A 72,089-nucleotide genomic window follows, 5' to 3' on the forward strand; every position below is an offset into this window, starting at 1 on the left:
GGTCAAATGTTGGGTTTGCCCGGCTCCTGTGTTTTTCTACCTTATGTTCCGCTCTATCGGCTAAGGTGGCACCAGGAGAACTACTGCGATTGTGCCCCGATTCGGCCAGGCGAGCACCTCAGTAGAGAAAGCCGAAAACTGACTGTCATGATATAGCGTGAGACCGGTCAACCACTCGATGACTTACCGGAATCTTTCGGATTCCTACGCATTAACGAACGGCCACTTCCTGGCCAGGCACATACGCGCCCCGAGTTCGGGCGAGCGCAGGCGCCACCAGGGGCTATATAAGTAGCCTCACTGTCAAACTCCTATGGCTAAGTGAAAGTGATAAAGCATCATAGTCCGATTGCCTAGTTCGCTACGCTATCACCTCCTTTGTAGGACCAAGACGTTGGATCAAGTGTGAAAATGCGCCTTCCGCGAACACCCCCGCATTATGTGCGTGGGGGCTGAAGCCAACGACTGCCATCTTTCAGATTATATATACATATATGTTAAACGGCCGCACATGAGGTATTATAATACTTGCATGCACAAGTATAAAAAGCTTCTACAATTTATCAAAATATTGTTTTACAATAATATATGCTATTCGAATATAGTATCCTTTGAGCACTGCATCTCTATTAAACGAGCGCCTTGCAGAACTTCCTGAAAATAGTGCTCGGCAGGTACTCGGCTTCCATCCGAGTCTGGGGATGCAACAGCGGTGGCCTCCATTTCCGCCTAGTATGTCTTGACACGGCCAAGAGCCATCCGCGCACCCTCTATGCACGCTGACCTCTTCATCGCATTGATATGCGGCGCCGCACCAAGGAACTGCTGCACCAAGTTGAAATAACTTTTCGGCTCTAGCCTCTCTAGCCACAGATGACTCATGACATATTTCATGGCGAGTCCAGACAGCCTATTTAGCTCGGCCCATTCGGCCAAACGATCGGCTAATGAAAGTGAACGCTCCAGATTGTGGAACTGCGACCAAAAGAGCTTTTCCACTTTGCGATCTTCTTGATCTCGGAAGTGTTTGGCCGCATCTGCGGCACTCGCTGCCAAATCCAGATAGGTGTCCGCCGTACTCCACATCCGGTTTAACGGAGCATGTTTAGGATCACAGAACTTCCTCCGCAGCATAAAGGGCTTTCCAGCCGCGATCTCTCCGGCCTGACGCAGCTCCTCCTTCATAGCTCTCATCGCAGAGCGAGCATCCTTGGCATCGGCAACGGCCTTCTCTAGGTCTGTCTGTTCCGCCTGATCTTCTTTTTCAAGAAGCTTGCAATGGTCAGCAGCGCTCTTCAGCTTCACAGCCATCTTGGCCATTTCCTTCTTGCTTCGGCAGTGAGCAGCCTGTTCGGCTTTCAGCTCTTCAATTGCCTTTCCGGCAGCCGCATCACTTTTCCTGGCTTGCTCCTTGGCTCGGGCAAGTTCCGCCCGAAGATTCTCCATGGAAGCAGCACCATCTGCATCAAGCGCACACATTGTAAGATACTGGCATAAAGCTCCTCTTACCAGGTGCCGTCGAAGGAATTACATACCTTGTGCCTTGTCAAGCCGCTTGTTGACAAGCGCGATGTCGGCATCTGCCACGTCAAGTTGCTGCTTTAGCTCGGCAAATTCATCAGTCCGGCTGGCCACCGGACACTTCGCCACCTACGTACGAAGGCGGCATATTAGACCTGGGATTATGATCCTCTACGCGCCGTCACTTTTGACAACGCACAGAGTCTTAGGGGCTACTATCTACACAGGGCGCATCTTATTTATGCGCAACTGTCCAAAAAGGGTACATTATTTCGCGTACCTCAAAACCTGTCAGTAAACTCCTGACGGCCTCGTGCAATCCGCTCTCTGCGGATGAAATCCTCTCAATCACCGTACCCATCAATGCACGGTGTTCCTCTGAGATAGATGCTCGCCCTAGCAGATCCTTCAGCTCCTCCGACCGCGCACCAGACGGTGCCGGACTCGTCCGATGGCCCTTTTCGAAGGCTGGACGCGGAGGGCTTTGGGGGGCCATATGACTACCTTCCGGCCCTGCCGGATTCGGGGAAACCCTCCGCGACGATACCTCATGGTCGCCCGCCTCGCAAGGTGGTACGGCAGGGGGAGGCGTTCCGCTCTCCATCATCTCTGGAAGAAGATCCCCCGAAGACGAGCTCTGCTGAGAAGGGCTAAAGTCCGAGCTACAAGGTAAATTTTCGATTACTCTTCTCAGATATAACGCAAGGATTTCTCTCTTTCTTAAAAATAAAAACTCCTCTCTACTTACGGCTCGGTGGAGGGCTGATCCCCTTGAGGGCATAATTCGGCCGAAGTATCCCCCGGCGCAGGATCCTCTGACAAATATTTCTTCCCCCGCTTTGAGGCCATGGTCTCCGGGTCGTCAGAGGCGGTCCTCTTCTTCCCCTGAGGAGAGGAATTTTCGATTCCTCCCTTCCAAACGGCCTCCTTCGAGGAGGCCGTAGCTTCCTTGTCCCCTCCCTCGCTTTCCTCCGAAGGCACAACCTCCAACATCCTGACTAGCATGGGACCCGGCGTGGTCTCGGGAGGGGGGCCAGACACCTAATTAGCTTTGCTTTCGCTATCCACTCCTGTTTAAAGGACAACTCTTTTAAGGGCAATTTTATGATAAATATGCTGATTGCGAGTCCGGACACAGGGCTACTTACTTGAGTATCCGTGCGGTTGCAGCTCAGACCTGCGTCCTCGGTCAAGTTCGGACACATTGCTTGTGATCCGAAGAACAATTTGTACATCTCCACGGGCGTCGCGCCCATAAAATGTTGGAGAGCTTGTGGTCCCTCCAGATTGAACTCCCACAGGAGGAGGGGGCGACGTTTGCAGGGCAGAGCTCGGCGAATCAGCATAACCTGTGTCACCACGACCAGACTGATATCTCTTTCTAGGAGATCTCGAATCCGGCCCTGCAACAAGGGCACGTCCTTGGATGGCCCCCAGTCCAGTTCTTTATTGACCCATGACACTAGCTATGGTGGGGGACCCGAGCAAAAGGCAGGTGGCGCCACCCACTTGGTGCCCTTGGGAACGGTGATGTAAAACCACTCTCGTTGCCATAAGCTGGACTCCTCTTGAAAAGAGCCCTCGGGCCATGGAGCACCAGCATTCTTGCTTATAAAAGCACCTCCGCACTCCGCGTGTCGTCCCTCGATCATCTTCGGCTCTACTTTGAAGGTCTTGAGCCATAGTCCGAAGTGAGGAGTAATACGGAGGAAGGCTTCACACACGACGATGAATGAGGAAATATGGAGGATGGACTCCGGAGCTAAGTCGTGAAATTCCAGCCCATAATAAAACATGAGCCCCCTCACGAAGGGATCCGTCGGGAAGCCTAGCCCCCGAAGGAAGTGAGACATGAACACCACACTCTCACCAGGCTTGGGAGTGGGAATGACCTGCCCTTGAGCAGGCAGCCTATGCCAGATTTCGCTGGTCAAGAACCTCACCTCTCTCAACTTCAGCATGTCCTCCTTCGTGACGGAGGAGGGCATCCATCGGCCTCTAAGGTCGGAACCGGACATTGTCGAAGGTCCGAAGCGCCTGAAATCTGGAGCCTTGGGTGTTGGAACTCGGGGCGAAGGGCGAATTCGTTTGAGATTGAAAGAAAGGAGTAAGGCCTTGGTCTCTTTATAAGAGGTTGAATACCAAGGGCCCTCCCCGTGACCGTTTGGGACTCGCCTTTGATCGAGAAAACATACCAATGGGTACGGTTGGGTTACCCACGCCCGTATTGATGAGAATCCCGGAATAAGGGGACACGATCTCTGCTTTGACAAGACGTGCCAAGGAAACCGCCTCGCTAAACACGCTGAGGTGGGACAGTAAAACGATTCGAATAAAGACTTGGCCGTGGTGTGATGTCACGCTATGGAATACGTCAGCAGATTAGATTTGTGTAAATATTATTCTCTCTATGGCAATATGTGGAAACTTATTTTGCAGAGCCGGACACTACCTTTGTGTTCAAAATCTTCTATGAAGTACTTGGAGGAGGAACCCGCCTTACAATGCCGAAGACAATCTGCGCACCGGACTCATCGTCATTGAAGCCTGGTTCAGGGGCTACTGAGGGAGTCCTAGATTAGGGGGTGTCCGGATAGCCGGACTATACCTTCGGCCGGACTCCTGGACTATGAAGATACAAGATTGAAGACTTCATCCCGTGTCCGGAAGGGACTTTCCTTGGCGTGGAAGTCAAGCTTGGCGATACGGATATGTAGATCTCCTACCATTGTAACCGACTCTGTGTAACCCTAGCCCTCTCCGGTGTCTATATAAACCGGAGGGTTTTAGTCCGTAGGAACATACAATCATACCATAGGCTAGCTTCTAGGGTTTAGCCTCTCTGATCTCGTGGTAGATCTACTCTTGTACTACCCATATCATCAATATTAATCAAGCAGGACGTAGGGTTTTACCTCCATCAAGAGGGCCCGAACCTGGGTAAAACATCGTGTCCCCTGCCTCCTGTTACCATCCGCCTAGACGCATAGTTCGGGACCCCCTACCCGAGATCCGCCGGTTTTGACACCGACAGCCACCCTAAGAGAATTGAGCAAGATTCTCAGAGAAATAATATGGATGCACCTAGTCCTTCTAAAAGGAAGAAAAAGAAAAATGATAGGACTTTGCATGCTTCTAGTGAACCTATTACTGAAACACCTGAGAATCCAAATGATATTTCTATCTCTGATGCTGAAACACAATCTGGTAATGAACCTGGAACTAGTGATAATGTTAACGGTAATGTCCATGATGATGCTCAACCTAGTAATGATAATGATGTAGAAATTGAACCTGCTATTGATCTTGATAACCCACAATCAGAGAATCAACGTTATGATAAGAAATACTTTGTTGCTAGGAAACATGGTAAAGAAAGAGAGCCTTGGGTTCAGAAACCCATGCCTTTTCCTCCCAAACCATCCAAGAAAAAGGATGATGAGGATTTTGAGCACTTTGCTGAAATGATTAGACCTATCTTTTTGCGTATGCGATTAACTGATATGCTCAAAATGAATCCTTATGCTAAGTATATGAAAGATATTGTTACAAATAAAAGAAAGATACCGGAAGCTGAAATTTCCACCATACTTGCTAATTATACTTTTAAGGGTGGAATACCTAAGAAACTAGGAGATCCCGGTGTACCAACTATACCATGCTCCATTAAAAGAAACTATGTTAAAACTGCTTTATGTGATCTTGGAGCCGGTGTTAGTGTTATGCCTCTCTCTTTATATCGTAGACTTTATTTGAATAAGTTGACACCTACTGAAATATCTTTGCAAATGGCTGATAAATCAACTGCTATACCTGTCGGTATTTGTGAGGATGTGCCTGTTGTAGTTGCAAACGTTACTATTTTAATGGACTTTGTTATTCTTGATATTCCCGAGGACGATAGTATGTCTATTATTCTTGGAAGACCCTTTTGAATACTGCAGGGGCTGTTATTGATTGCACTAAAGGCAATGTCACTTTTCATGTTAATGGTAATGAGCATACGGTACACTTTTCGAGGAAACAACCTCAAGTTCATAGTATCAACTCTATTGGAAAAATTCCATCTATTATATTTGGAGGTTTTGAATTTCCTCTTCCTACTGTCAAGAAGAAATATGATATTCTTATTATTTGGGATGTGCATATCCCCGTTGAGGTAACATAGTGTTATTCGAAATTTCTCCAGTTCCATGTTATTCGGAATGAGTTCGTTAACAAGACTTGATCAACCTTGTTAGTGGATTCCTTTTGATGAGCATGAGATGGATGAAACTAGAAGGCACAACCTTTTGTACCCCACTTTTACTTTTTGTTATTTATTTTAAATAAAATAAAAATAGTATTTTTCTGTCTGTTATCTGAATTACCCATGCAATATAAAAATACCGCGAAAATAAAAGTTCTCCAAATGCCCTGAAATTTAAATATGATTTTTTCTGGAATATTTGAGAATATTTGGCACTGAGAACACATCAGGAGGAGCTGGCACCTGGCCACGAGGGTCAGGAGTGCGCCCTACCCCCTAGGCGTGCCCCCCTGCCTCGTGGGCCCACGGTGGCCCTCCTCCACTTATCCTTTCACCCACACACTCCTTCTTCCTCCCACAAACACGAATATCCAGCTCAAACCCGAGTCCAAGCTCGTTTTGCTGCCATTTTCGATCTCCTTGCTCAAAGCACCTCTCACAAAACTGCTTGGGGAGATTGTTCCTAGGTATGTGACTCCTCCATTGGTCCAATTAGTTTTTGTTCTAGTGCTTTATTCATTGCAAATTTGTGCTGCCTAGGTGACCATGTTCTTGAGCTTGCATGTCAAATTTATATGGTTCCAAGTAGTTTTGATGCATGATATAGGCTCTAGGAACTTGTAGGAGTAGTTGCTATCAATTTTGTTGAGTTTGGTTTACTTTTACTTTGAAGTTACTAAAAATTTCAGAAATTTTTCAGAGGAAGAAATATCCTTATGAAAATGCACCAAGGTGGTTCTTCAAGGAAGCAAGGACCCAGGCTTGCAATGCGCGATGCTGATGAAGAGCCACCAAGAGACGCTCCAGTACGTCCTTGTGAATGGCCTTCAAGAAACTTTATGGATTGAGCGGGAATTAAGGAAGAATTTAACGCATATTTGCATAATGCCGATCTTGTGAGCTTCGAGGAAGAAAAGTGCCGCCAGTACCACTATCTCACTAGTACCTTTGTGAGGAGGTTTGAATTTTCATCTTCACGTAATTCTCCAACTGTCCTGTTTGATCTTTATGAAAATTCTTACACTATGGACTTAGAGGATTTTACCACTGCTTGCAAGCTTCCACAATGGGGTAGTATCAGGGAACCCTACAAACCTGAATTTAGAGATTTTCTTGCTAGCATAACTATGGGGGAATCTAGAGATATAACACAAGCTACCATAGGGAGTATTCATTTTCCTGCTATACATTATTTTTCTCTCTTCATAGGTAGATGCATTAATGGTAAAGATGAGGCATGCCACATGTGTGTCCCTGACCTGTATTCTTAGGAGTGCTGTGTTAGGAGATAAATCTTATAATTTGGGAGCCATTGTTGCACGTAGGTTGCATCTTAATAGATTTAATGGAGATTTCTTTGGTGGAATTTATGCAACCCGCTTAGCTGATTTTCTTGGTGTAACCATACGCGAGGATGATATTGAATTGCCTCCCGCTTACCTAGATTTTAATGCTATGGTTCATCACCAGTTTATTGAGAGGAGTGAATCACCTCTCCAGTATCGACTAATCTTTGACAGACGGCGTGCTGTCCGTATTACTCTCCCTGCTCCTGCCTTCTTTGATTACCAGGCAAAAGGAAGATATGTTATTACCAGAGAGGAGGCATATGAGTATGAGAGGAGGGCTGAGGCCGCTCATCGCCACGCTGCAGCTCAGGAGGCGATAGCCGCTGCATCTCAGTACGACCCCAACTATTATTATGGATATCCGCCAGCCCAGCCGTGGCCATAGACCAACTTAGGCCAAAAGCCTAAGCTTGGGGGAGTACGTATTTCTCACCGACATTACATTCATGTTCACACACTCATTGCTAGATGTCGGTGCTCATACTTTTTCATTGTAGCATCCATGCTAGTTTATTTCCTTTTTATGCTTTCTTCTTGTGTGTTTAATAAACCTTAAAAAAACCAAAAAATTAGTTGTAGCTTTTAGTTAGTTTACTTTCCATGCTTGTAGTAGTAATTAAAAAGAAAACCCCAAAAGATTTCCTGTTCTTCTTTTACTTGTTGGGAGCTTTCCCGTGTAAATAGTTTTATTTCTTTTCTTTTCTTTTCTTTGGTTGTCGATAGGAGAAGACCATAATTAAATTGTTGAAGTGGCTTTTCTATGCATAATTGTTGATCTGACAAAAGAGCCCATATTGCCTTGTCTTCTCCTGTTTATTGAATGCTCGCAGATTCCAACTTAGTCCAATGCACGTGCACTATTATTATTATTCACATCGTTCGGTTGTGCAAGTGAAAGACAATTATGACGATATATGATGGACTGACTGAGATGAGAAAAGCTAGTATGAACTCGACCTCTTTTGTTTTTGTAAATGTGATTAGTTCATCATTCCTGATTCAGCCTATTATGAATAAACATGTCTGCAATGACAACTAGAGATCATAGTTTCTTGTGCCATGCTTGATTAGCTAGGAGCTTATAATGGTTTACCTTGCGTGCCAACAAGCTATTAAAATGGTTGTGATGTGGTATGATAGGGTGGTATCCTCCTCTGAATGATTTAAGTGACTTGACTTGGCACATGTTCACGCATGTAGTTGAAACAAAATCAACATAGCCTTCACGATATTTATGTTCATGGTGGATTATATCCTACTCATGCTTGCATTCAGTGTTGATTAATTTTAATGCATGTTCATGATTGTTGTCGCTCTCTAGCTGGTCGCTTCCCAGTCTTTTGCTAGCCTTCACCTGTACTAAGCGGGAATACCACTTGTGCATCCAACTCCATAAACCCCAAAGTTATTCCATATGAGTCCACCATACCTACCTATATACGGTATCTACCCGTCGTTCCAAGTAAATTTGTATGTGCCAAACTCTAAACCTTCAAATAAATATCCTGTTTTGTATGCTCGAATAGCTCATGTATCAACTAGGGTTTTCCGTATCTTCCATGTTAGGCGGGTTATTCTCAAGAGGAGTGGACTCCGCTCCTCACTCACGAGAAAGTGGCTGGTCACCGGGATGCCCAGTCACATGCTTTATGCAAATCAAATCAAAATAATTGCAAACAAAACTCCCCCTAGGACTCTTGTTAGTTGGAGGCACTCGTTGTTTCGAGCAAGCCATGGATTGATGCTTGTTGGTGGAGGGGGAGTATAAACTTTACCATTCTGTTTGGGAACCGCCTATAATGTGTGTAGAATGGAAGATATCGCCATCTCTTGGTTGTTATGTTGACAATGAAAGTATACCGCTCAAAATATTATTCATCTCTATTTCAAAACCGAGCTCTGGCACCTCTACAAATCCCTGCTTCCCTCTGCGAAGGGCCTATCTATTTACTTTTATGTTGAGTCGTCATCCTCTTATTAAAAAGCACCAGTTGGAGAGCACTGCTGCCATTTGCATTCATTACTGTTAGTTTACATTGAGTATGACTTGACTGGATCTCTTTTACCATGAATTACAGTGTCTAGTTAGTCCTTGATCTTTAAAGGTGCTCTGCATTTATGTTTTGCAGTCTCAGAAAGGGCTAGCGAGATACCATCTTGTTATATCATATTATGATTGTTTTGAGAAAGTGTTGTCATCCGAGATTTATTATTATTGCTTGCTAGTTGATTATGCCATTGATATGAGTAAATTTGAGACCTAAGCGTTATTGTGAATGTGGTTAGTCATAATCTTTGCTGAAAACTTGAATGCTGGCTTTACATATTTACAACAACAAGAGCAAACCGAGTTTGTAAAATTTTTTCTTTATCACTTTCAGTTTATCAACTGAATTACTTGAGGACAAGCAAAGGTTTAACCTTGGGGGAGTTGATACGTCTCCGTCGTATCTACTTTTCCAAACACTTTTGCCCTTGTTTTGGGCTCTAACTTACATGATTTGAATGGAACTAACCCGGACTGACGCTGTTTTCAGCAGAATTGCCATGGTGTTATTTATGTGCAGAAACAAAAGTTCTCGGAATGACCTGAAACTTCACGGAACATCTTTTCGGAAATAATAAAAAATCCTTGCAAAAGATGAAGACCAGGGGCCCACCACCTGTCCACGAGGGTGGGGGGCGCGCCTGCCCCCCTAGGGCACGCCCCCTACCCCGTGGGCCCCCTGGAGCTCCTCCGAACTCAACTCCAACTCTATATATTTGCTTTCGGGGAGAAAAAAATCTGGAGTCCGTTCAGGGCTCTAGAGAGGGGAATCCGTCGCCATCGTCATCATCAACCATCCTCCATCACCAATTTCATGATGCTCACCGCCGTGCGTGAGTAATTCCATCGTAGGCTTGCTGGACGGTGATGAGTTGGATGAGATTTATCATGTAATCAAGTTAGTTTTGTTTGGGTTTGATCCCTAGTATCCACTATGTTCTGAGATTGATGTTGCTATGACTTTGCTATGCTTAATGCTTGTCACTAGGGCCCGAGTGCCATGATTTCAGATCTGAACCTATTATGTTTTCATCAATATATGAGAGTTCTTGATCCTATCTTGCAAGTCTATAGTCACCTATTATGTGTTATGATCCATTAACCCCGAAGTGACAATAATTGGGATACTTACCGGTGATAACCGTAGTTTGAGGAGTTCATGTATTCACTATGTGTTAATGCTTTGGTCCGGTACTCTATTAAAAGGAGGCCTTAATATCCCTTAGTTTCCACTAGGACCCCGCTGCCACGGGAGGGTAGGACAAAAGATGTCATCCAAGTTCTTTTCCATAAGCACGTATGACTATATTCGGAATACATGCCTACATTACATTGATGAATTGGAGCTAGTTCTGTGTCACCCTAGGTTATGACTGTTACATGATGAACCGCATCCGGCATAATTCTCCATCACTGGTCCATTGCCTACGAGCTTTCCATATATTGTTCTTCGCTTATTTATTTTTCCGTTGCTATTGATATCATCACTACAAAATACCAAAAACATTACTTTTGCTATCATTACCTTTTGCTACCATTACCACTACTATCATATTAATTTGCTACTAAACACTTTGCTGCAGATATTAAGTTTCCAGGTGTGGTTGAATTGACAACTCAGCTGCTAATACTTGATAATATTCTTTGGCTCCCCTTGTGTCGAATCAATAAATTTGGGTTGAATACTCTACCCTCGAAAACTGTTGCGATCCCCTATACTTGTGGGTTATCATAGCCCTACCTAGGCTCAACAGAGAGGCCAGCATGCCGGTCTACATCCTAAGCGCATAGGGGTCTTGGGTCCATCGCCCATTGCACTCATACACGTTGCTAGGGCGACCGTGATCAGTCCTGACAACTTACACTACAAGGCAGTTGCTTTACACGGACCACCTGGGCATTTGCTACTTCTTGAGCTTGCATTGTTTTTTCCATTGAAGAGGAAATGGTGATGCAGTAAAGTAGAGATAAGTATTTCCCTTAGTTAAGAACCAAGGTATCAATCCAGTAGGAGGTACAAGGAAGTCCCCAATAGATGCACCTGCACAAACTAACAAACTCTTGCACACAACGCGAAAAAGGGGTCGTCAATCCCTTCACGGTCACTTGCAAGAGTGAGATCTAATATATATATATATATAAATGATAAAAAAGGCAAAATAAAGTAAATATAAATAAATTGCAGCAATGTATTTTTGGATTTTTGGTTTTATAGATTTGAAAATATATGATGGAAATAGACCCGGGGGCCATAGGTTTCACTAGAGGCTTCTCTCTTGAAAGGAAACATATGGTGGGTAAACAAATTACTGTTGAGCAATTGATAGAAAAGCGCATAGTTATGACGATAGCCAAGGCAATGATCATGAATATAGGCATCACGTCCGTGACACGTAGACCGAAATGATTTTGCATCTACTACTATTACTCCACACATCGACCAACTCCTGCCTGCATCTAGAGTATTAAGTTCAAAAGAACAGAGTAACACTTTAAGCGAGATGACATGATGTAGAGGGACAAACTCAAGCAATATGATATAAACCCCATCCTTTTATCCTTAGTGGCAACAATATAATATGTGCCTCGCCACCCCTGCTGTCACTGGGTGAGGACACCGCAAGATTGAACCCATCACAAAGCACCTCTCCCATTGCAAGATAGATCAATCTAGTTGGCCAAACCAAATCAATAAATCGGAGAGAAATACAAAGCTATCTTAATCATGCATAAAAGAGTTCAGAGAAGACTCAAATAATATTCATAGATTATCCGATCATAAACCCACAATTCATCGGATCTCAACAAACGCACCGCAAAAGAAGATTACATCGAATGGAACTCCAGGAACATCGAGGAGAACATTGTATTGAAGATCAAAGAGAGAGAGAGAATAAGCCATCTAGCTACTAGCTATGGACCCGTAGGTCTGTGGTAAACTACTCACACATCATTGGAAGGGAAGCCAGGTTGGTGTAGAGGCCCTCCGTGATCGAATCCCCCTCCGGCGGAGTGCCAAAAAAGGCCCCAAGATGGGATCTCATGAGAATAGAAGCTTGCGGTGGCAGAAAAGTATTTTTATGGATGCTTCTGGTGTAGAGGGAATATTTTGGTATTTATGGAGCAAGAATTAGGGTTAGACGGTCTATGGGGGGCCCACAAGCCTGGGGGCGCGCCCCCGTTGCCTCCTCGTAGGTCTTCTAGCCTCCTCTCCAAGTCTCTTGGGTTTCTTCTAGTCCAAGAAAAATCATTGTAAAGTTTATGCCATTTGGACTCTATTTGATATTGATTTTCTGTAGAAGGCAAAAACAAGGAAAAAACAACAACTGACACTAGGCACTAGGTTAATAGGTTAGTCGCAAAAAATGATATAAATTAGTACCAAAATGCATATAAAACATCCAATATGGATAATATAATAGCATGGAACAATAAAAAATTATAGATATGTTGGAGACGTATCAGCGCATGCCGCTCAGTCGCTGACGTCGGAAGAGGTTCGGCTGATACTATGATGCCAAGCGCCCATAACTGTCCCCGCATAGTTGGTTAGTGCGTATAGGCCAAAAGACCAACTCGGATCAAATATCCAAATCTCGTTAAGCGTCTTATTTTGAAACAATCGTGGACAACGACTAGGGACCAGGCCACCTCTCTCCTGTGTGGTCTCAACCTGCCCTGTCGCTCCGTCACAAGGTATCACTCAGGGGGGCGCCGGGAACCCAAGTCAACCACTACCTAGATGGAAGCACCTGCCCCTTCAGCCCCCACATTCGTGAATAACTCATGGGTACTCTACGAGCCGACCCAACTTTAGTCACCACATGTATCAAGTATAGTATAGTATGTATGTATATACCCGTGATCACCTCCCGAGTGATCACGACCCGATATTATAGCATGGAAGACATACAAGAATGTAGGGCCATCGATGGAATACTAGCATCCTATACTAATCATTTAGGATTGCAGGTAAATGTATCGATAGTAGTAGCAAAGACAGGCTATGCAACAGAATAGGATCATCCGAAAAGCATTAACAGCTACACTACTCTAATGCAAGCAGTAGAGGGAAATAATAGGCGGTATCAGAATGATCAAATGGGGTTTTCCTTGCCTGGAAGCTCTGCTGAGAAGGAGGGGTCGTCAACACCATAGTCGATCGGGGCAGCAGCGACGTCAGTCTCGAAGTCTACCGAGAGAAGAGGGGGGAGAAACAATGAATACAATGCAAACGGATGCACGATGATGCATGACATGGCAATAAGTGATGCTACCTAACACGGTACTGGGTGATACCGGCAAAGGGGGAAAACATCCGGAAAAGTATTCCCGGTGTTAGGCATTTTTGGACAGATGAAATGGAGGGGTGCGGTTCCATTTTCGCTATGCTAGGGGCACGTGACAGATGAATGGAGTGCATATTAGGATTCCTTGCGTTTTTCTGATCGATTTTCATATACAAATTATTTTCATCTGAGTTGCAGATTATTTCATATTAATTTTCAAAGTTTTAGATATTTTCTAAATTTATTTTTATTTAAATTAATTCAGAAATGAATTAATGCGTCAACATGACGTCAGTAGTCAACAGGGCTGTTGAATGGTCAAACTAACACCTGGGATCCACCTGTCAATGACAGTGGGGCTAACAGCATTTTAAACTAATCCAAATTAGTTAACTAAGGATGGGGGCCCACATGTCAGTGCCTACTTAGTTTGGCTAATTAACTTTAATTAATTTAAATCATAATTAGGGGGGGCACCTATCGGGCGCTGACCGTGGTCAACTAGCCAGCCGGGCCCCTGGGCCCCACCAGGCAGTGACCCTAAGGGGTGGCCCCGACTGGCCACGTTGGCAGGGCGGCGATGGGAGCTCCGACGAGCCCTTTTCATGGTGGAGCGCCCCGGGCCTCGCCGGAAAACAGCCACGGGACACCTTTTGGCACGGGGCCGGCTATGTTCGAACATGCGGACGAAGCCGCATCCACCCATGGTGGTCTTGAAGGGAGGGGTGGCCGGAGTTGGGCGCAACGACGACTGGTACTATGCGAAAGTGGTGAAACGAGGCGCGAGCGAGCCATATGAGCAGCTGGGCAACAACTACGAGGCTCCATGGGCGCGCTAGGGCAGACGGGCGATGCCGTAGTGGCTCTAGAGCATGATGCTCGCAGCCATGGCGACGGCCGGAGCACGGCTACAACGGGAGCCCACGCTACGACTACGAGAGAAATCACAGGGAGAGGGGGAGGGATGCTGTAGGATCAAAAGTATGTCTAGAGGGGGGTGATTAGACTACTTGACCAAATAAAAATCTATCGTTTTCCCAATTTTAAGTCTTGGCAGATTTTAGCAACTTAGCACAAGTCAAGCAATCAGCCTACACATGCAAGTCTAAGAGTATAGCAGCGGAATGTAAAACATTTGCATATGAAGGTAAAAGGAGGAGTTTGGAGGGAGCAAATGCAACATAGACACGAAGATTTTTGGCGTGGTTCCGATAGGTGGTGCTATCGTACATCCACGTTGATGGAGACTTCAACCCACGAAGGGTAATGGTTGTGCGAGTCCACGGAGGGCTCCACCCATGAAGGGTCCACGAAGAAGCAACCATGTCTATCCCACCATGGCCATCGCCCACGAAGGACTTGCCTCACTTGGGTAGATCTTCACGAAGTAGGCGATCTCCTTGCCCTTACAAGCTCCTTGGTTCCACTCCACAATCTTGTCGGAGGCTCCCAACTCCCAAGTGACACCTAACCAATCTAGGAGACACCACCCTCCAAAAGGTAATAGATGGTGTGTTGATGATGAACTCCTTGATCTTATGCTTCAAATGATAGTCTCCCCAACACTCAACTCTCTCTCATAGATTTGGATTTGGTGGAAAGATGATTTGAGTGGAAAGAAACTCGGGGAAGGCTAGAGATCAAGATTCTTGTGGTTGGAATGGAATATCTTGGTCTTAACACATGAGTAGGTGGTTCTATCTCAGAAAATGTATACTAGAAGTGTAGGCATGTTCTGATGGCTCTCTCCACGAATGAAGAGTGGGTGGAGGGGTATATATAGCCTCCACACAAAATCTAATAGTTACACACAATCTACCAAACTCGGTGGGACCGAATCATGAAACTCGGTCAGACTGATTTAGTTCAAAATGTGAACGTTAGGCTTTTTGGTGGGACCGACATGTCAACTCGGTGGGACCGATTTCATTAGGGTTAGGGCATAACGTAATCTCGGTGAGACCGATCACATAAACTCGGTGAGACTGAATCGCTCATTTCGGTGAGACCGAAACGTTACGAAAGGGAAACAGAGAGTTTGCATGGCGAACTCAATGGGACCGATCGCTCATCTCGGTTAGACCAAAACATTGCGAAGGGAAACAGAGAGTTTGCAATCCCATCTCGGTGAGACCGAGATCCCTATCAGTGAGACCGAACTGATTAGGGTTTCTGGCAGTGGCTATGTCAAATGAACTCGATAGTGCCAGATAGATCAAATCGGTGGGGCCGAGTTTGACTTTTGGTTTGGGTCATATGTGGATATGAGAAAGTGGTTGAGGGCTTTTGGAGCATATCACTAAGAATTTTTGAGCAAGCAATCCATTAAGCAACACCTCATCCCCTTTTAATAGTATTGGCTTTTCTATGGACTCAATGTGATGTTGGATCAGTAAAATGAAAAATGTAGAGTCTTGAGCTTGAGCCAATATGTGTCCTTAGCATTTTGAGGGGTCCACATTCCTAGTCCATACCATGCCAATCATTGAACTTTCTGAAATGATCATCTTGAAAGAGCATTAGTTCAATGAGCTACATGTTGTTAGGAATTACCAAAACCACCCAGGGATAGTTGCACTTTCAATCTCCCCCTTTTTGGTAATTGATGACAACATATAGATCAAAGCTTCGGAAAATGATCATAAGATTGAAATTCATCGTCGCTTTGAGAAGTATGTGATAAGTAAGAGCTCCCCCTAAATTTGTGCATTATTTAAAATTTGCTTTTGAATGAAAATGCACAATCGATTAGGATCATGGGTTACTCTTCCATGTCACATACATCTTGGTGGAGCGCTCAAAATGATAGAAAGTAAAAACATGCACTCATCACCAAGGCAAAGTGAATGATCATACAAGATATATAAAAGATAACACCATCCAAGCATAAGCATTAACATAGAATATGATCAAACACATGATCATACAATTATCTCACACACATAGACATAAAGTATCAAGCAAGCACACAAAATTATCAACCAAACGACAAAGAAGGCAAAAGAAGCAAAGCTCTCTCTCTCTCGAATCCTGTGATCTATAACTTTCTCCCCCTTTCGCAACAAGTTACCAAAAAGTTTGAAAATGCATAGTGCTATGCGTCTCTCTAGGCTTGGTCTTCAAGAGAGGCGTTGAGAGGACTCCAAGGATGAATGCATCTATGGAAGTTGTTGGAGCTGGTGGAGTGGCAACTGGAGGTGGCACTGATGATGTGGCTGCAGGTGCTGATGTAGTAGCTCCAGTGTCAGTCACTGGCACTGCAGCATACCTCTGACCTCTTGGCACTCTCTGAAAGGCATCTGTGGTAGCTTGCCCTTTCCTCTCCTCAGCTTCTTCCTAGAGCTGCTCAACTGCTGTCTGCATCTCTGTCACTTTTAAATCAAGATCATAAAATTTGGTCTCAATGATCCTTTCCAGGCTCTCTTGGTTCTGAGTCAGGGTGGCCAAGCCCTTCTCAATCCTCATGGTGGCTTGAATCAGATATCCAAGTTGATCTTGTTTGGTCTTGAGAAACACTTGAGATGCCTCTTCAACACTTGGCATCTTCGCAGCTTTCTCAGCTTTGACTTTCTCTCTTTTCTCTTGTGCCTGTGCAAATGTAGGATCTTCTTCAGTCATGACAACAGTGTTGTCCTCAAAATCTGGTCTCAAGGGTAGATGCTCCTTATCTAAAAAGTAGGTGCATGTGCCCATCTTGGAGTTGACAAGCATCTGAATGCGTGGAGCATACCCACATGATCTCTTCTGATCTGCAGCTGTCCTCTTGATTGTTTCCACAATCAGGCTCATGACTTTGAATTTCTAGGGCACATCAAACAATTGCAGCAAGTTGATGGAATGGCCACTAATCATCTTGTGATCTCCAGATTTGGGCAACAAAGTATGCCTCAAGATAGTGTTAATTGTGGCCAAACCAGATAACAGATAATGAACAGAGCCTAGCCTATGAGTTTCCAGGGCTTTTTCAGGAATCTCCTTGTACATGTCGGCCATTGAGTTGTGGTCTTTCTTCTTCTTGGCATAGACATCCAAGTCATCCTCATGCTCTTCAGGGGCATTGATCAATTTTCCCACTCAACAACTATTGATTGGTACCTTGTACCCTCAGACATCCAAACAATCCTACTAGCAGGATAGAAATGAGTTGTAGAGTAGAATTGCATAATGAGCTCATCATTTCACTTAGTGAGTTTCTGACCCACAAAGTCATCTACTCCACAAGATCTGAAACTTTCATGCACTCCTGGGGAGTGATCTTCATTCCCATCAATGTATTCCCAATCTGTCTACTTCATATCGCAAACAATTGGCTTCTTGTCAAGCAAGATGGTCTCATAGAAATCCTTCTACTCTTTGGTATGGAACCCATAGTCCACAACAGTCCTTCTCCTTACAGCATATGGATCAGTTTGTCTCCAAAGTCCGACACCTGCATCCTTCCTGATGTTCATGTCTTCTTCCAGTGGATGACTGTCATCATGATCTGGAATCTTGGGTTTGAGCTTCCTAAGCACTTGGGCTTCAGCATCTTCTTCATCAATCTCAGGCACTGGGGCCTTGTTCTTCTCAGCAACAGAATATTCCTTGTGCTCTAATGACCCACAAGTATAGGGGATCTATCGTAGTCCTTTCGATAAGTAAGAGTGTCGAACCCAACGAGGAGCAGAAGGAAATGATAAGCGGTTTCCAACAAGGTATTCTCTGCAAGTACTGAAATAAGTGGTAACAGATAGTTTTGTGATAAGATAATTTGTAACGAGCAACAAGTAACAAAAGCAAATAAGGTGCAGCAAGGTGGCCCAATCCTTTTTGTAGCAAAGGACAATCCTGGACAAACTCTTATATGATGTAAAGCACTCCCGAGGACACATGGGAATATCGTCAAGCTAGTTTTCATCACGTTCATATGATTCGCGTTCGGTACTTTGATAATTTGGTATGTGGGTGGACCGGTGCTTGGGTGCTGCCCTTACTTGGAAAAGCATCCCACTTATGATTAACCTCTATTGCAAGCATCCACAACTACAACAAAAGTATTAAGGTAAACCTAACCATAGCATGAAACATATGGATCCAAATCAGCCCCTTACGAAGCAACGCATAAAGTAAGGTTTAAGCTTCTGTCACTCTAGCAACCCATCATCTACTTATTACTTCCCAATGCCTTCCTCTAGGCCCAAATAATGGTGAAGTGTCATGTAGTCGACATTCACATAACACCACTAGAGGAGAGACAACATACATCTCATCAAAATATCGAACGAATACCAAATTCACATGACTACTAATAGCAAGATTTCTCCCATGTCCTCAGGAACAAAAGTAACTACTCACAAAGCATAAACATGTTCATAATCAGAGGGGTATTAATATGCATATAGGATCTGAACATATGATCTTCCACCAATTAAACCAACTAGCATCAACTACAAGGAGTAATTAACACTACTAGCAACCTACTAGCACCAATCCCGGACTTGGAGACAAGAATTGGATACAAGAGACGAACTAGGGTTTTGAGATGAGATGGTGCTGATGAAGATGTTGATGGAGATTGCCCTCTCCCAATGAGAGGAGCGTTGGTGATGCTGATGTCGATGATTTCCCCCTCCTGGAGGGAAGTTTCCCCGGCAGAACAACTCCGCCAGAGCCCTAGATTGGTTCCGCCAAGGTTCCGCCTCGTGGCGGCGGTGTTTCGTCCGAGAAGATGGCTTATGATTTTTTTCCATCGAAGACTCCATATAGAAGAAGATGGCCACCGGAGGGCCACCAGGGGGCCCACGAGGTAGGGGGGCGCGCCCAGGGGGGTAGGGCGCGCCCCCCACCCTCGTGGGCAGGGAATGGCCCCGCTGGTGAAGTTCTTGTTCTTAGTATTTTTTATATATTTGGAAAACATCTTCCGTGAAGTTTCAGGACTTTTGGAGCTGTGCAGAATAGGTCTCTAATATTTGCTCCTTTTCCAGCCCAGAATCCCAGCTGCCGGCATTCTCCCTCTTTATGTAAACCTTGTAAAATAAGAGAGAATAGGCATAAGTATTGTGAAATAATGTGTAATAACAGCCCATAATGCAATAAATATTGATATAAAGCATGATGCAAAATGGACGTATCAACTCCCCCAAGCTTAGACCTCGCTTGTCCTCAAGCGAAAAACCGAAATCAAAAAATATGTCCACATGTTTAGAGATAGAGGTGTCGATAAAAATAAAATACGGACATGAGGGCATCATGATCATTCTTAGAACATCAACTTATATAATTCTTGTCATATAATCTCTAATGCTAGAGTAATAATTCAATCACAATATCAAGTATGAATCTTAAACTTCATTGAAAACTAACAAACTACAATCTCAGTCATTGAAGCAATTGCAATTTATCATAACAGAGGAAAGAGTCAATGTATAAGAGCTTTTCAGCAAGTCCACATACTCAACTATCATATAATCTTTCACAATTTCTGACACTCACGCAATACTTATGGGTATGGAGTTTTAATCGGACACAGAAAAAGATAGGGGCTTATAGTTTTGCCTCCCAACGTTTTACCTCAAGGGTAATGTCAACAGTAATAGTTCATGAAAACTCACATCCAATTAGCCATATATACCAGGATCTTTCCAACATACTGTTCTTGCCAAAGGATAAAATGTAAAAAGGAAGGGTGAAGATCACCATGAATCTTATGCAATGTAGGAGATAAAAGTAAAAGATAGGCCCTTCGCAGAGGGAAGCAAAGGTTGTCATGCGCTTTTATGGTTGGATGCACAAAATCTTAATGTGAAATAACGTCACTTTATATTGCCACTTGTGATATGGACCCTCATTATGCAGTCTGTCGCTTTTATTACTTCCATATCACACGATCGTATAAAGCTTATTTCCTCCACACCAATCAATCATACATATTTAGAGAGCAATTTTTATTGCTTGCACCGATGGCAACTTACTTGATGGATCTCACTCAATCCATAGGTAGATATGGTGGACTCTTATGGCAAAACTGGTTTAAGGGTATTTGGAAGCACAAGTAGTATCTCTACTTGGTGCAATGAATTTGGCTAGCATGAGGGGGAAAGGCAAGCTCATCATGTTGGAAGATCCAAGACAATATAATTCATCTCAGATGTAAGAAAACATAACCCATTACATTGTCTTCCTTGTCCAATGTCAACTCTTTAGCATGTCATATTTTAATGAGTGCTCACAATCATAAAAGATGTCCAAGATAGTATATTTATATGTGAAGACCTCTCTTTCTTTATTACTTCCTATTAATTGCAATGATGACCAAAACTGTGTTTCTCAACCCTCAATAACTTTTATTCATCATACTCTTTCTATGTGAGCTCATTACTCTTACATGATCTCTTTGTTTCTTTTTTATTTCTTTCTCTTTTCTTTTATTCACTTAGGATCATGGCAAAATAATCAAGCCCTTGACTCAACACTAATCTTCATTATATAGCTCACGGACTCGATTACATAAAAGAAAAACTCACAACTAGATCACACTAAGAACTTTTATTCTACTATATAAAGATATTACCAAAAGGATCGAACTAAGAAAAACGGTAAAGATAAAGTGATGGTGATACGATACCGGGGCACTCCCCCATGCTTGGTAGTTGCCAAGTGGAGTGCCCATACCAGATACTCAATTATTCTTTGTTGGTGGGGACGGTGGAGATTTTGTTGATGGCGTATGCTTCTTCCTTAATTTGCGTTTGAGGACAGAATTTTGGTCCCTTAGGTCCTTGATCTCCTGTTCCAGGCTCAGTATCTTTTTGCATAGTTCCTGCTTGTTTTCCTGCAAGAGGCGAAAATGAATAAACTCGATCTTAGGTTTCTTTACTCTATCCAGGAGACTTGACTTTTTGAACTCCACATCCATGTCCCAGGTTGAGGTAGTGGGACTTCATCTTCATCTGAGCTCGTCTCCTCCTTTCCCTTGGGTTCATAGTCCTCTTCTTCTTCCATAGTCCAACCGCAATGCTCCACATCCCCATAGATCTTAGGATCTGCAAGGTAATCAGCCACGTAGCTTTCTCCCTCCGAATCATGGGACGACATGTTGCTCTGTCTGCAGCAGGACAGCTCAAAACAAATACAAGAGATTTTTGCATGATACGGGACTCAAAACCCCCGGGAGATTATATAATGAATTTTTACCGAACAAAATACATGTCGTGTACGAAAACGGAGTCCGGAGAGCACACGAGGTGCCCACGAGGTAGGGGGGTGCGCCCAGTAGGGTAGGGCGCGCCCTCCACCCTCGTGTCCTTCCCAGACTGCTGCTTATTTTTCTATTTTTCTAAATATTCCAAAATGGAGAAATATTGCCTTAAAAACTGTTTTGGAGTCGGTTTACGTACCGTACCACATACCTATTCCTTTTCGGAGTCTGAAACATTTCGGAAAGTGTCCCTTGTGTATTCCTCCGGGGTTACGGTTTCGATAACATTGGTTTCAACATTTATGGGATTACCCGAGATATAGTGTTTGATTCTTTGACCGTTCACCACCTTCGGATTTGTGCCTTCGAAGTTGTTGATTTTTATGGCACCGGAACGGTAGACCTCCTCGATAACGTAAGGACCTTCCCATTTAGAGAGAAGTTTTCCTGCAAAAAATCTTAAACGAGAGTTGTATAGCAATACATAATCACCTTCATTAAACTCACACTTTTGTATCCTTTTGTCATGCCATCTTTTAACTTTTTCTTTAAACAACTTGGCATTTTCGTAGGCTTGGGTTCTCCATTCATCAAGTGAGCTAATATCAAATAACCTCTTCTCACCGGAAAGTTTAAAATCATAATTAAGTTCTTTAATATCCCAATAAGCCTTGTGTTCTAGCTCGAGAGGTAAGTGACATGCTTTTCCATAGACCATTTTATACGGAGACATGCCCATAGGATTTTTATATGCAGTTCTATAGGCCCATAATGCATCATCAAGTTTCTTGGACCAATTCTTTCTAGACCTATTAACAGTCTTTTGCAAAATTAATTTGAGTTCTCTATTACTCAATTCTACTTGACCACTAGACTGAGGGTGATAAGGAGATGCAATTCTATGATTAACATCATATTTAGCAAGCATTTTATGGAAAGCACCATGAATAAAATGTGAACCACCATCAGTCATTTAATATCTAGGGACTCCAAATCTTGGAAAAATAACTTCTTTAAGCATTTTAATAGAAGTGTTATGATCAGAACTACTAGTTGGAATAGCTTCTACCCACTTAGTAACGTAATCAACAACAACTAAAATATGTGTATAACCATTAGAGGAAGGAAAAGGTCCCGTATAGTCAAAGCCCCAAACATCAAATGGTTCAATGACAAGTGAATAATTCATAGGCATTTCTTGACGTCTACTAATATTACTAATTCTTTGACATTCATCACAAGATAAGACAAACTTACGGGCATCCTTGAAGAGAGTAGGCCAATAAAAACCAGATTGCAGTACCTTATGTGCAGTTCTATCTCCAGCATGGTGTCCTCCATAAGCTTCGGAGTTACACTTGCGTAGGATCTGTTCCTGTTCATGCTCAGGTACACAACGTCTAATAACACCATCTACTCCTTCTTTATAAAGATGTGGGTCATCCCAAAAGTAATGCCTCAAATCATAGAAGAACTTTTTCTTTTGTTGGTATGTGAAACTAGGTGGTATAAACTTAACAACAATGTAATTAGCATAATCAGCATACCATGGAGCAGTATGAGAGGCATTTATGACATTTAATTGCTCATCAGGGAAGCTATCATCAATAGGTAGTGGGTCATCAAGCACATTTTCTAACCTAGACAAGTTGTCTGCAACGGGGTTCTCAGCTCCTTTTCTATCAACAATATGCAAATCAAATTCTTGTAGCAAGAGAACCCATCTAATAAGTCTAGGTTTAGCATCTTTCTTTTCCATAAGATATTTAATAGCAGCATGATCAGTGTGAATAGTTACTTTAGAATCAACAATATAAGGTCTAAACTTATCACAAGCAAATACAACTGCTAAGAATTCTTTTTCAGTGGTAGCATAATTTCTTTGAGCATTCTCTAGAGTTTTACTAGCATATTGAATAACATTTAGTTTCTTATCAACTCTTTGTCCTAGAACAACACCTACAGCATAATCACTAGAATCACACATAATTTCAAAGGGTAAATTCCAATCAGGTGGCTGAACAATAGGTGCAGAGATCAATGCTTTCTTAAGTATTTGAAATTCTTCTACACAATCGTCATCAAAGACAAATGGTATATCTTTTTGTAATAAATTAGTCAGAGGCCGAGAAATTTTTGATAAGTCCTTAATGAACCTCCTATAAAAACCGGCATGACCAAGGAAACTTCTTATACCTTTGATGTCCTTGGGACATGGCATCTTTTCAATACCTCTTTCAGAAACTTTATGCCCTAGGACAATACCTTGATTAACCATAAAGTGGCACTTTTCCCAATTCAAGACAAGATTAGTTTCTTCACATCTCTGCAAAACTCGATCAAGGTTGCTCAAGCAATCATCAAAAGAAGATCTATAGACGGAAAAGTCGTCCATGAAAACCTCTCAAATCTTTTCACAAAAGTCAGAGAATATAGCCATCATGCATCTTTGAAAGGTAGTAGGTGCATTACATAAACCAAAAGGCATACGTCTATAAGAAAAAGTACCAAAAGGGCATGTAAAAGTAGTCTTTGTTTGATCTTTGGCTGACACAGGTATTTGAGAGAAACCAGAATAACCATCTAGAAAGCAAAAATGTGTATGTTTGGAAAATCTTTCTAGCATTTGATCAATAAAAGGTAAGGGGTAATGATCTTTTTAGTAGCCTTCTTTAATTTGCAGAAATCAATTACCATCCTATAACCTGCAATAATTCTTTGAGGAACCAATTCATCTTTATCATTAGGAACAACAGTAATACCTCCCTTCTTTGGGACACAATGGACATGTCTTACTCATTGACTATCAGCAACGGGATAAATTATACCTGCCTCAAGGAGCTTTAGTATCTCCTTTCATACCACTTCTTTCATTTTAGGATTCAGCCAACGTTGATGATCACGAACTGGTTTAACATCTTCTTCCAAATTAATTTTATGTTGACATAGATTGGGACTAATGCCCTTAAGATCATCAAGAGTTTACCCAATAGCAGCGCGGTGCTTCTTCAGAGTTTTCAATAATCTCTCCTCCTCATGCTCTCAGAGGATAGCACTAATAATAATAGGATATATCATTTTCTCATCAAGATAAGCATATTTAAGAGTATCAGGTAACGGTTTAAGCTCAAACATGGGATCACCCTTGGGTGGAGGAGGATCCCCTAGGATTTCAACAGGTATTTTTTTCAGAATAGGTTCCTATTTAAAGAATACTTCATCTAATTCCCTTCTTTCATTCATAAACATATCATTTTCATGGTCTAGCAAGTATTGTTCTAAAGGATCACTAGGAGGTACGACAATAGAAGCAAGACCAATAATTTCATACTTACTAGGTAATTCTTCTTCACGGTGTTGTCTACTAAATTTAGAAAAATTAAATTCATGAGTCATATCATCTAAACCGATAGTAACAACATCTCTTTTGCAATCTATGGTAGCATTAACAGTATTTAAGAAGGGTCTACCAAATATAATGGGACAAAAGCTATCTTGTGGGGAACCAAGAACAAGAAAATTAGCAGGATATTTAGTTTTCCCACACAAGACTTCAACATCTCTAACAATTCCCATTGGTGAAATAGTATCTCTATTGGCAAGTTTAATTGTGACATCAATATCTTCCATCTCAGCAGGTGCAATATCATGCATAACTTATTTGTATAAGGAATAAGGTATTGCACTAGCACTAGCACCCATATCACATAAGCCATGATAACAATGATCTCCTATTTTAACAGAAATAATAGGCATGCCTACCATAGGTCTAGGTTTATCTTTATCACGGGGTTTAGCAATTCTAGCAGTTTCATTACAGGAATAAATAACATGCCCATCTATATTATCAGACAAGAGATCTTTAACAATGACAATATTAGGTTCAACTTTAACTAGCTCAGGAGGTGTATATGTTTTAATATTGCTTTTACGAACCACAGTTGAAGCTTTAGCATGATCCTTTATCCTAACAGGGAAAGGTGGTTTCTCAACATAAGAAGTAGGAACAATAGGATCATTATAAGTAATAGTATTTTCTTCAACTTTAATAGGTGTAGCTACTTTTACTTCTATGGGAGGATGATATTTAAACCACTTCTCCTTGGGGAGATCAACATAAGCAGCAAAAGATTCACAGAAAGAAGCTACTATCTTAGAGTCAAGTCCATATTTAGTGCTAAATTTAAGAAAAATATCGGTAATCATAAAAGATTTAACACAATCAAAACTAGGTGTCATACCTGACTCCTTACCATTGTCGAGGTCCCAATCTTCAGAGTTGCGTTTAATTCTTTCCAATAAATCCCATTTGAATTCAATAGTATTCATCATAAAAGAGCCAGCGCAAGAAGTATCAAGCATGGTGCGATTGTTACCAGAAAGCCGAGCATAAATTTTTTGAACAATCATTTCTCTTGAGAGATCATTATTGGGGCATGAATATAACATTGATTTAAGCCTCCCCCAAGCTTGAGCAATGCTTTCTCCTTCGCGAGGCCAAAAATTATATATGTAATTGCGATCACGATGAACAAGGTGCATAGGATAAAACTTCTGATGAAATTCCAATTTCAATCGTTTGTAATTCCAAGACCTCATATCATCACATAGCCTATACCATGTCGATGCATCTCCCCTCAAAGATAAAGGGAAGACCTTCTTCTTAACAACATCTCCGGGTACACCTGCAAGCTTAAATAATCCACAAACTTCATCCACATATATCAGATGTTCATCAGGATGTTTTGTTCCATCTCCTAAAAAAGGATTAGCTAGTAGTTTTTCTATCATACCTGAAGGAACTTCAAAGCAAGCATTTTCATTTTCATTTTCCGTAGGTTCAGTAGGTTGAGGAGCAACTCTTTGCTCTACTGGTCGAGGTGAAGATACCCTGAACAAGACCCTCAGAGGATTACCTTCCATTGTGACAAGTGACAGTAAATTTCAGCACACTATAAATTTTTCCTTACCAAATTCCACCTACCAAAGGCGCTTCACTCCCCGGCAACGGCGCCAGAAAAGAGTCTTGATGACCCACAAGTATAGGGGATCTATCGTAGTCCTTTCGATAAGTAAGAGTGTCGAACCCAACGAGGAGCAGAAGGAAATGATAAGCGGTTTTCAGATAGGTATTCTCTGGAAGCACTGAAATTATAGGTAACAGTTAGTTTTGTGATAAGATAATTTGGAACGAGCAACAAGTAACAAAAGTAAATAAAGTGCAGCAAGGTGGCCCAATCCTTTTTGTAGCAAAGGACAAGCCTGGACAAACCCTTATATGATGTAAAGCGCTCCTGAGGACACATGGGAATATCGTCAAGCTAGTTTTCATCACGTTCATATGATTCGCGTTCGGTACTTTGATAATTTGGTATGTGGGTGGACCGGTGCTTGGGTGCTGCCCTTACTTGGACAAGCATCCCACTTATGATTAACCTCTATTGCAAGCATCCTCAACTACAACAAAAGTATTAAGGTAAACCTAACCATAGCATGAAACATATGGATCCAAATCAGCCCCTTACGAAGCAACGCATAAACTAGGGTTTAAGCTTATGTCACTCTAGCAACCCATCATCTACTTATTACTTCCCAATGCCTTCCTCTAGGCCCAAATAATGGTGAAGTGTCATGTAGTCGACGTTCACATAACACCACTAGAGGAGAGACAACATACATCTCATCAAAATATCGAACGAATACCAAATTCACATGACTACTAATAGCAAGACTTCTCCCATGTCCTCAGGAACAAAAGTAACTACTCACAAAGCATAAACATGTTCATAATCAGAGGGGTGTTAATATGCATATAGGATCTAAACATATGATCTTCCACCAATTAAACCAACTAGCATGAACTACAAGGAGTAATTAACACTACTAGCAACCTACTAGCACCAATCCCGGACTTGGAGACAAGAATTGGATACAAGAGATGAACTAGGGTTTTGAGATGAGATGGTGCTGATGAAGATGTTGATGGAGATTGCCCTCTCCCAATGAGAGGAGCGTTGGTGATGATGATGGCGATGATTTTCCCCTCCGGGAGGGAAGTTTCCCTGGCAAAACAGCTTCGCCAGAGCCCTAGATTGGTTCCGCCAAGGTTCCGCCTTGTGGCGGCGGAGTTTCGTCCGAGAAGATGGCTTATGATTTTTTTCCATCGAAAGACTCCATATAGCAGAAGATGGCCACCGGAGGGCCACCAGGGGGCCCACGAGGTAGGGGGGCGCGCCCAGGGGGTAGGGCGCGCCCCCTACCCTCGTGGGCAGGGTGTGGCCCCCCTGGTGAAGTTCTTGCTCTCAGTATTTTTTATATATTTGGAAAACATCTTCCGTGAAGTTTCAGGACTTTTGGAGCTGTGCAGAATAGGTCTCTAATATTTGCTCCTTTTCCAGCCCAGAATCCCAGTTGCCAGCATTCTCCCTCTTTATGTAAACCTTGTAAAATAAGAGAGAATAGGCATAAGTATTGTGACATAATGTGTAATAACAACCCATAATGCAATAAATATTGATATAAAAGCATGATGCAAAATGGACGTATCATGCTCCTCGTGGGTGTAGTCTTTGGAGCTGGAGCAGAAGCTTTGGGAGCTATCTTGGGCTTAGAAGGGGGCAGCCCCAGACTTGATGGCATCTCCCATCATGTCACATCCCTAGTTCTGGTAATGCTTAGTGCTAGCATCTTGTGTTGCATCATGTTTAAGTTTTAATTAAACTTAAAATGGGGAATGACCAAACCCTACACTACCGCAGGATGCTACTAACGCGACACTACAATAAGAGATTCGACGAAACTGTGTGCGATGCCATAATCGCAAACGGTGGTGTAAAAAACCGTCAAAAAGGTGCAAAACGTTTGCGATGGTGTGCGATGTGCGATGGTGTGCAAAACGTCAAACACGGTTCAGATTTTAGTTGCGTGTGCGATGTAGGGCATACAGTTCAGTTCAATTAATTGTTTTCGATGAGGAGGAACAAAAGAAACGGGCAGCCAGATGGAGGTGTGTGCGATATACATCATACGGTTTACTCGGATGAACTGTTTGTGGTTAGGCAACACAAAAAAACGGTCAGCCAGATCAAGGTGTGTGCGATATACGGCATGCGGTTCACTCGGTTGAACTGTTTGTGTTAAGACATGAGAACAGAAATGGTTCAACTTAACAAGATGTGTGTGATACGCGGCAAACAGGTATGTAATCAGAAATGTGTGTGAATACCGATAATAAGACAGACGGTTGCTGCTAATAAGATGTGTGTGTTGTGCTATGGGATTGCATATAGAACAACAACATACATACACACACACACACACTTAAGGACATGCTTGCATAACCAAATTAAACATCCACTTACATAGGTGGCTACTTCAACCATGGCATTTACACACACTAAAGTAAACTATTACATGCATAAGTACATAGCTGGCTACTACACACATGGCATTTCCACACACCAATAAAGTAAACTATATATTACATGCATGATTAACTAGCATAAATGATCATTTGATCATCATCTACTTCTTGTGACGCTTGCTCTGCTTGTGGCTCGATCCGGGCTCGTTGATTTGGGTAACGAGGCACTTCCTCATGTCAACGATCCACCTGTGTATCTCGTAGCATGTGTACACTCTCTTGGCCGCGAACCTGAGGTGAGGTTCATCCAGTTGCCGCATCTAGGCCCTATGCCAGGATTGGGGGCTTGTTCTCTGGGCATCCCGCTTCATCTTTTCGTAGTAGGGGTCGACGATGTCTGAGGCGAGTTCGAACAGGGAGTCCTTCTTCGTGCTGCCCCAGACCCTATAGTGGTCATGGATTTTGACAAGGTTCTTGCAGGCCAAGCCCGTAACACTGTGCGCATTTACATCGTTTTTGATTTCCACCGTGGCGAACTTGTAGTCGGTGCTGTTGACAAACCTGTTGAAATGGTCGCAAGGCTCTCTAGCCATGTAGTAGTGGTAGATGAGTACATGATGGCACACGCACAACTGGGCGACGACAATCTTCTGATCTATGATGGGACGACCGGCGGTGTACTGGAGGTCGATGCCGACCACCTTGTACTTCCAGCAAGCAACTGCTCAACGCTGTTGATGTAGTCGTCCACCATGGCCGGGTCGATGGTGTGCACCACCGAGAGATCCGTCTCCCTCGCATGGGTCTCCACTCTATGCTCGCCGGACTCCATTGGAGCGCCGCTGGACATCCCCTCTCTATGTGTCGTCGTGGGTGTGCTTGTTGTGTTGTGGGACGCGATCGAAAGGTTGAAGATACTAAGGTTATAATGGCCGCGGGAATTAAAGGGGAAGCCGGACGGCCAGGAATATCGGCAGGCCCTGATGGCAGTTCTAATTTGTAGCGCGTAACTTCATCATGCCACATGTAACTGCATCGCGTGGCAACGCGCGCGGTGCAACCGCATGCATATGGGGCCCTCGACGTGATCGTGTGCACGCCCAACTGCTGGCAGAGCGTGCGTGGAGGGACGTGAGCAGAGCGCTCCGTGGTCGCCTCAACGACGATCAACCATATATATGCATATAGCAGTTGAACGCGCAAGGAAAATCTGTCCACAAGCCGAGCGCGTGGACGGACGCGAGCAGAGCGCGCCGCGGCGCCTAACGGCGAGCACAGTGCGCTGCGGTGCCTAACGGCGAGCAGAGCTTGCCGAGGGACGCGAGTAGAGGACGACACAGTGATACGTGGCAAATAAGACGAACTATGCGAGCGATGTCGGAGACATCAAGCATGAATCAGATTAGAGTTGCATGTGTGATACGTGGCATACAGTTGGTCCATCCGAGCTATTTGTGATGGAATAAGCCGTGTGTGTTGCGGGTAAACGCTTGCTGGTATATAACCTTAAATTTAACCAAAAAGTGTTAATGCATGTTACAAAAATTGTATAGCTGGAAACTATGTTCAAATACGACTCCAACGATATAATCTTTGGCGACATGCATTCGTATTTTATTAGTTAAATCCTACTTATAAACCAGGACGGGGGTATAGTAGGTAATTAAATCGCAAACGTTTTTTATTAACTGTATGTGTACGTGTCCTCTCGTCCTCCTCTCGCACGTCTTGTCACCCCGCTGCCGCAGACGGCTTACAGCGCAAGCTTGCGCAGCGCGCGGGGGCGTTCTTTTGGCCAAACGGTGGCGCCAATGAATCATCGGTGAGCCCGTTCCCGCGCAACCTCGTAGGTTCTCGTGCAAGCTTCCCGCCCGACTTGGTGAAATACCCCAAAATCCCAATGCTTACCGGCCTGCTATGAAAACCCTCACGGCTGGTGAGTCCCGCGTCGCATTTTCCCCTCCCTCCCTGTAGCTTATATCGTCTGCTTCTCCCACAATTGCCAATGGCACCGGTCCGTCGTCGTCGCTCAGCCACACCGCCGTCATCAGAGGGCAACTCCAGCTAGGAGGCTACACCATGGCGGCGGCGCAGTCCCCGGCGTAGTGTAGTGCGTGTGGCGTCCTTGTTGGGTGTGTGCAGAACACCCACCACACGCTTCGCCGCCGCTGTCCGTCGGCAGCTGTTGCCGACCAACGTTGCCGCCACACCACCGTCGAAAGCCAAGGCCATCTCCCGCTCCGCCGCTTCGGCCCGAAGGTGGGAGGTGGCCGTCATGGCCGCCACCCCACTGCTGGCCACCGTGGCCATCACTCGCTCCGCCACTACGGCCCGAAGGCGGGAGGTGGTGGTCGTGGCCGCCACCCCATCATCGGCCGCCGTGGCCGCCAGCCCACCGTCGACCGCCGGGATTATCACCCACTCCGCCACCGCGGCCCGAAGGCGGGAGGCGGAGGTGGAGGACCGCACGTGCGTTAGTGACCTTGCGTGCTACATCGAGTTCCTGCGGGAGGAGGAGGAGCGCCTCGTCGAGCACACAAAGAGACTTACCGCAGCCGTGGCCGCAGCACATGCTGACGTAGAGGCGAGGAATCAGGAGATCTACGAGCAGTCCGGCCGCTTCGAGAGGGATCGTCTGGAGCGGCAGTGGGCGTTTAAGCTGGCGAGCGTCGCTGAACGTGCAGCAGTGGCAGGCACCATATTGCATTTGTCTAGCTCGTCGGTAGGCTCCTCCTCCTCCTTTACCTCTTATTGAGCGGGTGAGCGCGCTCGGCAGAGGAGAGGCTGTCGGAAGTAGCACAAAGCGCCTCCGTGGTAGTATTAGTATTTTGGGGTTATTTTGTTCAGTTCATCTGACTATAGATGTGTGGCCGAACTGTATAACATACTTAAAATTAGCTAGTATATATAGTTGGACTAGCTATTTCAGTACATGGTTGGCAACAATTGGGGAGAAGTTTGGTTGGTTCAACTGTTGAGTTGAACTGTTAGTATAAATTAAGAACGACTGCTTAATCTGTGAATGAAATCTATGCTTAATTACTGGATTTTAGTTGCAAAAATTAGATATGCTAACGATTTCTAGCTGCATATTTTGACACATCGCAGTGTTACAAGGATTGACAAATGGCAACGTTACTAGATCAACAAATGTAAATCTTTCTAGTTTGACAAAATGGCAACATACCCAATAATTGTTTGTACGTGGTTGCACACGGGTCATCCAAAACAACCGTTTGCGTTGAAGCGATGCACAAATCCCGCGCTGCTCTCACTTTGCATACAGGTGTTCTATCTAAAACGTTTGCGATCAAGAGCTGCACAAATCCTACTCGGCACATTTTCCCTTGGCTTCTTGGGGAAGCTGTCGGTTTGCATATGGGTATTCTAACTAAAACGTTTGCGATGAGTGTTTTATATTAAAAAACCAAATTAAACTGGGGAAACTGGACTAAACCTGGGGAAGCTGGCAAATTTTTTACCACAGCATGTTGATGCCGCTCCATGATAGCATGCCAAGTTTCATGAATTTCAGACGAGTTTTGGATTTACTAGAATTTAAAAACCAGGTATCTCAATGTTTGCGGCCCAGTGACGGTGGCAGGGTGTTTGAAATTCATTCCCATTTCTTGCATGGGACCTAAGCATGCACCCAAGGACACATATTTGATTTTTCAACCAGTTTATATGCACTGGAGAATGTGCATGTAGTTCAAATTTGAATTATACACATAAAATGCCTGGAAAACCCAGTTAATGTATAAAAATGTCCAAACGAACCCCGAAAAATTCCAAAATTGAACACAACACTCCTGTTGTTCTATGTTGACACTCTAAATTTTTTGAAAGCAATAAGAGGCAACGGATATCGTTTCGTCCCCAAAGGTGGCGCGTTCCCTACCGAATCCATCATGCTTGTTATGAGAAGCTCTAGTGTCGGGGGATGGACCCCAGGCAGGCAACGGAACCCGGATCCTTTTCAAAAACAACGGGGCCAACATTGCCCCTCAAACCGGCTCGCGCTTGCCGGGTCGCCCAACCCGGCCAAGCCTTGCGACCCGGCCGAGCTCTGCAACCCGGCCAGACTCCTCAACTCGGCCCCAACAACCAAGCTCAAGACTTCCCTAGCAAGCCAGCACCGCCCTTGGCATGTTCTCCGAACCCGGCCGAGGGTCATCGGCCATCCCATCCCAGCCGTACGATGGGATGAGTCTCCACCAACTGATGACCGAAGCCACAGTACCCCGGCCATGCCTCTGGTCAGCTGGACGAAGCAACCGTGCCTCTCACCTACCCGCTGACCAAGGCTGGCGTAGCAACAATGCACCCGACCTGACCCATGACACCAACAAGCGGCAACCTGACGGAGCGCCACTATAGCCGACTCAACTCGGCCACGCCCTGACGATCGACAAGACGGTGCATAGTGCCCCCTAGGCGCATGGGGCCCGCACCCGGAGAACCCGGCGAGCCTTGGTACCCGGCGGGTCCCAGCACCGGGTTCCTAGACACTGACAATCCGGCCCTACGGCCTTGTAACATTACCCTTGTACCCCTGGGGGTTGACCTATAAAACCCCCAAGAGGCCCCATGCATGCGGGCAACCACTTCATTCACACAGGCGATCACACACACACACACACACACACACACCTAGCAAACAACACCCAAGGAGAGCGAGCAGCCTAAGCCTTGGCCAGACCTCCTTCTTCCTCCATATAGCTCTAGGAGCAACTATGTACTGTAACACATAAACCACACTCGGCAGGACTAGGGGTGTTATCTCTCCGGAGAGCCCCGAACCTAGGTATGTCTTCCGTCCCGCGCTCGCTCATGCCGACCTTGCCTCTGGAGCCCACCAGTGCCCTCGAGCCTCCCCCTATCTTTAGCAATCCCTTGGCATCTACCATGCGCCCATCATGATAGTTGGCGCCCACCATGGGTCAGCTCGAGGTCCTGGCCGGGAGCATGCTTCAAACGGGGATCTTCTCCGACTTCGACGAGCCCGTCACGCTGGCGGACGATGTCATCGATGCGCTCGCCGGCTCCTTCGCCACGCTGCGCATCTTCGACGCGCCTACAGATGACGAGTACCCCCGCGAGGTACTTAGCTTTTTCGACTCCCCGCTCCCCATCAACGACGGCGCTCCCACCGGCGCAATGGACCTCTGCGTGGAGGTTTGTGTCACCGACATCGGTGCCTCCTCATCGTCAAGCGCGGAAAGGAAGGCCGCCGAGGCTAACGCCGCGGCGGATAGGGCCGGCTCGCCCAACCCGTTGCGCGCCACGATACAGAGCCTCCACGTCCCCATCGGCCCCGACATCGACGCCTCCAACATCGCCGAGGTCCGGACTCGCCTCAACGACGATCGCCAGTGCCTGCTAGACCCCACCGAGACACTCACCGCCATGCAGCGTCGCCTTGACTCCGCCCAGATGGAGCGCAATGCCGCCTATGGCTTCACGCCTACCGCCCCCGAGCCAAGCGGGGTCGCCAATGTGCGAGCCCGGGGTGGCGCGATTGGGCGCGCTTTCGGCGCCTTTCCTCCCGTCTAGGAGACTCCAGTGAAGAACATGCGCGCCGCCCAGGCGGCCGCGGCCGGCATGGATCAGCTCGCGGGCGAGGAGCTGCAGGATCGCCTCAAGAGGGTGAACGACCTCCTCACCGCGGCCAACGCGCAGCAAGACCGCCTCAACCAGGTCGCCAAGCCGGTCGGCTCCGGCTCCGTCTAAGTCACCGGATTCGACGACAACCAGCACACGACGTCTTCGCCACCCGGGGAGGTGCACTTAGGCCGCACCCGGACCCGACGCAACCCCGCCCAACGGCTGCTGGCGGCTTGGCGAACGAGCCGTCCTTCAAGGCCCGGCGCCGCCTCGACCCCCTGCTCCAACCCGGCCGACGTTCGGTTGCAGGCGACCCGGCCCCCGGCGGCACGGTCACCGACCGGCTGGGCCCGCGTGACATCGACAACACCGACACTCATCACCGCCTCGACCGACTCGCCCTCTCCCAGGAGCTAGAGGGGACTGGCCCCATCGGACAGGCGTGCTTCGGGCCACGCATCCGGGGCGAGCCGTTCATCAAAGGGTTCACGCTCCCTCGCGACACCCCCAAGTACAACGGCACTGTGAAGCCGGAGGACTGGCTCACTGACTACACCACCGCCATCGGCATTACCGGCGGCAACCACCGCCTCGCCGTGTGCTACACGCCTCTCATGCTCCAGGGATCGGCCCGCACCTGGTTGCACAGTCTGCCGGCCGGCAGCATCAACACGTGGGTCGACTTCAAGCAGGCTTTCGTGCGCAACTTCACTAGCACCTACAAGTGACCCGCCCGCCCCAGTCAGCTCACCATGTGCGTGGAGGGGTCGGCGGAAACCGGCCGCGAGTACTTCGCACGCTGGACCAAGCTCCGGAACAGCTGCGAGGGCGTCCACGAAGTCCAAGCCATCCAGTACTTCGTCAACGGGTGCCGAGACGGCACCCTCCTCAAGCACAAGCTCTTGCGCTCCGAGCCAGCCACCATGGCCACACTCATGGTAACGGCTGACAAGTACGCCAACACCGACTCCGCCATGAAGATCCAGGTGTCACTGGATGAAGCCGGCAAGGCAAAGCCGGTGCCGCCTCCAAAGACGGCCGATGAGGGAAGCTGGCAGCAGCACAACCAGCAGAACAACAAGCGCAAAGCCGATCAACCGGCTCAGTGCTACGACAACCGGCTCGTCGCGGGCACCGAGCAGGCGCCCGCGGCCGACCCGGCCGCCAAACGCCGGAACACCGACAAAATGGCATGGCAGCCCACCATGAGTTTCGAGGAGATGCTCGACGCTCCCTGCAAGCACCACAGCAGCGCGGGGCCGTCTACGGACACGCTTCGACAGTGTGCCATCACCAAGCGCATCACCAGGGGTGACATCCCACCGCCTCCGGCTCTGGGAGCAGGGAAGCCGCCTCTGCCTCTGCCACCACCTCCAGCCACCGGTGCGACGCACCACGACCCCTACCCGGCCCAGAACACGACCTACGTCATCTTCACCAGCCTCGGCAACGGCAAGCACAGTGAGCGCCTCCTTCGACAGGAGGTGAACACAGTCGTCCCAGCCAAGATGGAGTACATGCATTGGTCGGAGCGCCCGGTCACCTGGACCCGGGAAGACCACCCGGCCATCATGCCAAACCCAGGTGGTTATGCTCTCGTCCTCGACCCCACCATCGTCGTGCCCCGGGGCACGTGCAAGTTCTCCTGGGTTCTCATCGACGGCGGCAGCAACATCAACATTCTCTACTGCGACACCATGACCAAACTCGGCCTCGAGGCCAAGGACCTGGAGCCGACCCGGACGATCTTCCACGGCATAGTTCCCGGCCTCTCCTGCTCCCCAATCGGCTACATCCGGTTCGACGTCCTATTTGGCGACAGCAGCCACTTCCGACGCGAGCCGATCTGGTTCAAGGTGGTGGACCTGTCCAGCGCGTACCATGCACTGCTGTGTAGGCCCGCACTCGCCAAGTGCATAGCGTTCCCCCACTATGCCTACCTGAAGATGAAGCTGTCGGGTCCAAAGGGCCTCATCACCATCATGGGCGACTACCGCAAGTCCCTGGACTGCGCCGGAGATGGCGCCAAGCTAGCCCAGTCGCTGGTCGTAGCCGAGGAGCGGCACCAACTCGACCGGATCGTCGCCTTGGCCCAGGAGGCATCGGCTACTCAGATCCCGACCGAGGAGCCGGCCGATGAGGCCGCGTTCAAGCCCTCCAAGGAGACCAAGAAGGTGAAGCTGAACCCAGAAGACCCCAGCTGCAGCAAGTACATTGTCGTGGGCACCAGCCTCCACAGCAAATAGGAAGGCGAGCTCATCGACTTCCTCCGTGAGAATCGGGATATTTTTGCATGGACCCCCAAGGACATGCCGGACAAACTCCACGTCTGCAAGGATGCCAAGCCTGCCCGTCAACCCCTACGACGCTTTTCCAAAGAGAAGAGAAGGACCATCGGTGAAGAGGTCGCCAAGCTCTTGGCGGCCGGCTTCATCATGGAAGTATTTCACCCCGAGTGGCTGGCCAACCTAGTCCTCATCCTAAAGAAGAACAAGACCTGGCACATGTGTATCGATTACACCGGCCTGAACAAGGCCTGCCCCAAAGACCCGTTCTCCCTCCCGCGGATCGACTAAGTCATCGACTCCACCGCCGGGTGCGAGCTCCTGTCCTTCCTGGATGCTTACTTCGGTTATCATCAGATCAAGCTGGACCCGGCCGACACCCTAAAGACGTCCTTCATCACGCCCTTCAGGGCGTATTGCTACATCACCATGTCGTTCGGCTTAAAGAATGCCAGCGCCACCTTCCGGCGCTACATGCAGAAATGCTTGCTCTCGCAACCCGGCCGCAACATCCATGTCTACGTGGACGACATCGTGGTGAAGACCAAGCAGCACCTCATGCTCCTCGACGATTTGAAGGAAACCTTTGCCAACCTGCGCGAGTACAAGGTCAAGCTCAACCCGGAAAAATGCGTTTTCCGTGTCCCGGCCGGAAAGATACTCGGCTTCCTTGTCTCGGAGCACGACATTGAGGCGAACCCGGAGAAGATCAAGGCCATCGAGCGCATGCGCAAGCCGGCTCGGCTACGCAATGTCCAGAAGTTCATCGGCTGCTTAGCCTCGGTGAGCCAGTTTCTTAGTCGGCTGAGCGAGAGGGCCTTGCCCCTGTATCAGCTGATGAAGAAGACGACACCGTTCGAGTGGAATGACCAGGCGGACGAAGCCTTCTGGGATCTCAAACGCATGCTGTCCACTGCACCAGTCCTGGCCGCACCGGCCGAGAAGGAGCCGCTGTTGCTCTATGTCGCCGCGACCTCGCGGTCGGTTAGCTTGGTGATGGTGGTCGAGCGACTAGAGAAGGACAAGGTCCAAGCCGTCTGATACGTCTCCAACGTATCTATAATTTATGAAGTATTCATGCTATTCTATTATCTGTTTTGGATGTTTATGGGCTTTACTAAACACTTTTATATTATTTTTTGGACTAACCTATTAACTGGAGGCCCAGCCCAAATTGCTGTTTTCTTGCCTATTTCAGTGTTTCGAAGAAAAGGAATAGCAAACGTAGTCCAAACGGAATGAAACCTTCGGGAGAGTTATTTTTGGAACAGAAGCAATCCAGGAGACATGGAGTAGACATTAGGGAAGCATCGAGGAAGCCACGAGGCAGGGAGGCGTGCCCTACCCCCTGGGCGCGCCCCCACCCTCGTGGGCCCCTCGTGGCTCCCCTGACCGACTTATTTTGCCTATATATGTCCATATACCCTAAAAACATCGAGGAGCAGAATAGATCGGGAGCTCTATCGCGGCAAGCCTCTGTAGCCACCAAAACCAATCGGGGCCCTGTTCTGGCACCCTGCCGGTGGGGAATCCCTCACCGGTGGCCATCTTCATCATCCGACGCTCTCCATGACGAGGAGGCAGTAGTTCACCCTCGGGGCTGAGGGTATGTACCAGTAGCTATGTGTTTGATCTCTCTCTCTCTCGTGTTCTTGAGATGGTATGATCTTGATGTATCGCGAGCTTTGCTATTATAGTTGGATCTTATGATGTTTCTGCCCCTCTACTCTCTTGTAATGGATTGAGTTTTCCCTTTGAAATGATCTTATCGGATTGATTCTTTAAGGATTTGAGAACACTTGATGTATGTCTTGCATGTGCTTATCTGTGGTGACATTGGGATATTCACGTGATCCACTTGATGTATATTTTGGTGATCAACTTGCGGCTTCCGCTCGTGAACTTATGCATAGGGGTTGGCACACGTTTTCGTCTTGACTCTCCGGTAGAAACTTTGGGGCACTCTTTGAAGTACTTTGTGTTGGTTGAATAGATGAACCTGAGATTGTTTGATGCATATCGTATAATCATACCCACGGATACTTGAGGTGACATTGGAGTATCTAGGTGACATTAGGGTTTTGGTTGATATGTTTCTTAAGGTGTTATTCTAGTACGAACTCTTGAATAGATCGATCCGAAAGAATAACTTTGAGGTGGTTTCGTACCCTACAATAATCTCTTTGTTTGTTCTCCGCTATTAGTGACTTTGGAGTGACTCTTTGTTGCATGTTGAGGGATAGTTATATGATCCAATTATGTTATTATTATTGAGAGAACTTGCACTAGTGAAAGTATGAACCCTAGGCCTTGTTTCCTAGCATTGCAATATCGTTCACGCTCACTTTTATTACTTGTTACCATGCTGTTTTTATAATTTCAGATTACAAAAACCTATACCTACCATCCATATTGCACTTGTATCACCATCTCTTCGCCGAACTAGTGCACCTATACAATTTACCATTGTATTGGGTGTGTTGGGGACACAAGAGACTCTTTGTTATTTGGTTGCAGGGTTGTTTGAGAGAGACCATCTTCAACCTACGCCTCCCACGGATTGATAAACCTTAGGTCATCCACTTGAGGGAAATTTGCTACTGTCCTACAAACCTCTGCACTTGGAGGCCCAACAACGTCTACAACAAGAAGGTTGCGTAGTAGACATCAAGCTAGTTTCTGGCGCCGTTGCCGGGGAGGTGAGTGCTTGAAGGTATATCTTTAGATCTTGCAATCGAATCTTTTAGTTTCTTGTTTTATCACTAGTTTAGTTTATAAAAGAAAAATAAAAAAATGGAATTGAGTTTGCCTCATACGCTTCATCTTTTTAATATTTTTCGTGAGAATGATGGTAAGGAAAATTGTGCTCAAGTGCAAGAAGAAGAATTCTATAAAATGTTTGGCACTAAATCTTTGAATGATGAGCATGATTGCAATGTTGTTAGTATGAACTCCTTGAATATCCATAGTACTAATGATGATTGCACTAGTCATAATGAAAATGTCTCTTATAAGCATGTCAATTTTTGTGGAGTGCATAGAGTTTGCAAGTACACACCAGATAGGGAAGATAGATTTTGCAAGAGGCATAAATATTTGGAAACTAAGTGGTTGCAAGAAAGGCTAGATGTTTGTGCTGAAAATTTAAACTTTCTTAGCCGTACTTGTCAACTTTGCAATGAACATGGTCATTTAAGTTTCCAATGCAAATTGTTTCATGATCGAATCGTGTCCAATAATTTTGATGACTTGATTTCCCTTGCATATCATAATGAACTTAGTTTGCTTTTGGGTTATGAAGAAATGAAACATATAACTAAGGATCTTACAGAATTTGTCCTTGATAAAGTTCTTGATTTTGATCTAGCAGCAATTTTTATGTATTGTGCGGTGAATTGCATTGAAAATCCTTATATTGCCAATTACATAAAGACAAGAAAACAAATAGAAGATGAAGAGAATACTAACGAAAGAGAAGAGACTTCCGAATATCCTCCTATTATTTCTTATGATGAATCAGGAAATGAGGAGGAGCCTTCTATTCAACCAATCTCATTAATAAGGAGCTCAAAAAAGAGGGTTAAACCCACACATGATGTGAAGAAGAAAAAGAAAAGACGGAGAATCAAAGGTAGAAAGGTATCCCTCCCAAATGATGTTGCTCCTATTGCTCATTGTGATGATGATAATTGCTATACCATTGGTGCTATCCATTCTATTAATGATGAGAGTGATTATGCTTATGATATGAAAAGGCCTAAGCTTGGGGATGATATGTCTGATGAGAATGACATGTTTGAGAATATATTTGCTGCAACTAATGTTTGTCCCAAGCTCGGGGATGCTATGTTTAATGAAGATGATATCTTTAGCCTCCCAAGTTTTGATATGCAAATTTGTTATGATGATAGAATGCCCCCTACTTATGATGATTATATTGATGAAAGTGTATTTTGAGAGGTCAAGACTTTATTTAGTAATGATTCCACTATCTTGGAAGAGGTTTCAATCGATTATGACGAGAACAAAGTTGCTACTTATGATGATTATTGTGATGATACTTATGCTATAAAAAGTAGTGATGATTATATTTATAAAACTTGTCATGATTATGATTACCCTTTTGTGAACATTACTCCTTTAATGTGGAAACAATTTATAGTATTCGAGTTTCTTATGATACTCCCACTATTTCGAAAGAGAAGAATTTTGCTTATGTGGAGAGTAATAAAACTTCTATGCTTGTAGATAATGAAAAGAATGCTTTTTGTGATGGTTATATTGTTGAATTCATTCATGATTCTACTGAAAATTATTATGAGGGAGGAATATATGCTCGTAGGAATTGCAATAATACCAAGTTTCCTCTCTATGTGATTAAAGTTTTAAAGTTATGCTTGTTTTGCCTTCCTATGCTAGTTGATTATTGTTCCCATAAGTTGTTTGCTCACAAAATCCCTATGAATAGGAAGTGGGTTAGACTTAAATGTGCTAGTCATATTCTTCATGATGCTCTCTTTATGTTTCAATTCTTATCTTTTATGTGAGCATCATTGAAATCATCATGCCTAGCTAGGGGCGTTAAACATTAGCGCTTGTTGGGAGGCAACCCAATTTTATTTTTGTTCCTTGCTTTTTGTTCCTATTCAGTAATAAATAATCTATCTAGCCTCTGTTTAGATGTGGTTTTATGTTTTAATTAGTGTTTTTGCAAAGTAGAACCTTTGGGAAGACTTGGGGAAAGTCTTTGCGATGTTGCTGTAAAAAACAGAAACTTTAGCGCTCACAAGATTTGCTGCAATTTTTTACTGGAGAGTGATATTTAGTTAATTATTTTTGAATACGATTAATAGATAAATTACTCACGTCCAGCAATTTATTTTAGAAATTTTGGGTTTCCAGAAGTATTCGAAACCTACAGATTACTACAGACTGTTCTGTTTTTGACAGATTCTGTTTTTTTGTGTGTTGTTTGCTTATTTTGATGAATCTATGGCTAGTAATAGAGTTTATGAACCATAGAAAAGTTGGAATACAGTAGGTTTAACACCAATATAAATAAAGAATGAGTTCATTACAGTACCTTGAAGTGGTGGTTTGTTTTCTTTTACTAACGGAGCTCACGAGATTTTCTTTTAAGTTTTGTGTTGTGAAGTTTTCAAGTTTTGGGTAAGGATTTGATGGATTATGGAACAAGGAGTGGCAAGAGCCTAAGCTTGGGGATTCACAAGGAACCCAAAGGTAAAATCCAAGGACAACCAAAAGCCTAAGCTTGGGGATGCCCCGGAAGGCATCCCCTCTTTCGTCTTCATTCATCAGTAACTTTACTTGGAGCTATATTTTTATTCACCACATGATATGTGTTTTGCTTGGAGCGTCATTTTATTTTCTTTTGTTTTTCTTGCTGTTTGAATAAAATACCAAGATCCGAAATTATTAAATGTTAGAGAGTCTTCACATAGTTGCATAATTATTCGACTACTCATTGATCTTCACTTATATCTTTTGGAGTAGTTTATCATTTACTCGTGTGATTCACTTATATCCTCTGAGTAAATAATTGAATGATTTGAATATCATAAATCTGAAATTATATATGTTTCATATGCTTATCCCATGGGGAGTAATTACTTCACATATAAGAAGTAGAGGTGGTAAATTTATTGAAGGTTGGCAAACATTGTATTGGTCACTTGAACAATTCATGAAAGAATACTGAGGGAAGAGAGATTTCACATATAAATACACTATCTTGGACATCTTTTGTAATTGTGAGCACTCATTAAAATACGACATGCTAAAAGGTTGATGTTGGACAAGGAAGACAACGTAATGGGTTATGTTTCTTATATCCAAAATAAAGTATATTGTCATGGATCATCCAACATGTTGAGCTTGCCTTTCCCCCTCATGCTAGCCAAATTCTTTGCACCAAGTAGAGATACTACTTGTGCTTCCAAACATCCCTTAAACTAGTATTGCCATGAGAGTCCACCATACCTACCTATGTATTGAGTAAGATCCTTCAAGCAAGTTGTCATCGGTGCATGCAATAAAAATTGCTCTCTAAATATGTATGATCTATTAGTGTGGAGAAAATAAGATTTATACGATCTTGTGATGTGGAAGCAATAAAAGCGACGAACTGCATAATAAAGGTCCCTATCACAACTGGCAATATAAAGTGACGTTCTTTCGCATTAAGATTTTGTGCATCCAACTATAAAAGCGCATGACAACCTCCGCTTCCCTCTATGAGGGGCCTATCTTTTATTCTTGTCTTATACCTTATGCAAGAGTCATGGTGATCTTCACCTTTCCTTTTTACATTTTATCCTTTGGCAAGCACATTGTGTTGGAAAGATCCTGATATATATATATATCCAATTGGATGCAAGGCATCATGAACTATTATTGTTGACATTATCCTTGAGGTAAAAGGTTGGGAGGCGAATCTATAAGCCCCTATCTTTCTCTGTGTCTGATTAAAACCTTGAACCCATAAATATCACGTGAGTGTTAGCAATTGTGAAAGACTAAATGATAGTTGAGTATGTGAAGTTTGCTGAATCAAAGCTCTGACATAGATCCTTCCTGAAAATAAGATGAATTGTAATTGTTTGATGACTAATAACATGGTTTGTTAGTTTTCAAGAAAGTTTATGATCTATACATTAACATGTGAATAGCTTGTTACTTTATCATGAGAAGTCCTATGAGTTGAGCTACTGTTATGATATATAATGATGCTAGAAAAGGTGATTGAAATTACCCTTGATAAAACTTGTGCACCTGCTAGCATTCACACTTCATATATTCTTTCTTTTATCATTTACCTACTCGAGGACGAGCAAGAATTAAGCTTGGGGATGCTGATACGTGTCCAACGTATCTATAATTTATGAAGTATTCATGCTATTATATTATCTGTTTTGGATGTTTATGGGCTTTACTAAACACTTTTATATTATTTTTGGGACTAACCTATTAACCGGAGGCCCAGCCCAAATTGTTGTTTTCTTGCCTATTTCAGTGTTTCGAAGAAAAGGAATATCAAACGGAGTCCAAACGGAATGAAACCTTTGGAAGAGTTATTTTTGGAACAGAAGCAATCTAGGAGACTTGGAGTAGACGTCAGGGAAGCTTCGAGGAAGCCACGCGGCAGGGAGGCGTGCCCTACCCCCTGTGCGCGCCCCCACCCTCGTGGGCCCCTCGTGGGCCCCTCGTGGCTCCCCTGACCGACTTCTTTTGCATATATATGTCCATATACCCTAAAAACATCGGGGAGTAGAATAGATCGGGAGTTCCGTTGCCGCAAGCCTCTGTAGCCACCAAAAACCAATCGGGGCCCTATTCCGACACCCTGCCTGAGGGGGAATCCCTCACCGATGGCCATCTTCATCATCCCGGCGCTCTCCATGACGAGGAGGGAGTAGTTCACCCTCGGGGCTGAGGGTATGTACTAGTAGCTATGTGTTTGATCTCTCTCTCTCTCATGTTCTTGAGATGGTACGATCTTGATGTATCGCGAGCTTTGCTATTATAGTTGGATCTTATGATGTTTCTCCCCCTCTACTATCTTGTAATGGATTGAGTTTTCCCTTTGAAGTGATCTTATCAGATTGAGTCTTTAAGGATTTGAGAACACTTGATGTATCTCTTGCATGTGCTTATCTGTGGTGACATTGGGATATTCACGTGATCCACTTGATGTATGTTTTGGTGATCAACTTGAGGGTTCCGCTCATGAACTTATGCATAGGGTTGGCACACGTTTTCGTCTTGACTCTCCGGTAGAAACTTTGGGGCACTCTTTGAAGTACTTTGTGTTGGTTGAATAGATGAATCTGAGATTGTTTGATGCATATCGTATAATCATACCCACGGATACTTGAGGTGACGTTGGAGTATCTAGGTGCAATTAGGGTTTTGGTTGATATGTGTCTTAAGGTGTTATTCTAGTACGAACTCTTGAATAGATCGATCCGAAAGAATAACTTTGAGGTGGTTTCATACCCTACAATAATCTCTTCGTTTGTTCTCCGCTATTAGTGACTTTGGAGTGACTCTTTGTTGCATGTTGAGGGATAGTTATATGATCCAATTATGTTATTATTGTTGAGAGAACTTGCACTAGTGAAAGTATGAACCCTAGGCCTTGTTTCCTAGCATTGCAATTCCGTTTACACTCACTTTTATTACTTGTTACCTTGCTGTTTTTATAATTTCAGATTACAAAAACCTATATCTACCATCCATATTGCACTTGTATCACCATCTCTTCACCGAACTAGTGCACCTATACAATTTACCATTGTATTGGGTGTGTTGGGGACACAAGAGACTCTTTGTTATTTGGTTGCAGGGTTGTTTGAGAGAGACCATCTTCAACCTACGCCTCCCAGGGATTGATAAACCTTAGGTCATCCACTTGAGGGAAATTTGCTACTGTCCTACAAACCTCTGCACTTGGAGGCCCAACAACGTCTACAAGAAGAAGGTTGCGTAGTAGACGTCACCGTCTAGCGCCCCGTCTACTACCTGAGCGAGGTGCTCTCCACCTCGAAGTAGAACTACTCGCACTACCAAAAAATGTGTTATGGCATGTACTTCAGCGCCAAGAAGCTGAAGCAGTACTTCCAAGAGCACGTCAATATCGTGGTTAGCACGGCCCCTCTCGGCGAGATCATCGGGTGCTGGGATGCCTCTGGCCGGGTCGCCAAGTGGGCGCTCGAGCTAGCCGGCCACACTATCTTCTACGAGCCCCGCACCACGATCAAGTCCCAGGCTTTGGCCGACTTCCTCGTCGACTGGACCGAGACCCAGTACTTGCCGCCGCCGCCGCCGGACTCGACGCACTGGTGCATGCACTTTGGCGGCTTGAAGATGCGACTCGGCCTGGGGGCCGACATCGTGCTGTCCTCCCCCAAGGGCGACCGGCTCATGTACGCGCTCCATATCCACTTCGCCGCCTCCAATAACGTCGCCGAGTATGAAGCCCTTGTGCACGGCTCTGGCTTGCCAAGGAACTCGGCATCCGACGCATCCTGTGTTATGGCGACACGGACCTGGTGGTGCAACAGAGCTCTCGTGAGTGGGACGCCCACGACTCCAACATGGCGAGCTTCCGTTTCCTCATCCAAAAGCTGTCCGGATTCTTTGCGAGCTGCGAGTTCCTCCATGTCACGCGCACAGAGAATGAAGCGGCCGACACGCTGGCCAAAATCGCCTCGTCCGGGAAGTCCATCCCGTCCGGCGTCTCCCTCGAGCACCTGCACAAGCCGTCCGTCAAGCCGTCTCCGGACTTCGAGTCCATCCATCTCCCAGACGACCTGGCCGCGCCTCAACCCGGCCCGGGGACTGCTCCAACCGGCCCGGATGCGCCTGAACCCGGCCCAGGGACTGCTCCAACCGACCCGGCCGTGCCTCAACCCAGCCCGGGGACTGCTCCAACCGACCCGGCTGCGCCTCAACCCAGTCCGGGGACTGCTCCATCCGACCTGGCTGCACCCCAACCAGGCCCTGGGGCCGCTGAACCCGGCTCATGGGCTGTCACCCCGGAACCCATCGCGATGGCCACCCTCACCAGGGTCGCGGAACCATCCTGGGCCCTGCCCATTTCAGAGTTCCTGGAAAACGGGGTCCTCCCCATGGACGAGACCGAAGCTCGGCAAGTACAGCGCCGAGCGTCCGCCTACAACATCATCAACAACGAGCTCGTCAAGCGCATCTCCACCGGCGTGTTCCAACGCCGTGTCGAATAGGACCAGGGCATTGAGATCCTCCTCGACATACACCAGGGCGAGTGCGGGCACCATGCCGCCTCACGGTCCCTGGTGGTCAAGGCTTTCCGCCACAGTTTCTACTGGCCCACGGCCCTCGAAGACGCATAGTCACTCGTCCTCAAGTGCAAGGGATGCCAACGCTTCAGCAAGCGCAGCCACCAGCCATCGTCGGCACTCCGGACCATCCTGACTGCCTAGCCCTTCGCGGTCTAGGGACTAGACATGGTGGGACCCTTCAAGACCGCTCGAGGCGGCATGACGCACTTGCTGGTGGCGGTGGACAAATTCACCAAGTGGATCGAGGTGAGGCCAATCAAGAAGTTGGATGGCCCAACGGTCGTTCGATTTATCAAGGACATCGCGGTGCGCTACGGCATGCCGAACAACATCATCACGGACAACGGCACAAACTTCACCAAGGGCGCGCTCGCACAGTACTGCTCTGTCTCCGGCATCCGCCTCGACCTGGCCTCCGTTGCACATCCACAGTCCAATGGCCAGGTCGAGCGGGCCAACGGCCTCATCCTATCCGGCATCAAGCCGCGACTCGTCGAGCCACTCGTCCGTTCCCCCGGCAGCTGGCTCGATGAGTTCCCGGCCGTCCTCTGGAGTCTCCGCACCACGCCAAATAGGTTGACCGGGTTCACCCTGTTCTTCCTCGTCTACGGAGTAGAAGCCGTCATCCCGACCGACGTCGAGTTCGACTCGTCGCATGTCACGATGTACATGGAAGCCGAAGCAAAGGAAGCCCGTGAAGACGGTGTCAACCTACTTGAAGAAGCACGTCTCCTAGCGCTCAGTCGCTCAGCCATCTACCAGCAAGGTCTGAGGCACTACCACAGCAAGAAGATCAAGCCCCTCGCTTTCCGAGAGGGAGACCTCGTCCTCCGACTCGTCCAAGAGAAGACTGGCCAACACAAGCTGTCCTCCCCATGGGAGGGTCCCTTCATCGTCAACAAGGCCTTATGTGACCGCAACGCGTACTACCTCATCGACACCCGCAAGACAAACAAGCGCAAGAGGGACACTGCCGTCGAAGAAACAACCCGGCCATGGAATGCAGAACTCCTCCGCCCATTTTATAGTTAGCCGAGTGCATGTTTGTATCACTGCCTTTTGTAACCATCTTAAACTATGGGGTCCCCGAACGATTCTCGGGGGCTGCCCTTTTGCGACCAAGCTGTTGTGTCTCCTACATTTGTGCACTACTTTAAATCTCAAGCCGAACCTGGCCACCGGGTCGACTCACTCGACCCGGGGGCTCAGGGGCTGTCCGGCTTGGCCACTCGCCGTTTTTTCTTAGCGGTTCTCAACGCATTGGATCGCCATAGCTTCTCGCTTCGCCCTAAGCTGCAGATCCGGCTTCGGCTATGGGCTGGCAAGAGCATGAGAACAAAAGCACCAACGCGCCATGAACACTAAGTCAAGAACCGCCGGGTTGCCCAACTCGGCCCTGCCACTTTAAGTCGCCGCACGACCGGCTGCTCGCCAACCCGGCCCCGCCGAATGGCTGCCAACCAGCCCAGTGGGTGTTTCGCTCGCGCTCAACATTTTGAAAGTCTAAGTATTGAACGCTCCTCTCAAAAGCCGAACCCCTTGTCGCGGACCAAAGCCTTGGCCGTCAGACTCAGGGGGGGAGGCCCAAAAAGGGAGAGTTACAAGAAAATGGCTCTAAAAACGAAAAGCAAAAGCGCAGGCATCCACGAAGTTTCTGCATATCGCCGGATCGCTCGACCCGGCCCCACCACTTTAAGTTACCGCACGACCGGCTGCTCGCCAACCCGGCCCGCCGGATTGCCACTAGCCATCCCAGTGGGTGTTTAGCTCACGCTCAACGTTTCAAAAGCCGAAGTACTGCGCGTCCCTCTCAAAGGTCGAATCCCTTGTCACGGACTAGAGCCCTGGCCGTCAGACTCACGGGGTTGAAATCCAAAGGGAGGCAACTGCAAGAAAACGGCTCAAAAAACGAGAAGCAAAGGCGCAAGCATTCACACAACTCATACATCATAAATTTAAATAGGCCCAAGGCCAGAATTCATTACAGCCAGTCAACCCCTAGTGGGTGGGTGGACCTGCTACCTAACAGAGAATTTCTATAAAAGAAATCAGGCATCGCCTCCGCCAGAGCGCGCAGCCGCCGCCGGGTCCGTAGAGGTGCCGGTATCCTCCTCCTCGGCGTCTGCGTCACAGTAGACGCCCGTCTCCTCAGTGCTGCCCTCCGGGTCGTCTAGAAGAAGGCCGTAGTCCTCAGCGGGCACGACTCAGCTCGCTCCGGTTGGAACTCGTTGTGGAAGGCGAACCCGGCGATGTAGCTGGCCCGGGCGGCAATCCGTCCGGCCTCCGCCTGCAGCTGGCTCTCCAAGCCGGCCCGCTGGCCCATCAGTGCGTCCAGTGCCAGGTCTGGGTGCCAGGACAGCGCGAACCGAAGCGCCATCTCGGCACCAGCTCGGGCGGCGGAGACCCGCTGATACGTCTCCAACGTATCTATAATTTATGAAGTATTCATGCCATGTTTACAATATTTTTATATGATTTTGGTCTGATTTGATTAGAACTAACCCGGACTGACGCTGTTTTCAGCAGAACTACCGTGGTGTTGTTTTTGTACAGAAATAAAAGTTCCCGGAATGCGATGAAAATCAACAGAGATTTTTTCTAGAAAATATGAAAAATACTGGAACAAAAATCCACCTGAGGGGAGTCACGGGGGCGCGCCCCCTGCCTCGTGGACTCCCCGAGGCCCCCCTGACGTGAAATCAACGCCAACTTCTCCTATAAATACAGAAACCTCCGAAAATTAACCTTGATCGGGAGTTCCGCCGCCAGAAGCCTCTGTAGCCACCGAAAACCAATCTAGGCCCTCTCCGGCACCCTGCCAGAGGGGGCCATCATCACTGGAGGGCATGGAGGAGGATCCCGGAGGGGCCATCATCACCATGAAGGCCAAGGACCAGAGGGGAAACTTCTCCCCATCCAGGGGGGAGGCCATGGAGGAGGAAGCACAAGGGGGAGAACCTCTCCTCCTCTCTCTTGGTGGCACCGGACAACCATCGAGAGGGGAATCATCGCCGCGGTAATCGTCTTCATCAACATCACCATCATCATCACCATCCTTGATACGTCTCCGTCGTATCTATAATTTTTGATTGTTCCATGCCAATATTCTACAACTTTCATATACTTTTGGCAACTTTTTATACTATTTTTGGGACTAACATATTGATCCAGTGCCCAGTGCCAGTTCCTGTTTGTTGCATGTTTTCTGTTTCGCAGAAAACCCATACCAAATGGAGTCCAAACGGAATAAAAACTAACGGATATTTATTTTGGAATATTTATGAATTTTGGTAAGTGGAATCATCGCGAGACGGTGCCCGAGGGGGGCACGAGGTCGGGGGGCGCGCCCCAGGGTGTTAGGCGCGCCCCTGACCCTCGTGGCCACCCCGTAAGGCGGTTCGAGCTCTTATTTCGCCGCAAGAAATATAATATCCGAATAGAGATCGTGTTAAAATTTCAGCCCAATCGGAGTTACGGATCTCCAGGAATATAAGTAACGGTGAAAGGGAAGAATCTGAGAACGCAGAAACAGAGAGAGACAAAGAGACAGATCCAATCTCGGAGGGGCTCTCTCCCCTCCCGTGACATGGAGGCCATGGAACAGAGGGGAAACCCTTCTCCCATCTAGGGAGAAGGTCAAGGAAGAATAAGAAGAAGGAGGGGGGCTCTCTCCCCATCGCTTCCGGTGGCGCCGGAACGCCACCGGGGGCCATCATCATCACCGCGATCTACACCAACACCTCCGCCATCTTCACCAACATCTCCATCACCTTACCCCCTCTATCTACAATGGTCCACTCTCCTGCAACCCATTGTACCCTCTACTTGAACATGGTGCTTTATGCTTCATATTATTATCCAATGATGTGTTGCCATCCTATGATGTCTGAGTAGATTTTTGTTGTCCTATCGGTGGTTGATGAATTGCTATGATTGATTTAATTTGCTTGTGGTTATGTTGCTGTCCTTTGGTGCCCATCATATGATTGCACGCGTGGATCACACCCTAGGGTTAGTTGTATGTTGATAGGACTATGTATTGGAGGGCAAGAGTGCAGAAGCATCAACCTAGCATAGAACTTGATGCATACGGGATTGAAGGGGGACCAATATATCTTAATGCTATGGTTGGGTTTTACCTTAATGAATGTTAGTAGTTGCGGATGCTTGCTAATAGTTCCAATCATAAGTGCATAGAATTCCAAGTAAGGGATGACATGCTAGCAGTGGCCTCTCCCACATAATACTTGCTATCGGTCTAGTAAAGTAGTCAATTGTTTAAGGGGCAATTTCGCAACTCCTACCACCACTTTTCCACACTCGCTATATTTACTTTATTGTTTCTTTATCTAAACAGCCCCTACTTTTTATTTACGTACTCTTTATTATCTTGCAAACCTATCCAACAACACCTACAAAGTACTTCTAGTTTCATACTTGTTCTAGGTAAAGCGAACGTCAAGCGTGCGTAGAGTTGTATCGGTGGTCGATAGAACTTGAGGGAATATTTGTTCTACCTTTAGCTCCTCGTTGGGTTTGATACTCTTACTTATCAAAAACTGTTGCGATCCCCTATACTTGTGGGTTATCAAGACCTTTTTCTGGCGCCGTTGCCGGGGAGCAATAGCGTGGGGTGAATATTCTCGTGTGTGCTTGTTTGCTTTATCACTAAGTAATTTTTATTTCCTGTTCTTAGTTGTTCTTTATCTTTAGTTATGGATATGGAACACGAAATACCAAAAAAATTAGGTGTACTTTCTGCTCATGGAGATGGGGAACCTCCTAAAACCCTCGATGCTAGTTATGTGAAAGATATTATGTACTACTTTAATAGTCCTGAGAAAACCCCATTCAATTATGTAATGGGAGTAACGTTGGATCAACGTGAATACTTTAGGGACTACCGCTTGACACAAAAAGGGAAACTAGTATGGGATTAAATTCATATATTGAATTGGTATGCTAGGCAACTATGCTTGAGATATGATTATACTTGTTGCTCTAAGGTGAAGGCTCCACACCTTCCCTTTTCATGTGAATTTAATGATAATGAGACCTTAGCTTCTTATGCTAATGGTATATATGATTACTATGATGTTGAACAAATAGAAGAATTTGTTGCTTTTAAGGGTGCTTATGAAATTGAATCTATGTTTAAAGAGTTTGAAGATTTTGATGATGCTGTTTATAGACCTGAAAATTTAGCTGTCCTGAAATATTGTTATGAGAATTATGAATACAATTACAAAATTAATGCGCTTATTAAGAAAGTCTCCGCTGTCCAAGAAGAGACTAATATTTTGCAGGAATCTATGGAAGAAGAAATTGATGAAACTGTGAGCTCATTGGATGAGAAAGATGAGGAGAAGAGCGAAGAACAAAAGGAGGAAGAGCGGATTGATCACCCGTTCCCACCTTCTGATGAGAGTAACTCTTCAACTCATACATTGTTTAATTTCCCTTCATGCTTACCAAAGTATGAATGCTATGATAATTGCTATGATCCCGTCGATTCTTTTGAAATATCCCTTTTTTATGATTCTTGCTATGCTTGTGGCCAAGATGCCAATATGAATTATGCTTATGGAGATGAACTTGCTATAGTTCCTTATGTTAAACATGAAATTGTTGCTATTGCACCCACACATGATAGTCCTATTATCTTTTGGAATTCTCCCGACTACACTATATCGGAGAAGTTTGCACTTATTAAGGATTATATTGATGGGTTGCCTTTTACCGTTGCACATGATGATTTTGATGAGTATAATATGCATGTGCTTGCTGCTCCTACTTGCAATTATTATGAGAGAGGAACTATATCTCCACCTCTCTATGTTTCCAATATGACAAAATTGCAAGAAACTGTTATACTATGCATTGGCCTTTACTATGTGTGCATGAATTGTTCTTTTATGACATGCCGATGCATAGAAAGAGAGTTAGACTTCGCCATTGCTTGACATATGTTGCTTTGTGCTCACTACTAAATGCCAAATCATTGCTAATTAAAATTGGCTTTGATATACCTTGGGATCCAGGTGGATTCACTACTTGAGTACTATATGCCTAGCTTAACGGCTTTAAAGAAAGCGCTGCCAGGGAGACAACCCGGAAGTTTTAGAGAGTCATTTATTTCTGTTGAGTGCTTTCATATAGTTTAAAAACAACAAAAATAAAGAGGGTAACCCAAAGCTTTTTGAAAAAGGAAAGTGAAAGTGATAGAGACAAGCATTGTTGAAGTGGGAGCTAGCCTTGAACTTTGTTCATGCTCACGGCAACTTTGTGAATCTTGATTACAGAAACTTTTCAAAAAAAATAATTATCCCCTTGTACAATTCCATTGTATTATAAAAATAATGTGCCAAGGTTTGCCTTTAGGATGTTTACGATGCTTGTTGGTTTGTGCGGTGCAGGACAGAAACTTTGGCTGTAGTGTGTGAATTTAATTTTTTACTGGAACGACAAATGGTTCTGATTCTTTTTGCACTGTCTTGCCATACAAATTGTTTATTTTTCCTAATTTTGGCAGAATTTTTCAAGTATCATAAGTATGGTGAATGTTCAGATTGTTACAGACTGTTCTGTTTTAGACAGATTCTGTTTTTGATGCATAGTTTGCTTGTTTTGATGAAACTATCAACTTATATTAGTGGATTAAGCCATGAAAAAGTTATACTACAGTAGACACAATGCAAAAACAAAATATGAATTTGTTTGCAACAGTACTTAGAGTAGTGATTTGCTTTATTGTACTAACAGATCTTACCGAGTTTTCTGTTGAAGTTTTGTGTGGATGAAGTGTTCGATGATCGAGAAGGTCTCGATGTCAGAAGAAGGAAGAGAGGCAAGAGCTCAAGCTTGGGGATTCCTGAGGCACCCCAAGTAAATATTCAAGGAGACTCAAGCATCTAAGCTTGGGGATGCCCCGGAAGGCATCCCCTCTTTCTTCAACAAGTATCGGTATGTTTTCGGATTCGTTTCGTTCATGCAATATGTGAAATCTTAGAGCGTCTTTTGCATTCAGTTTTCATTTTTCTTTTATGCACCATGCTGGTATGAGATAGTACTTGGTTGATTTATAGAATGCTCTATGCACTTCACTTATATCTTTTGAGTATGGCTTTATAGAATGCTTCTTGTGCTTCACTTATATCATTTGAAGTTTGGATTGCTTGTTTCTCTTTACATAGACAACCGCCATTTGTAGAATGCTCTTTTGCTTCACTTATATTTGTTAGAGCGTGGGCGTATCTTTTGTAGAAAGAATTAAACCCTCTTGCTTCACTTATATCTATTTAGAGAGATGACAGGAATTGGTCATTCACATGGTTAGTCATAAAATCCTACATAAAACTTGTAGATCACTGAATGTGATATGTTTGATTCCTTGCAATAGTTTTGCGATATAAAGATGGTGATATTAGAGTCATGCTAGTGGGTAGTTGTGGATTGTAGAAATACTTGTGTTGAGGTTTGTGATTCCCGTAGCATGCACGTATGGTGAACCGTTATGTAACGAAGTCGGAGCATGATTTATTTATTGATTGTCTTCCTTATGAGTGGCGGTCGGGGACGAGCGATGGTCTTTTCCTACCAATCTATCCCCCTAGGAGCATGCGCGTAGTACTTTGTTTTGATGACTAATAGATTTTTGCAATAAGTATGTGAGTTCTTTATGACTAATGCTGAGTCCATGGATTATACGCACTCTCACCCTTCCACCATTGCTAGCCTCTCTAGTACCGCACAACTTTCTCCGGTACCATAAACCCACCATATACCTTCCTCAAAACAGCCACCATACCTACCTATCATGGCATTTCCATAGCCATTCCGAGATATATTTCCATGCAACTTCCATCATCATATAAATGACTTGAGCATCATTGTCATATTGCTTTGCATGATCGTAAGATAGCTAGCATGATGTTTTCATGGCTTGTCCGTTTTTTGATGTCATTGCTACGCTAGATCATTGCACATCCCGGTACACCGCCGGAGGCATTCATATAGAGTCATATCTTTGTTCTATATATCGAGTTGTAATGTTGAGTTGTAAGTAAATAAAAGTGTGATGATCATCATTATTAGAGCATTGCCCCAGTGAGGAAAGGATGATGGAGACTATGATTCCCCCATAGTTCGGGATGAGACTCCGGACTTTAAAAATAAATAAAAGAGGCCAAAGAAGCCCAAATAAAAAAAGAGAGGCCAAAGAAGCCCACCAAAAAAATATATAAAAAAACAAAAAAATATGAGAGAAAAAGAGAGAAGGGGCAATGCTACTATCCTTTTTTCCACACTTGTGCTTCAAAGTAGCACCATGTTCTTCATATAGAGAGTCTCTTGAGTTATCACTTTCATATACTAGTGGGAATTTTCATTATAGAACTTGGCTTGTATATTCCGATGATGGGCTTCCTCAAATGCCCGAGGTCTTCATGAGCAAGCAAGATGGATACACACCCACTTAGTTTCAGTTGGAGCTTCCATACACTTATAGCTCTAGTGCATCCGTTGCATGGCAATCCCTACTCACTCACATTGATATCTATTGACGGGCATCTCCATAGCCCGTTGATACGCCTAGTTGATGTGAGACTATCTTCTCCTTTTTGTCTTCTCCACCATCATATTCTATTCCACCTATAGTGCTATGTCCACGGCTCACGCTCATGTATTGCGTGAAAGTTGAAAAGGTTTGAGAACTTCAAAAGTATGAAACAATCGGTTGGCTTGTCATCAGGGTTGTGCATGATGTGAATATTTTGTGTGGTGAAGATGGAGCATAGCCAGACTATATGATTTTGCAGGGCTAACTTTCTTTGGCCATGTTATTTTGAAAAGACATGATTGCTTTATTAGTGGGCTTGAAGTATTATTGTTTTTATGTCAAATGATAGACTATTGCTTTGAATCACTCGTATCTTAATATTCATGCCATGATTAGATTACATGATCAAGATTATGCTAGGTAGCATTCCACATCAAAAATTATCTTTTTTATCATTTACCTACTCGAGGACGAGCAGGAATTAAGCTTGGGGATGCTGATACGTCTCCGTCGTATCTATAATTTTTGATTGTTCCATGCCAATATTCTACAACTTTCATATACTTTTGGCAACTTTTTATACTATTTTTGGGACTAACATATTGATCCAGTGCCCAGTGCCAGTTCCTGTTTGTTGCATGTTTTTTGTTTCATAGAAAACCCATACCGAACAGAGTCCAAACGGAATAAAAACTGACGGAGATTTATTTTGGAATATTTATGAATTTTGGGAAGTGGAATCATTGTGGGACGGTGCCCGAGGGGGGAACGAGGTAGGGGGCGCGCCCCAGGGTGTCAGGCGCGCCCCTGACCCTCGTGGCCACCCCGTAAGGTGGTTGGAGCCCTTCTTTCGCCGCAAGAAAGCTAATATCCGGATAGAGATTGTGTTAAAATTTCAGCCCAATCGGAGTTACGGATCTCCGGGAATATAAGAAACGGTGAAAGGGAAGAATCTGAGAACGCAGAAACAGAGAGAGACAAAGAGACAGATCCAATCTCGGAGGGGCTCTCGCCCCTCCCATGCCATGGAGGCCATGGACCAAAGGGGAAACCCTTCTCCCATCTAGGGAGAAGGTCAAGGAAGAAGAAGAAGGAGGGGGGCTCTCTCCCCATCGCTTCCGGTGGCGCCGGAACGCCACCGGGGGCCATCATCATCACCGCGATCTACACCAACACCTCCGCCATCTTCACCAACATCTCCATCACCTTCCTTCCTCTATCTACAGCGGTCCACTCTCCCGCAACCTGCTGTACCCTCTACTTGAACATGGTGCTTTATGCTTCATATTATTATCCAATGATGTGTTGCCATCCTATGATGTCTGAGTAGATTTTCGTTGTCCTATCGGTGGTTGATGAATTGCTATGATTGATTTAATTTTCTTGTGGTTATGTTGCTGTCCTTTGGTGCCCATCATATGATTGCACGCGTGGATCACACCCTAGGGTTAGTTGTATGTTGATAGGACTATGTATTGGAGGGCAAGAGTGACAGAAGCTTCGACCTAGCATAGAACTTGATGCATACGGGATTGAAGGGGGACCAATATATCCTAATGCTATGGTTGGGTTTTACCTTAATGAACTTTACTAGTTGCGGATGCTTGCTAATAGTTTCAATCATAAGTGCATAGAATTGCAAGTAAGGGATGACATGCTAGCAGTGGCCTCTCCCACATAAAAGTTGCTATCGGTCTAGTAAAGCAGTCATTTGCTTAAGGGGCAATTTCGCAACTCCTACCACCACTTTTCCACACTCGCTATATTTACTTTATTGTTTCTTTATCTAAACAGCCCCTACTTTTTATTTACGTACTCTTTATTATCTTGCAAACCTATCCAACAACACCTACAAACTACTTCTAGTTTCATACTTGTTCTAGGTAAAGCGAACGTCAAGCGTGCGTAGAGTTGTATCGGTGGTCGATAGAACTTGAGGGAATATTTGTTCTACCTTTAGCTCCTCGTTGGGTTCGACACTCTTACTTATCGAAAACTGTTGCGATCCCCTATACTTGTGGGTTATCAATCCTCATCTCTTTTATGCAGTCCACTCTCCCGCACCCCGCTGTAATCCCTACTTGAACATGGTGCTTTATGCCACATATTATGATCCAATGATGTGTTGCCATCCTATGATGTTTTGAGTAGATATCCTTTTTCTTTGGGTTGATTGATGATCTAGATTGGTATGAGTTGTATGTTTTACTTTGGTGCTGTCCTATGGTGCCCTCCGTGTCACGCAAGCGTGAGGGATTCCTGCTGTAGGGTGTTGCAATATGTCCATGGTTTGCTTATTGTCCGCATTGCGTGAGTGACTGAAACACAAACACGGATAAGCGGGACATGGCGTATGGGAATAAAGAGGACTTGATACTTTAATGCTATGGTTGGGTTTTACCTTAATGATCTTTAGTAGTTGCGGATGCTTGATAGAGTTCCAATCATAAGTGCATATGATCCAAGAAGAGAAAGTATGTTAGCTTATGCCTCTCCCTCATATGAAACTGCAATAGTGATTACCGGTCTTGTTAACAATTGCCTAGGACAATTCCGCACACCGATTCACCATTATTCCACACTCGCTATTTATAATATCTAGTAATATATTCTAAATTTATGATAACAACACCTACTTTAGTATTTTAGCTCTCCGATATAATACAAAGTTATCCACTTCATACCCACAACGTAGTTTTATTTCTCGTTTCTAGTTGGAAGCAAACGTTTGGTGTACGTAGAGTCGTATCATTGGCAGATAGGGCTTGAGATAATATTGATCTTACCTTTAGCTCCTTGTGGGTTCGACACTCCATACTTATCACTTCCACCTTTGGAAATTGCTACGATGATTCCCTGCACGTGAGGATTATCACCCGCCACTCATGAAGGCGGTCCGGGCCCACCTCCAACCACCGTGCCAGCCACGTGAAGCTGGTCGGCGCGACGGCACCCGGACAGAGGGTCGCCATCATCACTGCGCCGGCCTTAGAGAGCCGTCCCATTTGCTCTCTCAAGACTCACAGACGGGCCTCGGCAGCGGCAACGATCTCCGGGAAGGTCCAAGCCACCTGCGGGTCGGTCCCAAAGTCGACGATCCCTTGCGGGTCGCGCTGGAAGTGGACTGCCTCCTCCACCAGCGGGCGCGTCTCCGTAAAGGTCCCTGCCAAGAATAAAAGCAAGTCAGAAGAAAATTACTAAGGAAGAGAAGCCGGAGTCCCAACCCGGCAACAACAACAAAACCAAAGGAAAGCACTTACTGGAGAAGGACTCTTCCAGGTGTTGCGCTTCGAGCAACATACCGCGCCACTCCTGGGCGATGGTGCGGTCACGCTCCTCCAGCGCCTTCTCCAGGTCGGCGACCTTGGCAAGGGCTGCCTTCAGCTCAGCGTCCTTGTCCTCGGCCGCCTTCACGGCCTGCTAATGGAGCCGGGTCTCCCCCTGCCGGGTCTCCTCCGCCGTGGCCACCAGTGCCTTCAGGCGCTCCACCTTGGCCTGGAGCTGCCCCTTGTTGTCGGCTAGCTTGCTGCACTGCTGGTCCGCCTCGGCAAGGGCCTGCTACGCCTCCATGACCTTGGCGGCCTCTGCCTTAAGGCGCTCCACGTCGGCCTTGAGGCGGCTCTTGTCGCCTGCCAGTTGCTCCCGCAGCCGGCTGGCTTCATCAAGCGCCTTCCGGGCTCCTATCGTCTCCGCCTTCGCCGTCGCCCCCGAGCCGGCCGACGTCTGTGATGAGCCGGTCATAGCGAGAACTGGCCCGAATCAGCCGGGTCCTCCAAGACAGCACCTCGGCTGTAGAAGAAAAAACTCAGCGACAAAGTATTGTTTTAAGATTCGACCCAGCTGCTACGCAGTTAGCCCGAATCTCGGGGGCTACACCCAGTGGGTGCGCTAGCGCGCCCCCACTAGAAAAGAGCATGAAGAAGAAATAACTGTCGTGACGCGGAGCTCCTCCTCCTTGGCGGCGAGCCTCTCCTTGAGACGCCGATGCGTCTCAAGGAGGCGGTTGAAGACGTTGACCCGGTAGGAGTCAAGTTGCTACAAGAGGAAACAATTAGCGCAAGACAACAAGATAAGATTCGACCCAACTGCCACGTAGTTGGCCCGAATCTCGGGGGCTACACCTAGTGGGTGCGCCGATGCGCCTCCACAAAGAAGAAAACGATGGAAAAAGAAAAGCAGAGCGCAAACGGAAACTTACGAAGACGACGCGCTCCAGCTCCTACGTCGCCTCGACCTCGGCCTGGGCGAAGGCCTGGATCCGGTCCGTCCGCCCTCGCAGGCGACGGGTCACGGCTATCGCCGCCTCCTCCCGGGTCAGAGGTCCCAAGGGGACCTCACTGGTCCCGCTCAGCGACATCCTCGGCTCGGCAACCCGGTGTCCTCTGGCCCTGATCGCTAGGGCGTGCCCTCTGCTGGCCGCCTCCCTAAAGCCGGCGCCTTCTCCAGCGCCCTCCCCGACACCGACGTCGACTTGGTGGGAAGAGCGGCTTGAGGCTCCACCACCAGCGGTGCCTCGGTCGCTGGCGTCCGGGTTGCCCCCTCCGGTGTCGCCCGCACCGCCTCCTCCAAGACAGCGTCACCGCCGCCTCCATTCGTCCTCTCCCGCTCGACCACGTCCGTCCGCGGTGGGGTACCGTCCTCGACAGCCATGACCTCCCGGTCGAGGTCCATTGCGTCCGCACAGCCGCCTTGGCGGTTTTCCCTTGCCGACGCCGGCACGAAGACCGTCGTCGCCACCACTGTCGCTGCCGGTATCTCCGGCCACGCCGGCTCCCCACCGGCTTGCGCCCATGCCATCGCAGCTCTGACCCAGGCCTGGGTTGACGCCGCCTCCAGCTCCGCCTGGGCTCGGTACCGATCCCGCCAGGCCAAGCCCTCGGCATCGGCCGGGTCCAGACCAAGGTCTGGATCCACAGTTTCCTTGTCCTTGTCCTCGTCCCGGTCGGCGGTGCCGGATCGACTCCTCCGGAATGCGGCGCCCAAAGTGGACGTGGCGTCCGCCGCCGCTAGCGCCAGCGAAATTGGTGACCTGAAGCACAAGACAAAAATAATTACGCCGAGTCGAGCAGGGCCGCTCGGTAACTCGGCTCGAATACAAAAAATCACTTACCCCGGCACCACCAGAACATCGGGCCTTGCCGCCCTCTCCTGCGGAGCGCCGCGCCTCCTCTTGGCAGGCGGCTTCGCCCCTCCGGCTGGGTCCGCCGCGCGCTTCACGGATGGGGCCCGCGACGGGACGATATCCTTCCCGTGCGAGCGCCGCGCCGTCCCCGCCCCCCGAGACGACCCGGCTCCATCGGCGCCGCCTCCTCCTCAACCCGACGCCGCTGCGACAACAGCTCGCATAAGCATTTCCGAAGCTGTCCCACAACCGGTGACTCAAGGAATGTAAACAAGACTACTCAGCGCCCTGCGCCCGTATCGGCGGCCGCCGCCTCCCCTCCATCATGGGCCTCGGGCTCCTCCGAGGCATCCCGCACCACCTGCGCCCGCGCCCGGTCATAAGGATGTCGGATGGCATTCAGAAGCACCTCTCGTGTTGCGTCGGGACAAACAAGAAGATAAGCAGCAGCGAAGTATGGAGACCAGGGACTCACCAACGGTGTCGGGTTCGCATGGCTGTACGGGGCCTCCCCGAACGCCCAGTGAACCCTCAAGTTGGCCTTGGAGATATCATTGACCCGGCGCGCGACTTGGTCCATCGCCAGCCGCGTGTTCGCCATGCAGTTGGGATCTTGGAGGCCGGATATCTGACTAATAAGACGGCTGTGCTGCTGTAGCGGCAGCACCCGCCGGACGATGAAGGCGGCGATGAGGTCGGTGCCGGTGAGCCCCTCCCGCTCCTTCATCACCGACACCTGCTCGCACAGGTTGAGCACCTCCTGCGACGGGTGCTTGGGGTAGTACCCCTAGTTCTGCTTCCCCCACGGCGGCGAGTTGATGAACGGCGGGCGGTTGATGCGGTTCTTGCCAAGACTGTGCAAATAGAATAAATAATTCCGTCATTTCTTGGCAGAATCCACTAGCGGAACCTTCGGGCAGTCAACGCCCGACCTCTTGGTGATGGCGGCCGCCCCGCACTCGGACATCTCTCCAACCTTCGGCCCCTGCTGCTTCAGAGAGAAGAAGCGCACCCAGAGGTTGATCGAAGGCTCGACCCTCAGGTACCCCTCGCAAAGGGTGACAAAGCCGGACAACTGCATGATCACGCTGGCGCCAAGATGATGGGGCTGGAGCCTGAAGAACTCCAGAAACTCGCGGAAGAAGCCGCTCATGGGCAGCCCGAACCCGCGCTTGAAGTGTGGCAGGAAGACCACCCGCTCCTAGCCCTTCGGCCGTGGCTCCCGCTCGCCTTGCGGGAGGCGCGCCTCGACCTCCTCCGCCCTCGGCAGGCGCCTGGTGTCGCGGAGGTAAGCGATGTCGTCAAGGGTGACGGTCGAGCCCATCCACGACCCTGACGGCAGCGCCATCAACCCGTGCACGAAGGAGAAGAAGGAGAGGGAAAAGAAGATGACAATAAAGCTCTGCTCGGGACGGCAGGCGTCGCAGCTAGCGGCACCCATCAGAAGCAGAGGGAGGATGAAGAGGCAAGGGAGCGCGAGAGTGAATGATCTCCGCTGCCCCCTCACACCCAATTTATAGGCCACGATTTGAAACGTGGGGAAGTGGGATCGTTTGCGCTCGCCCCTCCCACTTTCCTGCAATAAGTGCGCACGTACACACGCAGTAACTGCCTTGAGAATGGCAACCGACCCGCTGACACCGCAATAAATCCGCGCGCGTGGGCCGAGGGTGCACGGCGGCGGACCCCAGGCCGTCGCCCTGTCCCATCACGCGCATGGCCTGTCAAGCCCTTCCGGCTCCCAGGCGCCACATGGTGGCCGCGTGAAGCCCGAAAGATTGCCCAAGATTCGTCGAACTCCTCGGTTTCCCGCCATGAGTGGGACACCGCGATCCGGCTTCCAGAAGCCGGCACACAATGGGTGTTGCCGAACTCGGCGGTCACCAAATCCGCCTCTGCAAAGGAGGAAACTGCGAAGGCCCACCCATCTGAAGACGGTGGACCTTCACAGCTTCGGGGACTACTGTCAGGGGGATGGACCCCAGGCAGGCAACGGAACCCGGATCCTTTTTGAAAACAACGGGGCTAGCATCGCCCCTCAACCAGGCTCGCGCTTGGCCGAGTCACTCAACCCGGCCAAGCCCTGCGACCCAGCCGAGCTTTGCAACCTAACTAGACTCCTCAACTCGGCCCCAACAACCAAGCTCAAGACTTTCCCAGCAAGCCAGCACCGCCCTTGGCATGTTCTCCAAACCTGACCGAGGGTCAGCGGCCATCCCATCCAGCCATATGATGGGACGAGTCTCCACCAACTGATGACCGAAGCCACAGTACCCCGCCCATGCCTCTGGTCAGCCGGACGAAGCAACAGTGCCTCTCACCTACTCGCTGACCAAGGCTAGTGTAGCAATAGTGCACCCGACCTGACCCATGACGCCAACAAGCGGTGACCTGACGGAGTGCCATTGTAGCCGACTCAACTCGGCCATGCCCTGATGATCGACAAGATGGTGCACAGTGCCCCCTAGGAGCATGGGGCTCACGCCCGGAGAACTCGGCAATCCCTGGTACCCGGCGGGTCCCAGCACCGGGTTCCTAGACACTGACAACCCAGCCCTACGACCTTGTAGCATTACCCTTGTACCCCTGGGGGGTTGACCTATAAAACCCCCAGGAGCCCCCATGCATGCGGGTAACCACTTCATTCGCACAGGGATCACACACACACACACACACACCTTGCAAGAAACACCCGAGGAGAGGGAGCAGCCTAAGCCTTGGCCAGACCTCCTTCTTCCTCCATACAGCTCTAGGAGCAACTCTGTACTGTAACACATAAACCACACTTGGCAGGACTAGGGGTGTTATCTGTCCGGAGAGCCCCGAACCTAGGTATGTCTTGCGTCATGCGCTCGCTCATGCCGACCTCGCCTCTAGAGCCCACCAGTGCCCTCGAGCCTCCTCCTATCTTTAGCCATCCCTTAGCATCTACCGTGTGCCCACCACGACATCTGGTTTGTGAGAAGCTTATACCCAACCTTCCTCAAATGGGATACATTTTTTACCACGGCATGTTGATGCCGCTCCATGATAGCATGCCACGTTTCATGAATTTCAGACGAGTTTTGGATTTACTAGAATTTAAAAACCAGGTATCTCAATATTTACGCCCGAGTGACGGTGGCAGGGTGTTTCAAATTCATTCCCATTTCTTGCATGGGACCTAAGCATGCAACCAAGGACACATATTTGATTTTTCAACCAGTTTATATGCATTGGAGAATGTGCATGTAGTTCAAATTTGAATTATGCGCATAAATGCCTGGAAAACCCAGTTCATATATAGAAATGTCCAAACGAACCCCGAAAAATTCCAAAATTGAACACTCTTGTTGTTCTATGTTGACACTCGAAATTTTTTGAAAGCAATAAGAGGCAACGGATATTGTTTCGTCCCCAAAGGTGGCACGTTCCCTACCGAAACCATCAAAATTGTTGTGAGAAGCTTATACCCAAACCTGCCCCAAATGGGACAAATTTTTTACCATGACATGTTCATGCCGCCCCATGATAGCATGCCAAGTTTCATGAATTTCAGATGAGTTTTGGATTTACTAGAATTTAAAAACCAGGAATCTCAATGTTTGCAGCTAAGTGACGGTGGCAGGGTGTTTGAAATTCATTCCCATTTCTTGCATGGGACCTAAGCATGCAACCAAGGACACGTATTTGATTTTTCAACCAGTTTATATGCACTCAAGAATGTGCATGTAGTTAAAATTTGAATTATGCACATAAAATGCCTGGAAAACCCAGTTAATGTGTACAAATGTCCAAGCGAACCCCAAAAAATTCGAAAATTGAACAAAACACTCTTGTTGTTCTTTGTTGACACTCTAATTTTTTTGAAAGCAATAAGAGGCAAGGGAACCCTACCGAAACCATCACGCTTGTCGTAGAAGCTCTGGTTTGTGAGAAGCTTATACCCAAACCTGCCCCAAATGGGACAAATTTTTTACCAGGACATGTTGATGCCGCTCCATGATAGCATGCCATGTTTCATGAATTTCAAATGAGTTTTGGATTTACTAGAATTTAAAAACCAGGTATCTCAATGTTTGCAGCCGAGTGACGGTGGCAGGGTGTGTGACATTCATTCCCATTTCTTGCATGGGACCTAAGCATGCAAGCAAGGACACATATTTGATTTTTCAACCTGTTTATATGCACCGGAGCATGTGCATGTAGTTGAAATTAGAATTATGCACCAGAAATGCCTACAAAACCAAGTTAATATATAAAAACGTCCAAACGAACCCTAAATAATTCCAATTTTTTGACAACACACCTATAGTTGCATGTTCACTGCAGATAAAAGTTCTAACAATTCAAACACCATCATTTGTAGCTGTGACCCCATTATGTAATTAAAATCAAGACGATAAATCAAGTAGATCGCACATAGTTTATTATCACCAACCGTGTGAGATGCAGCACAAAATACCTTGGAGCACCGTAGGTGTATAGTACGCCTATGGCTTACGAGAGAAGGTGCGTCGCCTACAGTCCATAGCCTACTCACCGGTGACCCTCCTTCACAAATTGTACATAGTTATGAATAAGGGACCGTGTCTGACGACACTTTGCGCGCTAGGTTTTTCGCCGAAGCGATTCCAAATTTTCGGCTTTCGCGGAAATATCTACCTCCCCGCCCCCTCCCCCTTACCAAAAGCCACATTTCCCCTGTTTCCGCCTTCCTTTCCAAGTTGGAACCTTCACTCCTTGCCTGCAGCGCCGCCGCCTCCTCGCCAGCGACCCTCCTTCATGCTACTCAGCCTCGCCTATCCAGGCAGGTAATCCACACCCGACCCCTATCCTCCTCCTCCTTCCACATCCCACATGCCCCGACTGCCGGCGCGAGCGCGACACCTTCCACCCAAATCACTGACCCCTCCGCCAAATAAGCACCGCCCTAAGCCATGTTGCACACAGTATAGCCAGGATCTCAAGGAGCATTTGGCAGTGGAGAAGCAAATCGCGGCCGCATGCGCGGATGAGGTCGCGATGGCTGCCATTCGTGCCGACCCCCAGATCTTGAAGGAGCACCTTGCCATTTGCTAGCTACGCTGGTTAAGCATGCTCGGTTTACCCGTTGCGTGTGCTGCTCCTGCCTTGCCTTCACAAATTCTAGTGAATTGTGCTATCTAATTTTTCCATGCAATCTGTTCCTCTAGTGTATATGTTCTTTATGTCGTGGAGTGTGGTGCTCACTTATTAACTGTTTTGTTAATTAGTTGTCATCTTCAATTAACTGTTTGGTTCAATTCTGCAAATGTGATGTTCAATTCTTCAGGCTGCAATTTTGTATTATCTCCCAAGTGAGAAATAAATCGAATTTATCTTTAAAAAATACATGAGAAATGAATACAATTGCTATATTTCCAAGTTGTCAAGCATGCTTGGTTTGGTTATACATTGTGCAATGTGGTGCTCAGTTAACGTTTGCTTCATTTGTCTTGTGGTGATTAGTTAACTGTTTGGTTCAATTCTGCAATGCGATGTTCAATAGTTGTGGGTGCAATCTGTTATTGTATACCATGTGAGGAATAAATTGTATTTGGTATTATTAAATACTTAACCTGATGACTAACTACCTTATATGAGTTGCAGGGAAACAATGGGAAGCACTGAGGTTTACAATCGAGGTTAGCACGTGCATGGTCCGTTGTCTAATAGCACATTATTGTGCAATTGCAGGAACCATCCTAATATTTTGGTTTTTAACAATTTGGTCTTGCACATGTAGGTCCTGCCGTCATAGGTTTTGACCCACTGTTCGACCCTTTTTGCATATGGGGAAATGAGTTGTCCATGAATATCAGTCAAGTCAAGAAACTCAGAAAGATTGTTAGGATAAAGAAATTAGCGAGAAAAAACAACAAGATCTTTGTCTGCACAATGAATAAGACATCAGTTCACTACAGGATGGTACTAACTATTATACCTTGCCTTTTTTATTCCTTTGCCCCATTTCCAATATGGAGAAGATATTTATGCACATCCTTGTTTTCAGGCCTTTCCAAAGTAGTTCACTGATGATTACCTATCAAACCACCTGTATGGTCAGGAGGCGAGGAAGGTATTCATACAACCCCCACGGTTCAATATTGAAGTGTTCCTGAAGAGAACGAAGGATGGACGGTCAATCATCCACAGGCACTGGTCTAAAGTTACAAAGACCTTCAACATCAATGAAGGCTCAATATTCGCCTTCTGCTTCAGCAGTTTTCCAGATGAGATACATTTTTCTATGTACCGTTTATGATGCTAATTTCGAAAGGTTATAGATGTTGCATGTGAAACTTAGTCCTGGTGTAGTTGTGTAATGGGGTAGCTGAGTGCTGAAGCTATATGATGTTGTACTCTTATGTATTTCAACTATGAAAATGAAATATATTGTGTGCTTAATATGAAATGTCAATTAGATTAATAAATGGATTATGAATAATCGGATAATTAGCCTGCTAATTGGGTTTTGCTATTACAAACGGCTGTTGAAAAAATACCATGGGCGATGACCTCAGGCAATGCACACAGTTTCTAGGAATAAACCGTGTTGGATCAATGAAAAATCACACATGACTTTCTCTTGAAAATTGTTTGCGTTAGGCCACCTTGCACAAATGTTACCACATAAAAACTGTGTGTGATGGATGGCCTTTGCCACACAGTTTCTTCTACGGACCGTGTGTGATACATTCAATAACGCAAACGATTTAGTGGGAAAAATTGTGTGTGATGTACCTATGAACGGAAACATTTTCCTTGGAGTGACTGTGTGGGATGTACATACAAACGAAAACGTTTAGCGGGGAGTGACTGTGTGGGATGTACTTGCGACCGGAAACAATTTCGCCATATAATTGTATTTTTTAGCTAGACTGTACGTATTTCCGTATTTGAGCGCTCGCTGGTCGCACACAACCTCATTTTGCCGAGCGTGTGTGCCAGGAGGGCATATCCCTGACGGTTTCTGGGTCATGTGGGAAGGACCCCCCTATCGCCCACACTCACTTGGAGACGGTTCCAAATGCCGTCGCGGAAAGGGGTTAAAAACCGTTTGTTTAGCAGCTCGCTGTACTAGTGCTAGCACCAAATGAATTCAAATAGGCTTAAATAAAATCATTTTCAATGAACCCAAAATGCCCTTTGAAAATGTTCATGATTTCCAATAAAGGTGAAAACCTCTGCCAAAAATGATGAAAATATTTCTAGGTCATTCCTGGATTGTTGAATTAAATCATATTGTATTTGACTTTGGGCATTTAAACAGTATAAATAATTTAAATGCTCAAATAATGTTGGAACTATTTGTGGCTACTGAAATAATTCAGAAAGTGCTCATGAATATTTTCAGGATTTATAAAATTGATTTGGTTTTTAAAACTAGATCAAAAACAAGCTGCAAATTACAAAACAGAAACAAAAATAGAAAAGGGTTAGAAACTCACGTGGCTTACCTGTCCAGCCCAGCCGGCGTGGCACTATGCCTGCCCAGTCCACTGGCTAGCGCCAGTCATCCTCAACCTCGTGCCAATGGGCATTAGGGCGTGTGCCCGTGGTGCGCTAGCACGCGCGCGGCCACCGACGGCCACCTCCTGCTTCTGCCGACGCACTTGACGACTCTAGATGACGCCACACACCCCCTGGCCTCTCTCTCCCTCACCCGTGGCCTGTCCCCTCCCCTGGCTCTCTCTCTCACCGGCCAAGCTGCACTGTCGCTGCCCTTCGTTGCCCTCGCAGCCACCGCTTCTCCCTCGCCTTACGGACGTGTCCTCGAGCTTCGTTGTGTCTCCCTCGACCTCGTCGCCTAGCTACGCAACGCCGAACGCCCCCGAATGCCACCGACGCCGTCGTCTTCAACCTTTGGCTCTCCAGATCGCCGGAGATGCTCCGACGCCGTACGGCCTTCCCCGAGCCCACCGACCAGCTCTTCGTGACCGCGGTGAGCCCCCAGTCATTTCCCCCTAACCCCTCCTCCGTTTGATCATCGTAGCCGTCGCCCCCTTGATGACCAAGACGCATCGCCGCCCGAGCTTGCCGTCGGGGATGCTCCGGTGACTAAATGGTCACCATAGAGTGTTCAACCTGCTCCCCGCAATGTATAGCGCCGGTCTAGCCTTTTGCTTCGCTCATTTACGCACCAAAACGCCAACCCCGTGCACACCCGAACACCGGCCGCCGCTGACCTCATCGCCGATGTTGATTCCAGCCACCCTAGGCTCGGCAACCACCGCCATCTAACGCGCCATCGCACGGGCTCTCCAGAGAGCCCAACGGCGCCTCAAGCCGTGCCTTGTGGACGTTCTCCGAGCGCCTCCGCCGTCTCTGGCCTCGCCGGCGATGAGCCGTGGGCCAAGTCCGGCGGGTTTGACCCCGCTGACCAGGGGTTTGACCTCCCCTGGCTGACTGACGTGTGGGCCCAAGCCCCTGTTTGATTAGTGTTAGGTTTAGTTAGTGTTAATTAACTTAGTTAATTAGATGAGCCACTAACATGTGGGCCCAGCCTTGCTGACATTTTAGTTAGGGCTAGTTTAGCACTAATTAACTCAGTTAATTAACTGAGTCACTGACCAGTGGGCCCCACTGGTCAGGTTTGACTTGGACCGCCCTGTTGACTTGCTGACGTCACCCCGATGTCATGCTGACGCTGTAAAAGAATTTCTGGATTAAAACTAATTCAGGAAGTTCCAGAAAATGACTTAAACTTCAAAAATTCATAGAAATTAATCTATAACTCCAAATGAAATAATTTATATATGAAAAATGATCAGAAAATCCCAATCTATCCATCTGTACAATTTTCGTGCATGTTATAACAACTTATGACTACTGTTTAGGGAAAATCAAATAAATGGCATTCGACTATCCACATATGGAGTTTGAATTTGAATCTTGTGTTCAAACCGACTCCATTTAAATTGCTGCTAGTTGCATTAGCTCAAATCACAACATGTTGATATGTCATGATCATGCATCATATTGTTGCATTGCATTGATTGTGTTCCTTCTCTGTTGCCGGTATTGGTCCCCTCTTAGTAGACGTGGTTCCGACGATGAGATCGGTGACACCGATGAAGAACTATACTATCTTCAGAAGTACCAGGAAAGCAAACCCCCTTATTCATTCTGATACAATCCTACTCTCTGCTCTTGCTCTTGCTCTCTTTTATTGCATTAGGACAATATCGTTTCAACTGTTACATGTTGCGGCAGTTGAACCCATTTCCTATGCATGAACTATCATTGCCACAGTAAATGATGAAACCCACTAGCATGAGTAGGAGTTGTTTGAGCCCTGATGTGCCTACTCATTCATGCTTGTTTGTCATGCCTGCTACTGCCCAGAGTTGAGTCAGGTCCGATTCATTGGGGATGAATTGGAATGGTGATGAACTTGTCCTACCGTGTGTGAGCTAAGTGTGTGAACATAATTTGGTAAAGGTATCGATGAGAGGCCATGTAGGAGTACATGGTGGGTTGTTTCATTGGAACCGTCCTTAGGAACTGAGATCTGTGTATGTGATTTAAGATTAGCTACTACCACGCATTGGGCCCGAAACCAATGGACCCTCTTGACTTATTAACCGCCCCTGTCCTGTGTCCAGGAGTTGCAAGTAGTTTCTGGTGTTTGTAGTATGCTGGAAGCCATGCGCAACGCTGACCCGAGGGGTGGGCTGTGGTGCGGTAGGCACATGGACCGGTGTATTGGGACGCTCGTTTGGTCCCACAGGAACCCTGGACACATTGTTTGGGGCCGTTGAGGACACCCCGGCCAGATCTCCTTGCGGATGGAAACTGAATAGGCGATAAACCTGGACTAGGGACTTGTGTGGTTAGTCAGGTCATGGCCGACACCCTCGCCGGGCTTCCGCTTGAAGGTTGCCGAGTACATGTCGTGTAAACAACGATAAGTGGTGAGAGCTTGTGTGAAGTACCCCCCTGCTGGGTTATCAAACTATTCGAATACCCGCGTCCACGGTAATGGACTACTTGGTTGCTTATGCAGTTCATAGACAAGTGAAAGTGGATGATACGTCTCCAACGTATCTATAATTTTTGATTGTTCCATGCTATTATATTATCCATCTAGGATGTTTTATATGCTATTTATATGATTTTTGGGACTAACCTATTGACCTAGAGCCTAGTGCTAGTGCCAGTTTCTGTTTTTCCTTGTTTTTGAGTATCATAGAAAAGGAAAACCAAACATAGTCCAATTGACCTGAAACTTGACGGAGCTTATTTTTGGACCAGAAGAAGGCCATGGAGTAAAAGAGTTGGGCCAGAAGGGTCCCGAGCTGCCCACGAGGGTGGGGGGTGCGCCCACCCCCTAGGCGCACCTCCCTGCCTCGTGGACAACCCAGAGACCCCCTGACTTGTTCTCGACACCAAAACCTCTTATATATACAGAAACTTCCAGAAAGAAACCTAGATCAGGAATTCCGCCGCCAGAAGCCTCCGTAGCCACCGAAAACCAATCTAGACACGTTCCGGCACCCTTCCGGAGGCGGGAATTCCTCTCTGGTGGCCAACTTCATCATCCCGGCGCTCTCCATGATGGGGAGGGAGTAGTTCACCCTTGGGGCTGAGGGTATGTACCAGTAGCTATGTGTTTGATCTCTCTCTCTCTCTCTCTCTCTTGTGTTCTGGAGTCAGCACGATCTTGATGTACTGCGAGCTTTGCTATTAGATTTGGATCTTATGATGTTTCTCCCCCTCTACTCTCTTGTGATGAATTGAGTTTTACCTTTGAAGTTATCTTATCAGATTGAGTCTCTAAGGATTTGTGAACAATTGATGTATGTCTTGCATGTGCTTATCTGTGGTGATAATGGGATATCACGTGATCCACTTGATGTATCTTTTGGTAATCAACTTGCGAGTTCCGTGACCTCGTGAACTTATGCATAGGGGTTGGCAAACGTTTTCATCTTGACTCTCCGGTAGAAACTTTGGGGCACTCTTTGAAGTTCTTTGTGTTCGTTGAATAGATGAATCTGAGATTATGTGATGCATATCGTATAATCATACCCACGGGTACTTGAGGTGACACTGGAGTATCTAGGTGACATTAGGTTTTGGTTGATTTGTGTCTTAAGGTGTTATTCTAGTACGAACTCTATGATAGATCGAATGGAAAGAATAGCTTTGTGTTATTTTACTACAGACTCTTGAATAGATCGATCAAAAAGAATAACTTTGAGGTGGTTTCGTACCCTACAATAATCTCTTCCTTTGTTTTCCGCTATTAGTGACTTTGGACTGACTCTTTGTTGCATGTTGAGGGATAGTTATATGATCCAATTATGTTATTATTGTTGAGAGGACTTGCACTAGTGAAAGTATGAACCCTAGGCTTTGTTTCCTAGCATGGCAATACTGTTTACGCTCACTTTTACCATTAGTTACCTTGCTATTTTTATATTTTCAGATTACAAAAACCTATATCTACCATGGATATTACACTTATATCACCATCTCTTTGCCGAACTAGTGCACCTATACAATTTAACATTGTATTGGGTGTGTTGGGGACACAAGAGACTCTTTGTTATTTGCTTGCAGGGTTGTTTGATAGAGACCATCTTCATCCTACGCCTCCCACGGATTGATAAACCTTAGGTCATGCACTTGAGGGAAATTTGCTACTGTCCTACAAACCTCTGCACTTGGAGGCCC

Source organism: Triticum urartu, chromosome 3 (genome assembly GCF_003073215.2).
Source record: "Triticum urartu cultivar G1812 chromosome 3, Tu2.1, whole genome shotgun sequence".
NCBI lineage: Eukaryota > Viridiplantae > Streptophyta > Magnoliopsida > Poales > Poaceae > Triticum > Triticum urartu.